This window comes from Erithacus rubecula, assembly GCF_903797595.1.
Source record: "Erithacus rubecula genome assembly, contig: SUPER_Z_unloc_2, whole genome shotgun sequence".
Taxonomy (NCBI): domain Eukaryota; kingdom Metazoa; phylum Chordata; class Aves; order Passeriformes; family Muscicapidae; genus Erithacus; species Erithacus rubecula.
Window position 1 is genome coordinate 13223675 of NW_027635860.1, and position 69299 is coordinate 13292973.

A 69299-nucleotide genomic window follows, 5' to 3' on the forward strand; every position below is an offset into this window, starting at 1 on the left:
TAGGGCAAAAGGCATGTGAAACATTTAGACATCAGATTTAAACCAGATAATGGAAGCATTTTCCTACAGAACTCATCATCAGGTTGTGGCATAAATCACCATAGGAGCCATGGAAACAAAATATTTGAATGAAATCAGGCAGGGTTTATACCAGGTCCACTGATGGTCACTTAATGTCACTGATGGAAAGCTGCCTCCAGCTGAGGAAATCCTTGAACCACTGACATCAGAGACTGTGTTAATAAGCCCAGACACCCATTTCCTACATGACCTGCTCCTAGTACTCTTTCCCAAAGTGTTAATTACTTGAGACAGTATAATAGAATAATTGCAGCACTGTGGGCCTTGATCTTGATTTTCTGTTCTAGGTCTGTTTCTATGCTGGGCAAAAACAGAGATTAAGTTTAGCCTCCTTGCTGCCACTCATCAAATGTGGGACGCTGGTATTGAGTCTTTTTACAAGTTTAACTCGTGATGGATGTAGTGGGGTTATTTCTGGGTGTCTCATTGCTGTCCTTTCACCTCCTCAACTTCTGAAGCTCTTCTCATTACTGGAATTTGCCCTCCCCAGCCTTTTCAGTTTGGCATGTACATGGTTCTGCTGACTCAGGACCAGACCACCCACTCTCTACAAATGTCCAGGAATCCCAGGATTTTTCCTTCCAGAAAGCACAAAGCCTTGCAGGCCATGTGCTCAGAAGGGTGTGCAGCCCAAGAAGCCCCTTCATGAAATGGGGGATTTCCCTGCTACACTGAATGAACTCCCAAAGCAGCAACAGGCACAAGGACACACAAAAGGGTCAATCCAAGCAGGAAGCAAGACTCCCCTTGGGAGCAAGAAATTCAGAAATTCATATAAATTAAATCCATTTCCTAAACATGTAATATATGATAATTTAGAAGTGTATAATCATAACTTAGAAAATGACTGTCAGCATCATAGAACATCATCTTGACCAGAATTTCTCTTGAACATTCTGCTTCACTCACACCTACTGTTTGGATCTTGCTATACTGGGCATCTTTCTGCTCAGACTATTTGAGGACACTGATAAACATGTCTTGTCAATTCTTCTTAAACTCCCATTTTAATGATGGAATTGTTGTAAGTTTGAAATTGAAAATAACAAATCAAAAACTGTTTTGAAAATCTAAACAAGTTTGGGAAAGACCACTAGGCTCACTTAGTCCAACCGTTAACCTCACTAAACCATGTCCCTGACATCTATAAGCTTTTTGAACAATTCCACGGATGGTGGTTCCAGCACTTCCTTGGGCAGCCTGTTCCAGTGCTTGACACTTTTAGGAAAGAAATTTTTCCTGATATCCAATCTAAACCTCCCCTGAAAAAACTCTAGGCCATTTCCTCTTGTCCTATTTCTTGTTCCCTGGGAGAAGAGGTCAATCCTCATCTGGCTACAGCCCCTCTCAAGGAGTTGTTGAGGGAAATTAAGTCCCTATGAGCCTCCTTTTCTCCAGGCTGAACACCCCCAGCTCCCTCAGCTGCTCCACATCAGACTTGTGCTCCAGACCCTTTTCCAGCTCTATTGGTGTTCCTTGGACATGCTTCAGAGCAAAACAAAATAAAACAAAAAACAAACCAAGATTCAGATAGGTAAGACGTAGATCTTTTCTAAAGTAAAGAGAAAAATGCTTATGAAATTTATGAAATCCCAAAAATTTATTTATTTTTTCTAAGGAATTATAACAGCTCTCCTCTAGCACTGGGGGGAAAGGAAGTGATTAGTACTCCCATTTTTAAAATCCATAAATTAAACATGTAGCCACAGTTTCACTTTCTGTTACTAGGATTAAAGCAAAAAATGCTATTAAAACTGGGCATGATTCCCCAATTTAAGAAAAGAAAAAAGAAAAGACAAACCTCATATTGCGATTTGTAACTTACAATTTAATTACAACAAGACTCATAATCTCTCAGCTGCAAAGTTGAGTCTAGTTTCCCTTGAAAAGAAATTTGTCTATGAATTATGAGAAGTCTGACCTTTAAAAGTAGTTTGGACAAATTTTCATTGTTCAGTTCAAATACAAGTACTCTGAAGGAAGAAAACACCTCTCAAGAGTAAAGAAAACAAATGCAAAGAGCAAAGTGTTGTGATGTCTTTCCACCAGGTAGGAAAGATACTGATCAACAACCTTAAGCTATGATATAGCAGAGATATGAGAAAATATTGTTTGAATAGAAGCACTTCAGAAACATAGCTTGATGTGATCAAGCACATGCTGACAGAGCTACTGTCAGAAATAGTGTAGATACATAGGATTATGCCTTGAGGAAGGGTGTTACTTATCATCTCTTAACAGCTAATCTAGCTCTATGTATTTTTATGAGTAAAAAAGTATTGCCATTGTTTATGTTGCCTTCTGAAGTATTAGGTGTTTCCTTTCCTCATTCACTGACTGCTAATATATTTTTAAAATAGCTCAATTTGCCTGTCATAATCCCTGCCAGTTGTAATTTAATTGGAACCTTATCCACTTTTAAATAATCTTTTTCCTTTATATTTGCCCTTACTTAGTTACTGATCACTGGTTTCAGAGAGACCAAGGCAGAGTTCTCTCTCTAAGTATCACCATCAAAAAATGGAAGGCAGCCACAGAACTGTCATTAGTCACCATTGGCTTTTCCAAGCCAAACAGCTTTTATCTCAGTTCCTACATTAAAACCTTCCTTGAATAAAGTCCTTTTTCCTGAGTAAATATTTTATTGTCTATCAGAGTTCAGTAATGAATAAAAGACTTTCTCTGAATGGGATAAGAGTCTCCAGCAGTCTCAAAAAATTTCCCTGAAAATTACTCTTCTAATAGGATAATTATTTGTAGAGGGAGGATGTTATGACCCAACAATCTAATACCTTTTTTGGGGTTTAGTATTCTTTCTCTGATAGCATTGGTTTAATCAGAGACTTACAAATAGCTCATGTTGATGCTGTGTTAAATATGGCTTTGGCTCTTGGTCCTTCCATGGATTTCCTTTGTTTCCCACAAAAATGGTCACCCTCCCCACCAGAAAAAAGGTTCTCCACTGGTGAGCTGGCATTGCCTTAGGGAGGTACATAAGATGATGTTTATTGGAAGATCTGTGCTATTAAGTTTGTGATGTTCATTTTTTTGCTCATCTTTTCTTAACATATCATCAATAATGACCTCAGAGGCTTGTGGAGGGAGACTGTCTTCTCTTTATCCTCATCCAGTACTACATCAAATATTGGGAGGATAGAATAGAATAGAATAGAATAGAATAGAATAGAATAGAATAGAATAGAATAGAATAGAATAGAATAGAATAGAATAGAATAGAATAGAATAGAATAGAATAATCTAACACTATGTGACTCAAACTTGTTTCTGGCTAAAATTGTGGTACAGAAGTTTGCCTATGGTTAAATAGCGGAGAACCATCTCTTATAGCACAATGATCTGAAGTGTTGGACATGTATACATTAGACATGGCGCATCCAAGTGTCTTCCAGAAGATGTTATGACAGTTTAAGTCTACCATGAGGACCAGGACCTGCAAATGTGAAGCTTCTTCCAGCTGCTTATGGAAGGTTTCATCCAACACTACATCAAGGTAGGGTAGTCTATCAAGGACACCCATCATGGTGTCCCTCCTCCAGTTCTACCTTCCAAGCCACCCTGTAGTAAATCTGCATCTCTTTGAGCCATTCCTTTTTCACAGGGTACATATCCATCCATATATGCTGCATATAATAATGTAGTGCTCAGATGATTAGTCAAACATGGCCAAAAATTAACATATTTAGCCCAGAAAACAAGAAACAGTTATGAGGGAGTGGGAATCGCTTGCAAAGACTTCCTTATGTTACTACTTGTATTGATTTCCACTGGATAAGAAATCAGCTTTATTGTGAAACTTTCTGAAATATAATATCTGTTATTATGATTGGAACAGGGCATTTGTCAGCCATGTCATTCTTTCAATCCTTACCTAGGACAGATTGAACTAAATATCCATAGCTTTAGCCCATGTATAGGATATGTCTTTCAAAATTGGAAAGGTATGACATATTCACATAGAATTAAAAATGAAAAGAAAAATAATAAAATGCAGAACCTTTTCATTTGTATATTGTATATATTTGTTTATGATTGTATATTTTCCTTGTTTTGAGAGAAACTTTTTTAAGAAATTAGTAGGTACCTTCCTCTTTAGGACAGGCAATGTGAGCTATTTTATAATGTCAGTTATTTTAGAACCATTTACTTCCCACACCCCAAAATAATGCTCAATGGCTGGCTTTGTAGGGGTTTTCTCCAATTTCTCCACAGTAAATTTTGGAGTATCTATAATCTGAGTATCAGAATCCCAACTCATTAGGAGTTGGTTTTGTTTGTGTTCTTAACAAATGAGACCTTGGAAATTGTATTATTTCTTTTGCAATGCCTTATCTAGACATCTTATCTGTTTTGTGGTGTTAGCAAGTGGAGCTGAACACATTTATTGAGTGATTCAGTGGTTGAGCTGTAGAATACCATGAGATTTCTTTATATATGGCACTGTGACTGTTTTCTTTCTCCTTTCTCCTTTCTCCTTCTGTGCGACTACAAAGCAAAAATGTCTTGAAAACTTTATCTGGAGTTATCTGTAAAAATTTAATTAAGTCCTCTTCACTGAAATAGATTAATTCTCTATTAGATTTGATCCTTACAAGAAAGAAAAAAGCCGTCTTCAGAAACTAACCCAACAGTAGGATGCAGAATATAACCATTAGATGCAAGAGGTTCCAACTTCTCATCTCGATAATTTGAAGAACGGGTTGAAGCAACATTGTACCATGGACCTCCCAAACTCACAGGTGAGCTGTCTTCTTCAGATTCAAGAGCTGTGATACTCCCAGACTCATTTCTCATAAAAGCAACCATGTCTGGAAAGTGATAAAAGGCAATATCCAGACTTTTTAAACTTCCTGTTTATTTCTAGAGTCTGGTATGATGTACCTGTACGTCTGTCCCAATGTGAGAATGGGAGATTGGAGGTTTTCTCTGTGTGCTTTCTGCCCCATGTAGCTGCATTTGGATCAGCAGTTTCTCAAGCAAGAAATTTTTTCTTCAAAGTTAAAAGCCATAGGAAGGTTGAAAAAATTTACTTTCTGTTAAATGCATTTACTTCTGTAATCTAAGTAAAGAAAAATATAGGAGAAAATTTTTTTTCATCCTATCCAGTTAAGCATTTTTCTGGTCAGTTACGCCCCAAAAATAGTGTATTTATCTACTTTTTCATACATTGTAATTAGTGTTTCATGTCTAAACATAATCTGTACACATTTAAAGTGGTTTTGTCAAGTTCTATCGGATTTAACAAAGCATTTACCAAAACCAAAACAAATACTCTGTCAGAAAGGTATAACCCCTTAGGAAGTCCTTTCAAGAGACCATGGAGATTTTTAACCACTGTAAACAGGCACAGCCCTTGGATTATTACTCATTATTGATTTTCTGTGCAGGCAGTGACAAAGTTACAATAAGAAGTCCAAGGGCAATCAAGAGATTTCAGAGCTTTGGTATGACTGGTTAAGGGATCAGGAGTGCAAGCAGTATTCCCCTCTATCTTTCCAGTTAGAGAAAATGAAAAGGAAAGAAGCATGAAGACCCAGCAGATCAATACCTGGATCCATGACTGGTGCCACAAACACAATTTCAGGGGTTTTGACCTGGGTTGGGTTGCATGACACCAGACCTGCTGACAGCAGATGAGGTACACCTGTCTCAAAGTGGAAAAAGGACTGTTGCACATAGACAGGTTCATTGCCAGGAGCTTTAAATGAGATTTGAAGAGGGAAAGGGAGAAAAACAGGCTCAATGGAGCTGAGCCTGGGGGTGACAAACCTGTATCTAGATGGGGGTCGGACTCTTTTCCCAGGTAACAAGTGACAGGATGAGAGGAAATTATCTCAAGTTACATTGGGAGAGGTTTAAATTGGAGATGAGGGAAAACTTCTTCATGGAAAGGGTCATCAGGCATTGGAACAGGCTGCCCAGGGAGGTAGGACAACCACCATCCCTGGAGGCATTTAAAAGACAGATGTGGCACTTAGAGACATGATGCAGTGTGTACTAGACATTTTTATGGCTGGATTCAATGTTCTTAAGGGTGTTTTTCAACCAAAATGATTCTAGAATTCTATGAAATTTCAAATAATATATAGTAATTTCTACCACAGAGCTGGTTTTTAGTGCAAAACCAGAAGGAGACCTCCTTGAACACCTTTCTCTGAGATTCAAGAGAGGAAAAGGAAGTTCTGAAACAAATGAAAACTAGACTTATACTCTGACCCCTATCATGAGATAAGAGTGCTGGCACAAATATTTCTTTTCTTCATTCCACACTACCTTTTCATAGCCTCAGGAAAAAGATATTGCACATACATTTCTTGGAACTAACTAGAACTGCACAATAGGAGTAATTCATTCGTGACACCTGTGTTTCTTCTCCAAAGAGAAACAACTCTTACCGTTCAGGTAGTTGTTACTATATAAATGATAAGCATTGAATTTCAATGTGCAAAAAATCTGCTTTAAACATTTTTTGGCAATGAACATCTAAATATTTTCATCTGAAGAGGAATTAGATGGAGCTCTGAGGAACCTGGTCCAGTGAAATGTGCCCCTGCCCACAGCAGTGGGGTAGCTAAATAATCTTTAACATCCCTCCTACTCTGGCCATTCTATGATTCTGTGATGAATCTATACACTGTTCAGCTCCAGTACCGAGAAATTAGAAAATACTCAAAGATAATGATGGTTTGTCTTTCAAAGAAATTTTAACCTTTTAAAAAACATATTTACCTGGAAAGGTTGCTACATCTGAATTCCCTTACATCTCCTAGTGGTTTGGGGTTTTTCTCAAAAGTATATATATTATTATGTACTTATGTTTTTACTCTGCAGTCTGTTCTTCAAAAAAAAATAAAATAAAGTTATTTTCTGAACAATATTTAACATTTCTAATTTCTCTTGCTCTTAAGTAATTTTATTAAATTTATGTGCTGTACTTCCATTTATGAATTTCATCTACTTCACCCTATACAACATGATGCTAAACTTTGCAAGGACCATTGTCACAAATACTTCTGCCAGTTTTTCAGTAGCTATTTTGAGCTATATGTGTGCATATAGAATATAGCAGAATATATATATTTATTTATTTATTTTTATTTTTTTTTAAACAGAAATAGTATTTTGAACTGAAAAAGCAAAAGACCTGTTCTCGGTCAATCTCTGATCAAGCTGTTTTTGTGTGGACGCTTGTGTGGCATACATTGAAAACTGGCATGCCGTATGTGAAGGACTTGCTTAATGTGGAGTCTCAGGCAGGAGGGTCTCTGTTCCACAAATCACAGCTCTGCTGCTTTTCTATCTTCTATCAGAGTGTGGCCATCTTAAAGCAATGCTGAAACCAGCAGCTTTTATTTCTTTCACACTGCAAAACACTCAGTGAATCAAGACCCAAAAAAAACAGGAAACGGATTAGCAACCTCTCAATTCATAAGCCACTGAAATGTCTGGTTTTACATAAACATCAGTGCCAGACGGCTTTTAAATACTTTATGCAACATGCATAAAGCATGGTTAAGACATTAGTTTCCAATACACAAGCAGCAATGCCAAAATGTCAAAGTGCGCTACCTCCAGCTGCTCAGAATTTTCACTGAGAGATATTTAAGGGAGACACACTTGTGTGTTCCCACTCACAGCCTCATTTGACCCTGGTCATCTAGGCTGTGAGAATAGTGTCCCCCGGTTTAGTTTAATCTACTAGATCCCACTTCCAATTGCAGTAAGGACTGGCACCCAGTTTCCTCTAAGTCCCCACTGCCGTTGAGTGGACACAGAGCAGCTGCACTGAACAAATACCTGGCTTTTAATCCCCTGAAGGTCATAACCTTATTGCCCAAGAACAATTTTCAAAAAGGCGTACAACATCTCCTGTGCCAGGCGGAAGAACACATTAAAAATCCCCACGATTTTTATTTCCTCTCCCTGTGACCTCCCTCTCCTCTGCTAAATTTTTAGTGTCTTGCTGTGTCATCAGAGGATGTGGGTTTACTCACTTGTATGTTTATGTTATGTGGCCACCTGTCAGGCTGTGTGCAGGCAGTCAGCAGCACGCTGGCATGTGGCTCCTGCTGTGTGCTTCATGAGAGTCCCCAGGGATAAAGTTTCTGCCTCTCTGTGATGGACAATATCCTCCCTAGCAGTGCTTCAGCACAAACCTAAATCTGAAGTCTCATTTTCCTCTTCACCCCATTTATTCACTTTGAATGTCAGATATGTCCACCTTGCAGCTGTCAAGACTATGCACACACCTGAGGTCTTCATTCCCTGAGCTCAACCCTCTGCTACATTAAACTCGTCTTGAGTTCACACTCTGTATTGATGCCTCTACTATGTACTATGTTTCCTCATTACACAGAACTCCTGGAAAATTTTTGCTCCTGTCAAGCTATGACTGTAACCAACCAACACTAGAAGCAGGTGTGGACTGGTGCTTCCTGCTGGGAATTGGTGCCAAAGTCACAGCATTCACTATCTTCTGCCCTTCACCCAGACTGCCTGCTGCTAGTGGATATGCCAGGTGTGAGCATGCAGAAGGAAAGTTAAAGGCAGAGAGTTGGGCAGCATTTGGAAGCAGACTTCTGGAGAGAGCAAGCAGGAGTGGCAGCAGGGATGAGAGAGCAAATGGCTGCCTGCAGCCAGGTTGGGGCATAGAATATAGCTCAGGGTCTGCAGGCAGGGACTATACAGGGATGTGGTGTGTGCCCAGGGCTTGGAAAGGAAATGGAACTCAGAACAGACATAGTATAATATGTGAATAAGGTGAAATGGATATGCACATTTTACCTGAATTCCAGTTTTGTTAGCCTTACTCATTCTGCAGGTTACCTTTACCAATGGGATACCAGTGGCTTTTGGGATAGTTTTATCTTGAAGCACACATTAGTTCAGCTAGTGGAGCTAGTAAAAAAATTATCAGCAGAATGGAGGGCAGTTGGGGCAAGATGCAAAATCTCCATCCCCCGGGTCCAGTTCCACCAGGAATGATGCCAAAGGAGCTTTTGGAGGGGAGGCAGCAGCTCCTTATTTTGCTGGTCTGGGCTCTAGAGTGAGTGGGAGAGGCTACTGCCCTGTCCATGTGCAGGACAGGCAGCCTGCCTGTTTCTACTGCTGGGCTGGCAAGCAAGGAAGCCAAGAATGCAGTAACAAAGAGTGAACTGCAATGCTTTCAGTGCAGATATTCCTACAACTCTCTCAGGCTGACAGCTAGGATTGAATAAAGCAGTGATGTGTATGGTGCTGCCATGTGCTGCAGCTTCCCTGGCCTTTAGCCTTTCCCTTCCCTGGTCTTGAGATCACGGATCATTTGAAATGATGTAAATCCAAGACCATGAGATGGGTCCTTTAGGGGCCCCTTTCAGGACTGGTGCTATTTAATATCTTCACTAAGGACACAGATTAAAAGATTGAGTGTGTACAGCAAATCTGCAGGTGACACCAAGCTGAGAGTGCAACTGACACTCCTGAAGGACAGGATACCACCCAGAAGAAGCTCTCAAGAAGTGGTCCCTGGGAATCTCCTGAGGTTTAACAAGGCCAGATGCTGGTGCTGCACTTGGGTCAGGGCAATCCCTGGTGCCAGCCCAGGCTGGGGATGAACAGACCCAGCCCAGCCCTGCCCAGAAGGATCTGGGGGTGCTGGGGGTGAGAGCTGGACATGAGCCAGCCATGGGCACTCCCAGCCCAGACAGCCAAGAGTGTCCTGGGCTGCATCCAGAGCCCCGTGGGCAGCAGGGGAGGGAGGGGATTCTGCCCCTCTGCCCCACTCTGGTGAGACCCCACCTGCAGAGCTGCCTCCAGCCCTGGGGCCCAGCACAGGAAGGACATGGAGCTGCTGGAGAGAGTCCAGAGGAGGGACACCAAGGTGGTCAGAGGGATGGAGCACCTCTGCTATGAGGAAAGGATAAGAAAATGGGGATTGTTCAGCCTGGGAAACAGAAGGCTTTGAGGCGACCTAACTGTGGCCATCTAGTTTCTGAAGAGACTCCACAAGGATGGAGAGGGATATTTTTCAAGAGCATAGAGTGACAGGACAAGGGCAAATGGATTCAAACTGAAAGAAAGTAGTTTTAGATTAGATATTAGGATTATTAGATATTCTTTACTGTGAAGGTGGTGAGGTCCTGGTACAGAGAAGTTGTGGGTACCCCATGCCTGGAAGTGCTGAAGTTCAGATTGGATGGGCTTGGAACATCCTGGACTGGTGGAAGGTGTCCCTGTCCATAGCAGAGAGTTTGAAACCAGATGATCTTTAAAATCTCTTTCAAGCCAAACCATTGTTTGATACTATAATTATTTGGTATGCTATTAAAGAAGACATCTGGGTAGAGGGATTCCTGTAGGGAGTGAGTATTGCTGGGATATGCAAAAGCTGAGCAGCAGCAGCATTGAGAATTGCAGTTCTGAGTGAATATACTTTAAATCAGAAGTACAGTGAGAGTTGGACATCCTCTTTATTCCAGTTACCAGGAATTTCCATTTGTTTTCCCTGGGGCTGCACTACATCTATGTCTTACTCTACTTGGCAGACTTTCTTGGCAAAATTTAATTCAGCATTATTTACATACAGAAAATTTCTGGCATACTTCACTTTTTGAGAGTAGAGAGAGAGAAAACACAGCTAACTGCCATATTTCTTTAACAAATTATAAAGAATATTGTAGTTGGATGAGGTGAAATGGATCTCAGTGCTAGTAACATTTAATTTAGATCTAATCCTTTCATTCAGTTGCACAAAGAAAAATGTACTTGCTTTACTAACACCTGTGAGAAAAAAATACAAATTCATCTTTTAATTTTCACTACCCTTTCATGACATTGATAATCTCAATGTCATAGCAGCATTAGTTTAATTATATTCCTGTTAAATAGTGTGCAACTAAAATATTCAGAAGCATTTTATAAAGTCATCATTGCTTCAAGTCAAAGTAAGCAACAAAGTGCATAGGAGAGCAAACAGAGGGGAAGGGACAGGCTATTTGTTGATTTTTAAAAGTTATCCAGTTATATATATATTAATCATTCTTCCACTTCTCCAGAAGTTGTGGAATCCATGGTTGATCAAGGTACGGACATCTTTTCAGTTTCACTCTTTTCAATGACATGGAGATTGACTTTCTCAAGAATTCAGAATTTTTAATTCATCTTGCTGAGTAAGTGCCTGAGGGTATCTCCCTTGACAAAACACATCAATAGTTCAACAGGATTTCTAGTGAAATAATTCTTGGATGAGATAAATCCCACATACTTCATGAAATATTTCAAAGGTAGGAAACTGTTTTTTCCTCATCTTTTCTAGCTGGAAAATTTTTGACCTCCAACACCAAATGTGGTGGCTTCAAAGCAAGGATCTGAAAGAAAAATTATGTTGAGCTTCCTCACCCTGCTTTAGTGGTTTACAAAGTGTTTCTTATACAGTCAGGCATACCCAGTTGCCATGGCAGCCATTGGACCCCCAATTCTAATGCACAGTTCATTATACTGTGTGAGAGAATTGTTTAAAGTTTGAAGAGATGGCTTCCTTTTGTTCAGGTTTTACACAGTGGACACGATCAAAGTACTTCCATATGCTCCTTTCAATTTATCCTTAAATACTACATTTAAAATCATAGAAAAATAAGTTTTAGTGTAAGTATATTAAATTTGAGAAAGATGAATGCTGGACCTATATTGGGGTATTACTGAAAAACTAAAGGATAAAAGTAACAGCAGCACTATTGCAATGCCTATTCATTAACTCAGGAAATGCAAGACACAATTCAAAGAAAGTTAAACATGTTAATAAGTTATGATCACACAAGACTAAAATATCTGAACAGCCTTAACTCAGATGAGCCAAGAATACCCGGAACCATAACATGGTTACAATTCTGATACCTTAGGATTTGAGAACCAGAATAGATGCAACTAATATTTTTCAGTAACTTCTTGTGGAATTTCAAAACCCCATGGATCTTGAGGTAGTGGGAAAACGTGAGGGAAGAGTTTGAAGGCAGGTAAATTCTACCTTAGAAAGGAAAAAGTTTAAAAATAAGTATTTAATAATGGACTTGGAAAATATAAGGGTAAAAGATTCACAGACTGACATTGGAGATGTGGTGGCAGAAGATGCTTGAACAGATAAAACAAAGATGACAAGAGAACAGGGAGCAGCAGTGGATATGACAGTAGAGACAAACGTGCTTAACTCATAGACTGCAATCCATCAAGGGCCCTAATATTAACCACAGGAGCAATGAATCTTTGAAGGCTTCTTCTGGCAATGAATCACTGTGACACTTCTTGGTAATGTGCATTTTATGCCTTCTAGCAACTGATCTGCACCAATTGATCAGCTCCCCACTGTCATGATTGGTCAGCCTGGCTGGAAAGCACCTCAGCTGAGAGCATGGCCCCCAAAAAGTATGGCCAGAGCAAGGTGGCCATCAGTCTGACTCTTGGTGCTGAAACTTTTCTTTTGGATGGGCTCTCCATTTCCTAAAGAGACGGGAAATTAATGCTAGAAACAAATAGTACTGTGAAAAATGTGGTGATGAAGTTTTACAAGAGTGTGTCTGTCAGCAGTTGTTGTTGTGGGACTCAGACAACTTGGATGTTCAAACTTAGGGTGTTTTTATGTGCCCATGTAGAAGCCACCAGCATGGGAGGGATTGTGAGAAAGGTATTCTGTGTTCACCTCAGGACTCACATGCCCAAGTCCTGCAGATGTATTGATGGTCTAGACAACCACTACCCAAATAAATACCATCATGTACCATGACCATATTAGATAAAAACGGTTAGGTTTATATCCAGTAATGTGGACATACTCCTGTGTTTTGCCAACATGTCTTTTGATCTCTGGTGGAAGCTGAGGAGTACCAAAAGCAACAGCTGCTGGACCCTCTTAGTGCTGTTTTGTTCATTGCCAGCCCCTGGCTACCCTCAGGTGCTCCTGATGGGGATATACATACCTTTTCCAAGTGGCAAGGTCATCACCAGCATTCACCTGCTGCTTGTGTTTACAAAGGTAAGCTCCTAAGAGACAGCCAGCCAGTCTTGCATGTCCGTGATCAGGAGCATGTTCCAAGCATCATATGGCAATGGGGGAAAAAATTGTGGGCATTCCTTTGAATTTCCATTGTGTTGGAAAATATTATGCTAGTATTATTATTATTATTAAAAAGATTTCCATCATTTTCTGAAACAAAATTCTTTTAACAAAAATGAAATACGAAAAAATGTGAAGCCCTTGAGATTTTGTCCCCATGATCTGTGCGTAAAAGTTATCTCTAACTCAATTTTCATGTTAGCTGAGGTTTCTTGATGGTGGCACTCACAGCCCCAAGATTCAAAAGGCAGGGCATTTTTTGATTGTCTGACTGGGTGCTGAATTTTTAAAATTTCCAGATCCTACATATCCAAAGTAAAAATACATTAAGTTTCCTGAATAAAATGGCATTTCTGTAGTTGCAATAGGTTTTAGGAAAGAATATATTAAAAAAGAAAAGAACCATAAGGTTTGCCTTCCAGCTACATGTACCAGGATGAAAGATTAAAAATTGGCTCAGCAAATACAAAAATAATAAATTATAATACCAAAAATACAATAATATTGATTAGAAATGTCTACCAATGACTTAATATTTTCTTTCTTCTCCTCCTGATGAGTGCTGGCAGCAGTCCCACCCACAGATACTATCTCGACCTGCAGCAAAATAGCAACGGCTGTTTCTCAATTCCATCTTCCTGTTGCTCAAGCATCACAAATGTGAGGTCTTCAATTCAACCAGGCAACAGGGATTAAGGAGAAAAGTAGGTGCATTGTAAGTATAAAGATCCTTCAGAAAATGCCTCTTGTCACTTATGTTTCTTAATGGAAACCACTTCCAAATCCCTTTAATTGCTTCTGTAAAAAATGAGACTCCCTTGGCTGAAGCAAGTAAAAGTTTTGAAAATAATTGCTATAGTTATAAAAATGTACCGATTCTTCTGAAGTACTCTTTTGCCCCCTGTGTCTCTGGTACATATGTCGGTAATTGAATTTTTCTCTCTGAAGAATTTAAAGTAGAAAACAAATTTAAACTCATGTTCACCATAATTTGACATTTCAGAGCTTACTGCTGCATGCAAATGAAGCAATCAGCAAAATATTTGAGAATTATTATTTATTTACAGAAATTTCCCACACACAAAGAAAGAAAGTGGTTAAAGAAGAAGCTAATTCTCTTTTTCTTAGTAGACTTCCATTTGAATTTACTTACAAGCATGTTTCCAATGCCAAATTGTCTTTTACAGCCAAAATAACATTTTTTTTTATTTGCTAATCTGAGTATATTGACAGTGTCTCTTGCAACTTTGTTTTATCTTTGGAGACACAGCTTCAGAAATAAAAACATGTGCATACTACCAGTGATGGAAAAGAATTTCAACCCACTGTTGTTCGCATTAAAACATAATTTTGCTTTTATCTGCACACAAGTTTACTATGTCCTATTTGGTAGGAGCAAATAAACATTTATTTATCTATTCACAGGGGTTTGTGTGCTGCTTAGTAAAGACAAATGAAAAGTGAAAAATAACACATTCCTGGATCTTAGATTAGCATTACACTGGATTCATGGCCTAAATAGACCTTTCATTGGTTATGATGCTGGTTCTCTGGTGTACAATAAAATTCACCTAAGGTGACCTTTATGCTATGGTGCACCTCAGATTATGCAGAGAAGCACAAAACTATTTAACAGATTCATATTTTTATCAATTTAGTAACTTCCATGAAGCCCATCAGCAACTTCAAACAAGTCTTTGGAGAAGTATTGAAGCACATTAAGAAAACCCCTTCCAGAATATGAGAACGAGACATCCTTTAGGAAACTGGAATTTGCTTGGTAACACTGTGAGAGCAGTGCAGGTAAGCATCCTCTCGAGACCTCTCGAAGGTTACCCGAGCTCGGCCACAGCTTTGCAGACGCATCTCCGTCAGTGCAATAGCTATCAAGGCATCGATTTTGAAGCGTCAGTTATGAATAGAATTAGATGTACACGCACGCACACACGCAAAGCCACATTCGCGGCGCCACAGGGCTGCAGCCACGCTTCGGAACAGAGGCCGGGAGTGCGCAGCGGAGACCCGGGCGCTGCGGCCGCCTCCGGCTGTCCCGGGAGGAGCGAGAGGCAGCTCCCTGCCGGGCTGATAGACTCGGGACGAGAAGAAACAGAGAAAACGGAGACATCCAGGAGGAGAGCAGGGCGAGAACTCACTCAAGCGGACAGGCATCGGTGACTAAGCTGCCCTGGCTGGTGCCCAGCTCAGCCGGCCCGAGAGGCGCGCTGTCCCGCGGCAGCCTTCCAGGGTTTCCCTCATGACTCATGCCGCAGGGAGCATTCCCCGAAAACGAGCACGCCCCCGGCCGGGGCTTCCGCAGAGGCTCCCGGGGCGCTTTCCGTGAAACACTACAGCAGGAGCAGGGAACTGCTGGTGCCGAACGTGACAGAGGCGTCGGTGCCGGCCGCAGTCAGGCTGCGGGGAGTGAGGGAGGGAGCGGGGCCATGCCTCCTTTCGGCCCGGCACCCCGGGGCAGACTGGCCCCCGACGTGCCCCCATACGGACACCCTGTGCCGGGGCAGCCTGTGCCGCGGTGTCCCCGGCAGCCCGGTGCCCCGGGCACGGTGCAGCCCGCTGTCCCGTCAGCCAGGCTGTCCCCGCGGCCGGGCAGCGGCTCCTCGCCTGCGCTGCCGAAGCAAGCGAAGGGGCTCCTCCGGGGAGAGAGGTTTGCAAGATAAAACTTTCACCTTCCAGAGAAAAACAATCCGTAACTGTAGACGGGGATGGAGAAACGACCACTTGTGCTCCGCTGGCCCCCGAGCTAACGTGTTAAAATGATGCGCTGGAGATGTCCCTGCAATCTCACTGTGGAGGGTATGCACGCCCATCCCCGGGTAGACCCTCTGCAGGTGCCCAGAAGCATTTTTTTCTCGCCTCCAAGAAAAAATCATGTTTTACTACAACAGTCTTGGCTGAAGTTACAGCCCGCGTGGTTATGGGGAGGGCTACTCACACTTGTTTCAAGCAAGATTGTCTGTTGCAAAGCTTTTGTGGTTTTTTTTTTTTTTTGTTTTGGTTGGGGTTTGGATGATGCCTTTGATTATTATTCGTTATCTCGGTTTTATTTTCGAATCAGTGACACAACTTCAAGACTGAGTAATAATTATTTACAGTTCTGGAAAGAGGTGCAAGAGACGTCCAAATGAGCCCCGGTTATGGAATTGGAAACCTTTATTTCCGTAGGCGTACAGGTACATATATGAAGCCAGCAACGATCTGAAGCCCGGGAGGAGAAAAACAACGTGTAAAGACACCATGGATAATCACAACGGTAACCAACCAGTTTCTCTAGTGCTTCTGAAGCATGGGCATCCCTCTCTTCAGCTGTCTTCCGTGCCTTGTCGGGTCACATAGCGGTGCAGGATAATTAACCTTTGGCTTTTTCTTACACAGTCCTTTGTATCTTGATCATCTTTCTTCAAATCGCCTTCTTGCCGCGGGGATCCACCTACAATTTCAGCCTCTGTAACCACGGCAAGATACAAGAGGATCTACTAAACGTTTTGGATCCAGACACAATCTTTACACAAGAGGTTGGTGCTTGCTCTGGTGGCATCGGAGGGAAACTGTCGGGACGGCACTGCCTCCACGTTTTCACCCTTGACCACCGGCAGCTGTTTTCTGAAAATCACGGTTAGCAAGCCGGGAGTTGGCTAGTTTAGTAAACCGGTACCTGTAAAACCGGACTTTGAAGTTACGTCCAGCTCTCCTCCAGCGACCTTCCTAAAATGTGCTTCGCTGAAGCTGGGACTGGCAGGGACGGAGAGCAGGAGCCCGGGCGGCCGCTGCCAGAGCTCTACCCGACCCTTCCCAGCGCCTTGCAGACCCGTAGGACTGAAAGTCTCTTGTATAATGCTTCACCGACGCTGAAGATTGTGTCACGGTTGCAAAGGTGATAAGTGGTTTAGAAGCTATGCGGAGGGTTCAATCGCGCAGCCGGCCCTTGGCGCAAAGACGAGGCAGCGTTTTTCGGGGAAAGCAGCCCTGCCGCTGGCTCGGGCACCACAGCCCGGAGCTGCCCAGCAAGCCGAGCAGCAGCTGCCCCGCACGGCCGCTGCCCAACTCCCGCAGCCACCCGCGTCTTGCGAGGCCCCGACGGGGCGGCGCGGGGCGCAGGCAGGAGGGATGTCAGTAACTGGGTGCCCGAGGCAGGCTGGCAGCTGGCAAGGCCATCCCGGGCGACGTGGCTTTAACGAGCATCCCCTGTTGTTGTTTCCTTTCAGGAGCTACGACTCGATTTTCACACCTGCGAGGATGCGCCCTCCGAGCCGGCGGGCAAGCAGCAGTCCGAGGTTCGCCCCGGTGCGCGCACTTCCCGGCGGCTAGGTGGCATTCCCTGCCCCAGGAAAAAAAAAAAAAAAAAAAAAAAAAAGGAAGAGGGGGCAAGAAAGGGAGAAAGCGGTATGACGGAATGGGGGAAAAGGAGGAGAAAGGGAAAAGAGGAGTGGGAGGGTAGTGAGGGAGGCAGGAAAAGGAGAGAAAGCGTGGAGAAAGGGGCAAGTATGAGGAGCGAGAAGCGGTGGATGGGCAGGCTCTTTTTAAGGATGCGTGGGGAGACACTGAAGTAGAAGAGAGCTAAGGATCGTGACCGGCTGTCTGCTCGCAGGACTCCAGGCGGGCGGAGCGAGCGGGCCGGCTGCTGGAATGCTTCCTGCAGCGGGCGCGGGGATGCGGGGAGGAGCGGCCGGAGCTGTGGCGCGTCACCTGGACCGTGCTGAAGCGCCACTGCCCCGGCTTGTGCCCCTCACGGAGGGGCGCGGGGACAGCGCGGAGGGACAGCCCGGCCCCGTGCGACAGCAGCAAAGCCCGGGAGCTGATGGCGGTGTGGAGGAGCTACAGCAACTTGGGATAGGCGGCCTGGGGGTGGCGTGGCTTTGCCTCCTCCGCCGGACTTCACTTGCCTTGTACGCCGTGCAGTCATAGCAACGGAGTAATCCTGTGGGTTGGTACTTTTTTTTTAATACGCAAAATTTATTAAAAAAACCCCAACCAACCCCACATGCAAAAAGAACACTACCAGCACCACAAAACAGAACAGACAGCTCGGGAAGTTCAGAGGCTCCCCACGCGGGCATCCCACGGGATGCGCCATCGGAGGCGGGCTCGCCTCGCGCTCCGCTGCCGCCTCTGCGGCGCGGCCACCCGCAACCGGACCTGGTGCTTTGCGAGGGCAAAGGGGATACAGAAATGAAGAATGAAAGGGGATACAAAAATGAAGAATAAAAGGGAAAAAAAAAAAAAACCAAACAAAAAACGCGCAGTGGCGGCTGCGTGGAACAGTTTGTGACAGAGCAAGCGGCCGGCGTGCGCGAGGGGAGGGCGGGGCCGGGGCTGGGCGGGGCATGCACGGGGCGGGGCGGAGGGTGCACGGGGCGGGGCGGAGGGTGCGCGGGGCGGGGCGGAGGGTGCACGGGGCGGGGCGCTGCCGCTTCCGGCGGCGCGCGGCGGGGCGGGGCGGGGCGGCGGAAGCGGGCGGGCGCTTCCTGCGGGAGGGCGGGCGCGGACACGTGCGGGGCGATGGCGCGGGAAGGCGCGGGGCTCTTCGCCCCGTTCCGGGTGCTCGGCCGCTTCAGCGGGCACGTCCCGCACGTCCTGCGCTATCACGGCCGCCACCGCGAGTTCTACCTGGCCGTCGCCGTCGGGCGCAGCATCCACACCTACAATGTGAGTACGCGGCGTCCCGGTCCCCGCTCCTTTTTCCTGGCCGCCTTCCCGCCGCCCCGGCCGTGCAGGGAGATCCGCCTTTTCCTCCCCCCCCTCGCCCGCCCCGTGACGGTGCGGGAGCCGGGGGTGACCGGGAGCAGGGGGGAAGGGAAAGAGGGAGGCTGCCGGCCGGACAGGCCGGGAACGGGCTCGTTCAGCCATGTGGGCAGCGCTGGCCGGCGCGGCACAGCCCGTCCTTCGCAGCGCCCCGGTGCTGAATGAAGCTTTTCCTTCCTTACGAGATAAATCGAAGCTCACCCGCTCCGGTTTAGCGTGTGAGGGCTACGATTTAGAGGGTGGGGGCTGTCAGATCCTGGTAGAACCTCGGTATGAAAACGGATGAGCTTAGTTGAGTTCAGCGAGATGAAAACCTGTGATAGGGGCTCGTTTTCTGCAGTGTAGAATCACAAACCCCTTAAGGTTGGAAGGGACCTCTGGAAATCACCCAGACCACCCCCCTGCCAAAGCAGGGTCACCTAGAGCAGGTTACAGAGAAGGAGTCCAGGTGGGTTTGGAATGCCTCCAAAGACGGAGACTCCGTGGCTTCCTTAGGTCAGTCAAAGCATTTTCAGTGTGTAGGAGGCAGTACACAGAATTGAGCTCACTACAGTGAACACCAGAGTGCAGTCACCAGGGATCTTCTGTGCTTCGGTGGCGCCTTTTAGTGTTCACTGCTGTCAGTCTTCCTCACAGCCTTTGAAGTAGAGGTGCGGTCATCACTGGGTGGTGATGCTTGGAGGTTTGCAACTAAAGTAAATTATCTGTGAACAGAGATAAGATTAAAATACAGTGTGCTCGTAATGAAAATAAGGTAGAAGCAGAGATGATGTGGAAACTAAGATACCCAAGCTCCTCAGGGTGTCTTAAACTTGCCTTAGTTTCCTGTGCATTAGGGCAAAATACATTAGGAAGCACAGCTTAGTATTGGTGGGTAGTTGTCTTTTGGCAAATGCGTTGTCCATTCCTTTAGACCTGTTGCATGTTTATTTTTCAGTAGGCAGTGTTCTAATGAATAATTTTTCTGGTTTGTTAGGTATCAAATTCGTTGTCTGATCTAGGTTAATTCCTAGAATTTTAATTTTCTGTTTATACCGAATTCATTGCAATTGATCACTGAAAATGCCTTTTTAACATTTTCATTGCAGGTTAAGAAGCTTGGTATTGTTGCTGTGAGTAAGTATTCACAAATGGTTCATTTCTTTGTTTTGTTGGGGTTTTTTAAACACATCTGACATCTGCACTTCATTTTCAACTCAGAAACAGGAAAATAAATTGCACTTACTAATATTTACACTGAATGTATTGAAAGAAGTCTCAGAAATCTAAAATATCAGTTTGGAAATAAGACTGCTGTTGAAACTGAAATTTAGTTTTCTTAGAGATATACCTTTTGAGCTTTCTGTTCTTAACATCTTGTTCTTCCAAAAACACCTCTAAACCATGAAGATTGTGCAGTGAATAAAGCTCAATTATTAATTTATTGAATTAATTTCAGATCACTTTTTTTGTTGTTGCTTTTATGATTATTAGAGGACTGTTATGGGAGGAAAATAATTACATGAAGAAAATGGATGTGGATGCCTTCAGGGAGTTAGGAAGTGGCTGTACTGGTGGATATAAAGGATGTGAATTGATGGCTTGACATTCACTTGGCCCTTGGTGACAAGGCCTCTGGGTGTCAGCAGCCTGGGTGATGAGGCAGTGTGCACTCCTAGGATAGGCTTGCAGAGGATGCTGTTTTTGGAGGAGTAGCTGACACCCAGATGGCAGAGTTTCAGTCCAGGGAGCTCTTGCAAAATACGAAGCCTGGGCCAGGAGGAGCCTTGCCAAGTTCAGCAAGGATGAGTGCAGAATCCTGCTGCACCTGGGATGGAGCAAGCTGGGAGCTGACTGGCTGCATGGATGCTGCTGGGAAGAAGCTGGGGCTGTGCTGGTGCCAGGCTGGATGTGGACCAACAACATGGTAGCTGTGAGTTAAGGCAGGCTGTGCATTGAGCCTCATTAGGAGTGCATCCAGTAGATCAGGCAAAAGCTGTCCTCCTGCCCCTCATGCTGGTGAGGCCATGCCTGGACTGCATCACCCTGTTGGTGTGGATCTATCCCTTCTTCAGCTCCCCTTTCTCCTGCCTGAGGCATGCTGAATAGCAGGAGAGTGTTGGGGCCTACAGCTTGCAATATAAAAAGAGACTTTGGAGTATCTGGGTCTGCTTAGTGCCAAGAAAGGCAAGATACAGAGTGAGCAAGAGGCAGCCTGTAGCCTGAGCAGCAGTGGGATGGCAGGGCTGGGTTTGTGCTTGTGGTGGTAGTAGCAAACAGGGCAGCAAGGGGCAGCACCCACAGATTGCAGCTTGAGAGGGTCACAGTGGAGGGTAGAAAAAACAGCCCTAAGAGGTAACTGTGGTACAGTGTAGACCTTGAGCAGAACTCCTTCCCCAGAATTGTTCAAGACTCAGCTGGGCACAGCTGCAGCTAACCCAGCCTAGTACTGGTGACAGACTTTGTGAGGAGCTGGTGGGATGTTGAGCCAGTTGGTTTCCAAAAGTCCCTTTCACTTGACACTTAGATGATTCAGAGGGATGCACTCTGTCTTGGAAAGCAGGGGCTTTACTTCTGTGTACCACAAAATTTTTACAGAGATGTCACATATAAAATATTTTTTATTAACAGCATCTGTAAACCTGAGAATAAATATCACACAACCAGGACTAGATTTAGATTATCAGCTATGGATTTTTAAAGCTGTAAACACATCAACTGTGTTTTCATCTTGCAAAATTATAAAAACGTTGCATATTTTGTTTTACAGTTGTCTGCATCTTCTTACGTATGTAATCACCTAAGCTTTTTGAGAAATTGAGATGTTGACATACAAAATTGTGATTTAAAAAAATGAATGCTGTGCATCTCTTTTTGCAGTGCTGTTGATTTGTTGATATTATGTGGTTGGTGCTCCGAACTTTTAAATTTGTGTCTGCCTAAAACTCTCTTAGCCTAAGCAGCCTTGCATGCATCTCCTGTGGAGTACGAGGTATCTGTAACCTGGCTGTGAGCCTCAGTCACTTCAAAGGTGCTGTGGGAAGATGAGTTCAAAGTCAAGAAACCTCAGAGAGTGCAATCTTCTTTTATGTTCTTATTTTAGTTCCTGTTTTGGAAGCTGTGCTGCAGTGCAGCAGAGGCTACAGTTTTTTCTTTGTGCCTGCAAATAAACACATTTGTGGGAAGGGCTTCTATGTGACCATGCTAGTTTGTATCCTAGGTGCACTCCCGCAATAATTTTTGGCGTGGTGTTTGTCTGCAGAAATGTAAAGTGCCCTAATTAACAGTTTTATGTATCCTTGGATTGTGAGTATTATTCCCTGGAGTAATTTTTTAAATTTATTTTTCTACCATGTGGGACCACACCAGCAGTTTCTCAGTGTGGTCTGGAACGTTAAATTCTCTGTGTGTTCAGGAGATAGGTTCAGGAGTGGGTCACTAACTCCCAGGCCTGCTAATAATTGTTATTAGCAACCTAAGAGTTGCTAATGCTGAGACTTTGACTTCCTGCCCTCATGAAGCTAACGTGTACTTTTACTTACAGAGATAGTTCACTGATTTATTATTTAAGTGTTTTTCAAAAGAACTACCTTGTAATCTACCAATCTTGCTATTTATGATGTTGTTACTGATGTAATATTTTGTAGTAATATTTGCAATCATCTGAACTGTGTGCATGTCTCTAAAATTCAATGCAATGTTCCACCAGAGGGTTTTCTTTGTGGGTCACCATGCCAAAGAAATAAATTTTCTTGAAAGAGAGACACTTTCTCTCTTGCAAGGAGCCTGAAACTTGTTCAACTTCTCTTTTGTTTGATCAACAGGTAATACTTTGCCACAAGACATCACATGTTTGGCAGCAGATCGCATGTTGATGTTTGCTTCATACGACAATATTCTCCATGCTTTTGCCAGGAACAAAGAGGTTTCTATTAACTTACTTATTACTCAGTAGTGCAAAACAGTTGTGTAGTGTTTGTAGTATCAAGGCAGTTAATTTCCTGTGAATACCTATTTCCATAGCTGTTTGATACCTTCAGTTTCAGGGAAACACACCGGAATAAGGAGTAAAAAGCTTAGACTGGGAGAATGTAAGAGCAAATTCCATAATGCTGAACTGTGTTTTGCCTATTAATTACAATAATTAAGTAGCTGTTTAAAGATTTAAAAAAATCATCAATTCACATAAGCTACATTAATTGAAAATAAATAAATAATTGAAAATATTTAGATAGCATATTTTTTGCAAACAGTTTTAAATATCAGATACAATTATCTATCTTGCACTTCAAGTTGTGTGGCCTTTCCATGAATTTTATTTGAACCATGTTGCTGACATCTGTTAGCTATCCTTAAGTATGATGTTAACATGATATTATACTTTAACAGCTTATTGGAAGCATTTCTATTTTGAAATTATAGGTGGTTCATACCTATGAAGGCCACAAGGCAAAGATACACCTTCTGCAGCCTTTTGGTGATCATGTCATCACTGTGGATGTTGATAATGTTCTTATTGTTTGGAATATACAGTCAGAAGGTGAGAGATTTTATTTTTCTTGCTGCATAAGATAGCACTGTTAGACATTCAGTATTTTAAGAAGGAGGTTTTTTTAAAATGCACATATTCAGAAGTAGTTCATTCTTCAAAAGGACAATTCTTAATGATCATGCTGCTTAATTGGTGATCTGAAGTCCTAATCCTGCAGTAATGTTTCATGAATGGATACTGTACCATATGCAGAGGCCTTGTAAGGCTGTGTGTAGATGTAAAAGAGAGAATGATTATATGAAAATTACATTTTAGTGTTCCATTTTCTTATAAAGGCTGTGATAGAGCAGCTTTGGCATTGTTTCTGAGTTCCTGTAATTCCTTGATATTTACAAGACTGAATAGGACTAAATTCTAATGAATAATCTTTTTGTTTTTGTTAGCATCTTCTCATGTCGCTGTCAAGTGCTTTGTGAAATTGTGTTTCAGTGCCCCAAACATTTTTTTTAGAAAGCATTCATTGGTGTGACCAGTGTTATTCTCTGTGTGCTAGCTGTCAAAGTGTCTGTAACCAGGCTTTAGAGTCTTGGAGTTGCTATAACAAACAAAAGGCATGCTAATCAGATGAGGTGTTTTGCTCAGGCAGGAGCAGGAATCTCTCAGAAAGATATCAATCAGGTGTAGTTTGGTATTGCCAGTATTGTAGTGCATAGAAAATACACCTTCAAGCCAGCAATGTAAAGAAGTTACAATGTAAAGAAGTTTAGCCGCTGATGACAAGCCTGCAGATTTGTAGGGGTAGGCACACTAACACTGTTTCTTACTATTTTTGCAGAAGAGTATCTTCAAATAGATTTTGATAAAGCCACTTTTGCAGTTTCTGCACTTCTGCATCCCAGCACCTATCTGAATAAAATTCTCCTTGGGAGTGAACAAGGAACCTTGCAGCTATGGAATATAAGATCCAAGTAAGATTCTTGATACTTTTCTTCATGCTCCAAGTAGTTTGATAGGCAATAAATGATAAATAAATAAGTTATAAATAAATTATAAATAAATAATTTTAAGTATGGAATCTTTTACTTAGTATTGGCACGGGTTTTCAGTTGGTATATCTCCAGAAACAAAAAATGCTGCTGCTCCCTGAATGCTGATGCCTTTCAGGTTGCGTGTTGTTTACTCTCCTTGCAAAATCTCAGGGGTTGTTCAGGATTTTTTTTTTTTTTTTTTTTTTTTTTTTAATTTCTTGGAATCACATAGCTTTCCCATGAAAGCTATTGAAATAATAATAAAAGCATGTTCAGGCCTCCCATCTTCCAAGCTTCACTTTTTTGGTTGTTGTGGGTCCAAGGAAGTGCTGGCAGGTGAAGTGGAGGTAATTACTAGGCCTTTCAGGCATTTGAGCCTTAGACTCAGATAAGAGATGTGTAGACATGCAGTTGTCTCTGAGCATGTCCCAGTAGATCATCATCCATAATTTCAGTATTTCATTCCTACCATAAGAAACTGCTTTCCTAAATCATGAAAGTTACAGGTACAGTGAGCTTCATTGCATGTTAGTGTTCATACTGCAAATACGTGTTAATTCAGCTTGCATAAGTCAGTGTTTCATTCTCCTAACTCAGCTTGCCATGGCATCACTGATATGTATTTTGTTTTGTATGTTCATGCCATGTAGTTATGTCACCGTTGTGGTATTAATGCACAACAGTAGCTTTTTCAATAAAATTTAGCCAAAAGATTTATTTTCAGCCTTAGTATCACGGGCTTTGTTTTCCTTTTTTCTGATTTAAAAGAAGAGAAAGCTTCTGTACTTTTTTGTATAAGTACATATAAACCAACCATTGTGTCTTGGAAAATCCCCAAGGATTAATTGATTTATGGGTTTTTCATGTTTGTTTTACAGCAAACTCTTGTACTCGTTTTCAGGATGGGGCTTAGCCATCACAACTCTTGAACAAGTTAGTATTTTTGTTATCTTTGTTTTCCTGTGTAACTGATGAAGAACAACAGGCAAAATATTGTTTAAAATTGCAGCAGTAGAGATGGTGGGTATTCTCTCAGGTAATTGTAGTAATACCCTCTTGACTGAAGGTTTATTATCTGCTCTTCCTCTGTTCCTAGTTCTGTTGCATTTAGTTTCTTACCTGCTTCATGTTCATCACATCTATAGTCTTCAATGAATGATGTCACGTATTCACAGAGTTTCCAAGATGCATGTGTATCATGAAGCTTCATTGGTAGTTTTTTGCCAAATTTGTTTTGCTTCAAAGTTTGATAAAACATAGATTTTGTTGATTCAGTAGAAGATTTTGTAATGGTATTTGCTGTAATTTTTCTTTTAGCTATAAAAGTAAGGTAAAACTTATCCATAGCATTAATGACAGCTGTGAAAATGGTCAGCAGTTGCCCAGGATAAAACTTGTAAATACATAGGGCTGTGTGGCAGGGTGTTATAATGGTCTTCCAGAGGTTGTAGACACTGGAAGTGATCCATTTTTCAAAGGAGTCCCAGCTTCTGGAAACAGATTTTTTTCGTTTCTTACAGGCTCCAGCAGTGGATGTTGTTGCTGTCGGCCTTGTATCTGGTCATATCATTGTGCATAATATCAAGTTTGATGAAACTCTGATGAAATTTCAGCAGGACTGGGGTCCCATCACAGCAATATCTTTTCGTACAGGTAAGTCCTAGTGGTTTTTAGTGAAAATATATATAAAGCACTAACATTAACTGGAACAGAGGAAAATAGTTTGTTATAAACCATTTCAGAATCAAATTTGATTCTGAGAGTTTTAGTAATCTAGAAAAGGTAGCAATAAGTTAGGGAAGTCATGCATTTTCATCTTGCTGTAGCTGCATTATAGCATTTTCTTGTGTTCTTAGTGCACAGGAAGTGACAAACACCGTACTTTAAAAGTTTTGTTTACTGTGTGCCAAGAGTTAACTGTAATCAGTACATCTTGCTTTAGTGTCCAAAGCTATTTCTCAGCATTGTATTTCCCCCCCCAGACAATATTAGAATGTTTATAGTTGGGTGAATACTGAATGGATAGTTACAAGGGGAATCTTAACTTATATTCATAACTTTTTCTTATCTGACAAACGTGTCCTAATTATTAAAGTTACTTAAATGTTGATCTTGCCTACAGAGCTACTGATACTGAATCTAATATTTCATTTGAATAATCTTGCAAATCTTAACTGAATATAGAGTGAGGGCAGACCCTGTTGAAGGAGAGTGTTACTGGAGAAAATTGTGGAAAGACTTGTGAGAAGTAGAGAGCTTTTTTATGTCAGTATCTGTTGTGTTTTCAAGCAAAACCTCTAGCTCTGATTGCTGGACTTAGAGATTTTATTATTATCTAATATGATTTTATTATCAGTGAGTTTTGTTTCTTTTCTGATTGACATCCTATATTATTTCTAGCATCAGCTTGTGATTTCTTTTTCGTTGTGGTTATAGACTTTTCTACATCAGTTTTAAGATGTGGCAAGTCAGTAGGGATGAGCTAAATATCAATAAGCGAATTTTTTTTTTTTTTTGGCAGATGGCCACCCAGTCATGGCAGCTGGTAGCCCAGTTGGACACATTGCTTTATGGGATCTAGAAGAGAAGAAACTGATGTGTCAGATGCAAGATGCCCATTCCACAGCAATAGCTGGCATGACGTTTGTCCCTGGAGAGCCACTTCTTATTACTAATGGTGCTGATAATGCTCTACGGGTGAGTTACAATCACTGCTGCTCTCTGAAACCAATGCTACAAAACTCAAATTGCTGGTCTCAGTTGGGCTGTAGTTTAAAGATTCACTGCTAGGTTCTCATTGCTTCATTTACTACTTTGTGGTACCCTTGAAAAACAAAGCTTGGTATCAGCTTTTCCAGAACCACACTTTATATCCCAGTATTCTTGTAAATCTGGATGCATTTTGATAATGTTTTGGATCACAAGCAGTTGCTGTTGATAAAAGTCCCTTGTGCTGCATGTCCTCTGATGCACTAGGCTTTTGTGGAGAGGTAGAATGAAGAGCTGGAAACAAATCAGGTGATGCCATGGAAACTTCCTAAGTTTTAGGATTAAGGATGAAAGCCAGTGTGTGAAGTTGGCTGCACCAGCTCCCAGATAAACATGTTCTGCTGACAAGAGGTGCAATTATTGGCAAGGCAATATTTAACAGCCTGGATTTTCTGCTTATTTTGGGGTTCAGGTTTGGATTTTTGATGGACCTGGTGGTACAGGTCGTGTATTGAGAAGTCGGATGGGACACAGTGCACCGCCAACAAAAATCAGATATCATGGGCAAAATGGAGAGCAAATTCTTAGTGCAGGTATGAAACTCCATTCTTTTTCAGTGTGATTTCTTGCTGTGATCAATAAAAAATGCAGAGCTAAACATCTTTGTATTAATAATGCACTAGATTGTATTTCAAGTGTTACATATTTATGGAATATAGTAAGTAGTTAACATAAACGGTGTAATTATTACTGTAACAAAGTGTTTCACCAGAGTTTTCATACTCTAGTAGGAAACTAGCATTTCCCTAGAGTAACATATCAGCAGATAAAGTGAAGAGTACTTGAAAGCAGAATAGCAAAGGAGCTCCTCTTACCATCTATATTATATATTTGATGAATAAAAATGGTTTTGTTATCTTATGAGCAAGTATTTTGTTATCTTCTGAGCAAGCTGGTCAGAATGAAACCTATAACAACTCGAGAAATTTGATTGTGACAAGGGAAAAATAAGCAGCAAAATGCATTTAATAACTAATTGTTACAAACTGCTTTTTCCACTAATTTGATCAAGCTTTATGGCTTGCACTGTCTTTGTAATTTATTACAGCTTATTTCTATCTGTAATGTTTTCAGGGATGCTTTTTGCTGAGATATTAATCTAAAAGTGTAAAAATGCCTAAGTGACTACCCTTCCTTAGAAACTGCCACTTTTAAAAACATCTTAGGAAGGAAAGTGCTAGATGAGACCATGTTTTATTCCAGACCACTTAGATGATAAGATGATAAGAGACTCACCACCTTGCCTCTTATCATTCTTAAGTAATTAATTGTCTATATGGGCTACTTTTGAAAACATTACACTACCTGTACTAAAATTTCTTGCTAGTCATCCAACTAGTGGCTTGCATTCATGTAATGAATTATTGTCTGTATTTCAGCTCACACCAGACAAACCACAATATCAATTGGTGTTGATTAGCAAATCTTCATATTTGCTTTTGCAGTGGAGAGGGCACAGAGGCAACCTTTACAATGAAAGTCTGAGATCTGATGTATCTGCAGTATAGAGACTAAGTCTCTACATTCCTTTCTGAAACAGTGGTAAAATTTTGTGCAGCAGAAATTAATTGGGGTTACCTTTCATGGGCTACTGATTTCCTTAGAAGAGACATCTCCTCAAATTAACTTAATGAAACTTCATTAATGTCACAGACATTACAGAGTCAGAGAAACTGAACATGGAAAAGATGTCTGTGAAGAGAGGTCAGTCATTCTGATCATGTGTGGGACAGAGGTGTAGGAATAAGATGTAGGCCACAAAAAATTAGGCTCCATTAGTTCTGCTACTGTATTTATTCTTGGATCAGAATTTTTAGTAAATACCTCATTATAGCATTCGAAGTTGCTTATTGCATACCTTTCACTTTTCTTGCTCAAATAGCTTATGAGAAAAGTTGATTTTTGTTCTTCACTGCTCTATGCTAATGTTTTATTAGGTCAAGATGGAACATTGCAATCTTTTTCAACAGTGCATGAAAGGTTCAATAAAAGTTTAGGACGTGGTAAGTATTGCAGTCAAAGTACAAACATGGGTGAAAAGAAGTGCCAAAAAGTATTTATGTAAACATTAGACAGGCCTTATTTCCACTTCAACTCTTCTATAAAAGCTTATCACCATCACCTCAGTTATTCTGCAAACTCAGTCCTTCCTGCAGTAAGGATACTCTGAGATTGGTTGATAATTTTAAAAAGTGATTTCTGATCCTTTGCAGTGTGTTACTTCGCTGTGGGAAACAATGGGTGTGAGTTTTTATCAAAAACCTGTAAAACGGTAGCTGACATTTCAGCATATGTAATTGCAACTCTTTGCCTTATTTCCATTCTGTTCAATTGATTAAATTATTAGTTAATTCATATTTCTGGGCTTGAGTTCCTTTGATTTAGTGTAGAGTATGACTTAAACACATCTTGCATATCATGCCATGGTTGAGGAACATTTTAATTTGTGAGAGCAAGGATCAGACAGACTAGTTTTAAGTGTCTGTTTGGACCTGTTTGAAAAGATGTGTAGAAATTAATTGGGGCATAAATTTGTAATTCAAGATTCTTGAATTACCATGGTTATTGAAAGGGCTGGGTGCTGTTCATTGCTTTATATAGTCATGTCTATAGGACCATGTTTTTAGCTGTGATGGGGGAGCTTCTGCTCCAGGATTTCAGCACAAGGTCTTGGAACAGGGAGATTGAGTAGTGAATTCACAGCTGTGGATGTAAAAGGCTGGTGATTTGTTCAGCATTGCATGAATTTTGACAGAAACTTTATTAATAGCGTTCTTAGCTCTACAAACCTAGGGAACAGTGATGTGCTTATTTAAGTCAAATGTTTCTAAACTTAAAAGGAACTTAGCATTTTGTTAAGTACTTTTTAAACTGTTGTCCTCAGTTCTGACAACGAGACTGAGACCCTTAATGTCTATTTTTAAGGTTCAATTAATAAAAAGAAATCAAAGAAGAAAGGCCTTAAGCTGGATACAATGGCACTTCCACCAATTACAGCCTTTGCTTCAGGTAAGTGGTCTTTGACATAGGTTACAGGCTAAATGTGAATACATTATCTTCAAGTATTGATTTCATTTTTTAACCCTCAAAACACTTGTTTTGGAAGCACATGCTATATCTAGATTATTCTGTGGCCTTTCATGAGCTACTGAGTGACAGTTAAAAATTGCATTTGACTTGGTAAACTGTTCCAGTGTTTCAAAAAGAGCATTTTATATTAAAACATCCTTATCTGGCTCTTGGCTTGAAAATCTACTGCAGAGGAGCCAAAATCTTCAAAATCTCCAGGCTGGAGAACCAGCAGCTAGGTGCAGGATGAAGATCTTTGTCAGCTGAGGAGATCTTAGTTACAGTTGCAGTTGATTTTGATAGTACACTTATTTGAGTCACTTTTTAAAGCTGAATTTCAGTAGTCAGTTCATTTATAATTCAGTATGCAAATAATAAATCTAACTTCTTTAAACAGAATCACAGTTATCTTTGCTTTATCAAAATGGGCTTCTTTAAATTAATTACCTCTTCAGACTTGAAATCTCTTGTGTCAAAAGTGTAGCTGTTTTCTCTTCTGAGGATGATTTATTGTTTAGTATGTTGAAAGAGCTGTATTTAAAATTTTGTGGAGCCATTTGACTTTTGTGATACAGACTGTCTGTACACACTTGTTGCAAGTATGTGTGTATATTTTTAAGATTTATATTGAAAACAAATTCATTTTAAAATTAATATTGGAGCTGCCTGTGTTTGAAGAAATAAAACCTCCATTTGTTTAAGTACATTTTGGAGTTGTTTCTTTTTTCTCTTTGTTTGGTTAACTGAACCAGTTTGTATATTGTTTTAATCTTTGAAGTTCTAGAAATAGCCAGGTTCAAGCTCTCAGGTTTTTTTTTAATTTTCAGGAAAACAAACAAACAACAGTAACAACAAAAAAAACCCAAAAACCCAACAACAAACTCAAACTTGCTCATTATTTAGATCTCTGTATAGCATATTTGATTACAATGTTTGGATACTGAGCTTTTGATAAACAATATTTATGGAAATGCAAAAGAAGTATTTTGCTGTGGGAAGTGGATTTAGCTCTTAAACCTGACTTTATCTGGTGGCTTCTGCTGCATCAACAGCTGAAGAAAAAGTTAAGGACATTCAGCTGGAAATATGTACAGATTGAGCAGTCTAAACCATTCAAACCAATTTAAAGCATTTACATTGAAATAATGCATTTTGAACTGCAGAGGCTAAAATATGGAAAGACACACAGCACAACATACACAACAATGCTTGAGGGTTTGTTAACATTTTAGTTACACCACGTATGCACATCTGTTTGCCCAGCAGTTTTTCTGTGTGGTTGACTTTTGAATGTGCAACAAGAACACTTAATATGAACTGTGCTATCTAAACGTACCTTAATACCAGGAGAGCTCAAGTTTCACTTTAGGATTACTGTTTCTAGAAGGAAACTACTGTTTCTCTGTTTACCTTGCAGAAGTGGCACATCAGAGTGACTGGGATGGTATCATTGCCTGCCATCAAGGGTATATAACCTGTACAACCTGGAACTATCAGAAAACCTCCATGGGAGCTCACAAACTGAGACCAGAAGAATTTAGCAAACACAAACCTATTGATATCTATGCAACAGTAAGTTTATTAAGGATAAGAGTCCTTCACATTCTCACTGTATGCTATTTTGATTTCTGTTGGTACAGAAATAATGCTTAGAATGAAAAAGCACAGTATAGATGTGCTTTAGTTGCTTACAGAGCACTTTCTGCCAGCTCAATGTGTCCAATGAAACTGTATGGTCTTAGGAAAATTTTTTCTTTTTCCCTAAACATTCAGGTTAAGTGCTCTAACTTTCTGGCTCAGAGAGGTGGTTAGTGTTTATGTTTAGTCTGTCACAGTGACGTAGAGTTGTCTGTATGCCTGTGGTGATTAACTTACTCTGAGAATGCAGATTGCTGAAGACTCTGGGCTTTTTTGGCAGTACAAGGAAGTGTATTTCCAAATTGCAAGAAGGGTATTACCTCAAAAATCCTTTAAAACTTGAGCTGGACCATGATGATGTTGTTTCAAACACACAGTGATGGAGATACAAATGTTTGCTGAAGTTTACCAGCTTTTTAAAGGTGGAATTGCTGTGGCACACCTCATTTGCTAGAGATTCATGCAACTCCTGTGTCTTGTGATAGAAGATTTTTTGCCATTATGCTTAGTAGCTAGGTGGCAGATAATAATAATTTGTAAGTACCAAATTTTCTTTTGACTACTAGATTCTTTGGACAGTGTCTTTCCAAAGACATCTAGACAATGGTTTCTTTGTTTCTTCGTATTTAAATTCTGTGTGACCTCACCCTAATTTGGGAGGGTATTGGTAGCATGGGCATTGAAAGAGACATGCAGTTGCCATACACTCTAAGGACTGAATTTCTGGATATCTTAGTTATTTAATTTACAGTGCTGATATTATTACTTGTGGCTTCTGATGGGTGTCACTAAGCCAGGATTTCATTATCTTTCATAGTCATGCATTGCCATATTTACATGTTGACTATTTGCTCATTTTAAGAGCTTCTCCCTCTGTTTCTTGAAATGTAATTTGTTTGTTCTGTGCAGGTTTCCTCAAAGAACATGTTAGTGTTTTGTCTTCCTCATATGCTGTGTACCTTTTAACAACTTTGCTAATTGGTAGATACCTAAGGAATGGTTTTCATGGGTGCTTTGTTTTGTTGATTAGGTTTTTTTTTCTTTCCTTGGAAGGCAGTTGATATTACCTCCTGTGGTAACTTTGCTGTAATCGGGATGTCAACTGGACAGGTAGATGTGTATAACATGCAGTCTGGCATTCACAGAGGGCGTTATGGCAAAGAAACAGGTAAGAGCTCCTAAACCTCCAAAGCACTGGCACTTAACAGAATAGCAGGCAACTGTTTTTCTGTCATCATGTAAACTTAACAGAGGTTCTAAGTTCAATTTGGGATGCATTTCAGTTTTTCTAATTATGCTGCACTGTCCTATCTTGCAGTCAGAAACCTGACTTGAAGGACAGGATCCTTGATAATTTTAACAGCTCTGATGTTGGCATATCTTTAGTTTTATTTAACACAAAATTGTCATTTACCACAATGGTTAGCACTGAAATGAGATGCTCTGGCCTTTTTGAGATAGTCACATTTCCAGTACTTGGCTTCTTGTTTCATAAGGTTCTATCTCTTAATATTTTCTCTTCTGTTTTGTGCTCCCTGCTTAGAAATGAAAGAATGTTTCACGTGAAAGGAAAATTGAAGTCCTAAGCAAGTTCAGTTCTTTGCATGGTGTATTTTTTAATTACCCAGCTGCAAATTTAGGACAGAATGTGACAGTGCTCTGACATTTCCTTTTAAAGTTATGTGCAAATATATTTCACAGGATCAGTACAGAAGAGACCTTCAAGATCATCAAGTGCAACCCAAATGTCATGTCATGGATTCTCATGCATGATTTTTTTGGCACTTGGGATCTGAATTTTTTGTAAAATCAGGAAAGAGTCCTGATGAGCCCTTAAGACTTACTGGATTTCTAAAAGCCATCCAGCTCAGCGGACATGAAGTGGTCTCTTTATAAAATCATTGGTTGACAGTGGATTAATTTTCTAATTTTGCTTACTGGCTAGTATCTCTAGGTATAGGTTAAGAAATAAAATTGATCAAAAACCAGAGGAGCTACGTCTTGTCTTTACACTGCAGTGTGAAGTAGCTTTGGAAAACTCCCAGACTTTGTGCCTAAACTGAAACTGTAAATTTTGTCTGGAGTGGCAGGTCCTCCTGGAGGCATTCCATAAGTGATTCAAGAAGTCCCTCAAATCTCACAGTCACAATAAGTTCACCAAACTGAAAGCAGAAATAAGAGCTAACACTCAGCTTCAATTGCACTTCTTACTTGTATTCTAGGTATTCTCTTGAAATCAATTTGTTTTCTGTAAAGATGAAAAAAATTTAGAATGCTGGAGCATCTTGTCAAGTGGCTTTCAAATTGTCATATGCTTGCTGATCATTCATTGTAGTCAGGCAAACACAAACAAATTGGTGTTTGGCATTCAGCTGATTTCTGTGCTGAGTTTAAATTCTGAAATAATACTCTGTTTTCACTTGATTTGCAGCACATGAAGGGGCCATTAGAGGAGTAGCAGTGGATGGATTGAACCAGCTGGTAATCACAGCTGGTAGTGAAGGATTAATTAAATTTTGGAAATTCAAAATGAAAGATCTGGTTTATTCCACTAAACTTTCTTCTCCTCCAAGTGGAATTCTGCTTCACAGAGACAGGTAAGAAACTGAAGTTATTTCATGTGTATATTGTTTGGTGAATATACTTATCTAGAATGGCAATCAGTATTCTTAATTAGCATATATTAGAATTTATATTTCTAATGCTTTGAAGTACAGCTGACTCATAGACAGAGAATGACAAGACGTTTTATTAGACTGAAGGAATGTAACACTTGTTATTTTTAGGATAAAAGGTGTCTGGAACAATGTTAGGATGTTTTTATTTTTCCTTTTGAATATTCTCTATCATGTGTGTTGTTGTTTCTTGGCAGTGGTATTCTGGGAATAGCCTTTGATGACTTCACTATTAGTGTTTTGGATATAGAAACCAGGAAGATTGTCAGGACATTCTCAGGACACCATGGACAGATTAATGACATGGTAATTGTTAACCCATTTCTTGTAACAGGTGACATACAGATACATAACAGATTTTGCAGGTGGTGGATTTCTCTGCATTTCTTCTTTAAATCGTTGGTATTGTGTTCAGCTGTGAGCAGTAAAACTGTAGTTCATCTCCACAGCACTTTCAGCCATGTTACTTTGAAAATGTAAAGTGATCAAATTGCCATCTACTTTTTATAGTGCTTTGTGATTCAGCTATAACTTTGCAACAGGCTGATTAGGGGGTCAAACAAAACAAAGTGCTGGGAATAATGAAGACTGTGTTGAGGAGCTGAATTGTGCAGAAGTCTCAGCTGTGTATATAGAAAGGATGAGCATGCTGAAAACAGATCAGAGATTAGGCAGCACATTGATAATTCCTAATTTACATTTTATGTAATAGTTCATTGTACTGTTCATTGAACTAGTTTTTAGCTTCAGATTTATTTATAAATGTTACTAAAATAGTATTTCCTTGATTTATTCAAATCTGTGCTTAGAAATACATTTCCACCATGAACATAAAAGTGAGGACTGAAATGCTTTGACTAAGAGTGAGATATGGCCTTTTTATGTTTGAATCTGTTCTTAAAAACATTCTGGTTTTGTTCTTTCCTCATTTTCAGTAGTGTATTGTCAGTTTTTGTTTATGGCCATACCATTTCACCCAGGTTTTAGGGAGCAGTCCAATCTTGTCAGGGCTTCCTGTGGGGACTGGTTTATTGATTGTTCCATTAAATTGGCTATTTTATTTTAGACTTTCAGTCCTGATGGTCGTTGGCTGATAACTTCATCAATGGACTGTTCCATTAAGACTTGGGACCTTCCCTCTGGATGGTGAGTCCATTTAAAAACATAGAGTAAAAGAAATAATCCCCTTTCTGATAAATGGCAGAAAACCTTCTGGCTTGATTATCTGTCACCAGATGTGATATTTGAAGTTGCACATGAGATAACAACTGTGCTCACTATTTTAATTGTGTCCAGTGCTAGCAATGCATATCAATTTCTGGATCTGCAATTTCCATGTTGTGTGATGAGTGTGAATTTGTTCTTTGTCTGGAAACAACACTACAATCTGAAGGGCAAGAGATTGCCTAATGTGAATTGCACTGTGATATGCTCAAGTGTTCATGGAATCACAGAATGGTTGGAGTTGGAAGCAAAGATCTAGTCCAACTGTCTTGATGTGAAAAGGAGTCGTTTTTGTTAGGTCAGGTTACTCAGATCCCCAGCTTGGCTTTGAGCACCTCCAGGGCTGGGCCATGCACTAGTTGTTTATGCGTCTTTTCCAGTGCCCCATCACTCTCTGATCATTAAAAAATTATTCACTATATCCAATCTAAACCCATGGCCTTTCAGTTCACAGCTGCTGCCCCTTGTCCTGTCACCACAGGCCCCATTAAAAAGTGTCTCTCAGTGTTTCTTGTAAGCTCCCTTTAAGTATTGAAAGGCCACAAAGTGGTCTCTCCCAGGAGACAGGGTGAAGAACACCAGAGCTCTCTCATTTTCCTCATAGGAAATGTGTTCCAGGCCTTGAGTCATTTTCCTGGAGCTCCTCTAACTTCATGTGTGTCTTATGCTGGGGGCCCCAGAGCTGGATGCAGTACTCCAATTGGTTTTGTCAAGAGAAACCTGTTTTCACTTACATTCATTTTAACAACACAATATGGCTTTACAGCAGTTATATTTTTCATTTGTTTGTACTTGCAGCTGCCAAAAATACTCTCTCGTGATCCACTCTGAGTAGCCTTCTCCCAGAATAAATCTTGGCTGAGAAGTAGGCAAGTACACACAAGCAGTTCAGGAGCTCAGGAGAAAAAAGAAGCTGAGAAGTAACTTTGCATTCTGCCAGTGCATTCTTACAGCAGCACGGATAGATTTTGGGGTTTATTTTGTGATTTAAGGATGCATGCAGCTCTGGGCGTTGTGCCTGGAACTGAAAGGTTTAATTTGGGTTGATTATTTCTGTTGACATGGTTTGGTAAGCAATATTGTGTACTATAAAAGTTCTCATTTTACTACCAGAAGTGCATTGCATTACTGCAAACAATTGGCCTGTTCTTTCATGATGAGAGCCACTATTCTAAGATAGGACAGAATAGACATTGTGTCATCTTTCCAGTGTAAATGAGAAGGAAATTAGCACTCTGGTCTTTGTCTTTCCAACACTCTTTCCCTTTCAAAGTAATGTGCCTAAAAAAAATTGCAGGATTAATTAGTATCAGTTTCTTCTATTTTTCATTTTTTCAATAACAAAATTCTTTGCAATAAGAATAAGAATCTATTTATAATGTTTTTGAAAGCTGTCTAACAGTAGTTTTCTCTTACATATAAAAAAACCTAAATATTAGTCTCTTGTCTCTGAAATTCAGATCAAGCTGAAATCTAGGCAGCTAAATGACAATCCCTGGTTTTAAGTGTAATTAGGTTAAATTATTCTTCCAGTAAAGGCAAAGTTTTCCCATAACTATAGGCAGAAGAGTGTATTGAAAATGAGGAATAGCTTTTAATTAAAGGCCTGATGTTTGCTTTACCTCTGTGGCTCTTAAATAGGAAAAAACATCTCATGAACTGTGTGTTCTAAAGCCTCAGCTTTGATATTGTTCTTATAAAATGATGGAGAGCATGTTTCTAGAATACAGCATTATGAAAATTACCAACTGTCTACTAAATGGACATCTGTTTTTACTTAGGAGTAGCTCTTCACTGTTCTTGTGTAGGGTAATGCAGGTATTCCTAGTGTGTGTTTTTAATGTAGGGCTTTCTTAAAACTGGGGAAAAATTTCGAATTTGTGCAGATATTATGCAGATACTTCTTTCTCTTGTGCAGCTTGCATAGACCAATTGAGGAATCAGGGGTATGAGCTGACTGTTCATAGTTGGATGGAGCACTTGAGAAAAAACAGCATAAGAGACCTGTTAAATGTGAGCTCAACATTGTTTTCCATTGTCTCAGATTTGCAGTTAGGCAGGAAGCATAAAGGCAGATGCCTTCAGCCCCAAGGCAGGATTCATTTAGCATTTTATGTAAAAATTACAAGTATGTCTTATGTCCTATAGTAGATTGTTCCCTCCTTCTCTCAATCATTATTTAAGTTCAGTAAGTAGAAAAACTTAATTTCTTGTTAAATTTCTTTTGGAAATTTGGAATTTCTTTTTGGTTGATTTATTGAACAGAATTTCTCAGTTACAGGTAAAGATTGTCTTAAAAAGATGGATTTGAAACTAGGAAAAATTGATTTGAAACTAGGATACAAAATGTATCTGATATAAGTTTGGGATTTATGGGTTTAGTGTTCATATATTTTATATTAAAAGTACGGAATTATTTTTGCCTTACCTGAGATTTTCAACATGTGTCTCAGAACATGCATAGGCAGTAAGACACTCCATTCAGGGAGAAAAGGCTTTTATTTTTGACATGCACTCTCAAACCACCACAGGAGAGCTCAGTATCTAAGATAATATATCCCACAAGTTTTAAACTGCTGTGTTGCATCAATATTTTTTCTCTGGTTAGTGAACAGAACAGGACTATAGAGCTGTAAACAAGAACAAAGTGTTCACACTTCATTTGTTCTTTTTGTTTCTCTTGGTGAAGTAGCTGTCAAATTCAGCTTTTACTTGAAATTTGAAGTAACTGAAATTTGTATTTCAACAAGTGGCAAGCAATGCTGTCAACCTGGGCTTGAGTGGAAGTCTGCTGAAGTGTGCATCATTCAGAACTTAAATGTCTCATTGTTAAAATAGTTGCATAATAATATGTTATTATAGTTGCATTTTAACTTTTGTTTTAACATGACATTTTTTTCAATTTTCTGCAATCAAGAAAAAATGATCAAGGAACGGTTTATCAGGCTGAAGATGTGGTAATGCCAAAGCTGGTGCAGATAATCAAACTTCACATTCTACAGGACATACTTTATTTTAGAAACATTAGGTGCTAGTATTAACCAGGTGTATATGAAGTCTGTTGAGAGAGTGAATTGTCAGTCTGAGCAGCTGGGGCTGACTGGAAATACTGAATTTATGGCCAGTAAAAGGTTTATGTTAGACATAAGGAGTTGAATGGTTCATCACGTTTTCTTCAGGGTGTGGATGTCTGAGGAGGTGCCAGCTTTATCCAATTTTTTATCATTTTGTAGAGACAAGAGCTTGTGGCACTTGTGGCACAGTGCTGGTCACTTGCTGCATATATATAATATATTTGGATATTTCTGCTACTCTGGTTTGTGTCCCTATTTCTGCTGGTCTGTTTGCATTCAGCTGTAATTCAGATGTGTGCAGACAAACAAGTGTATCTTGCTGATAATTTCTCTGTTGTGTTTTTTCTCCATAGTCTCATAGATTGTTTTTTGGTAGACTCTGCGGCTGTGAGCCTTAGTATGTCCCCTACAGGAGATTTTCTGGCTTCAGCACATGTGGATGATCTTGGAATTTATCTGTGGTGAGTATGTAATCTGTTTCTACACAGAATTTAGGATGGGACAGAGTTCTTTAATCACCTTTATTGCAAATAGAGAATTGCCCTGTGAAGTATCATCTCCAGTGTGTTGTGTTCTCTGGTTTTAATTAGGACAGGCGTTCTGTATTGCTCTGATTCGTAAGTCATGAAATTTCCACAGTTAAATTACTTATTCAGAATGTTTAAATGATCTCTTTTCCCAAAATGTTTCTTACTCTTAAGAATTCCTGTTATGTCGTGTGTAAAATTTTTCCTAGATTCCATTTTCCCTACCACTTTGAAATGTCTTTGTTCAAATAGGGTTCTTTCTGAAGTGCTTTTCGTGTCCTGCTGTACAGTGTTGCCTGAGACTTCTGAGCAGTATATGAAAGTTGTGATTATTTCTCTTTATTAGTGATAAATGAGCACGGAAGTAAAATGTGGTTTAATTCAGTTTCCTCCTGATAGAGTTTTAAAGCAAGTGACAGTTCAGGTCCAGTACTGAAGTAACACACTGTTAAAATGGCTTGGGTCTTTCTCCCATTCAGCTGACAGATTATTTCAGGTTATATATTTTGGTTGTAGTTTTGCCTGAGGAGTGTTCAGCTGTTAGCCCTTCCTGTGGTTAAGTAAAAGTTCTTCCTTGTGAATATCAGCAGATATTCTTACCTAGCACTGGTTTATATTAACAGAAGAAGCAATTTGCCAGAATTATTTGTGCATGTTTCAAACCTGAAGAAAATTTGTGAAGAGTATTTTCCTAAAATCCTGTGAAAGCAGGATGAATTATTTATGTGTGTATAATGTGTTCAGCCTGGAGGCTCTGGGGAGACCAAAAGGAGCTTTAGGAGAGCTGGAGAGCGGCTTTGGACAAAGGCCTGGAGTGACAGGAAAAGGGGAGATGGCTTCAAACTGAAGAAGATAGGTTTACATTACACATTGGAAAGAAGAGCTTGATTGTGAGGGTGTTGGAACACTGGCACAGGATTTTTTGGCCATCAGGACCAGGGCAGTTATTGCCCCTGTCCTGGGTGCTGGTGAGGTCACACTTCAAATTCTGTGTTTAGTTCTGGGCCTCTCACTTCAAGAACACTGAGGTCCTGCAATCTGCAATTATGTTCATGGCAGTAATACTTGAACATAACATTTATATTTCAGATGTTCAGGTGGGTCTATTGCCACACTTCATTACCTGCTTATCTGGTAGATGATGAGACCAAATCTTGAACAGAACCTGGTGAATTGCCATGCTGCAGCAGTATTAGACTGCAGTGTAAATTATATCAGAAGTACTTGTTCTCATTTATCTGGAGATGGCTTTTAAAATGCCTATCTTATTTTTTCAGGTCAAACCGTTCTTTGTATTCACTTGTGTCATTACGGCCCCTTCCTGCAGATTATGAACCATCTTTGGTGACTCTCCCCAGCACCTGCCCCATGCAAGGTAATCCTCAGTGTATTTTATTTTTCCCTGCTTTATGCCACAGATTCATTGCAGTGTCTGGTTGGCAAGAGGATTTGGTTCAGCTGACCTGGTATGTGCCTGTGCCCAGTGAAAGAAAGGCCTAAGTAGAATTTTTTTTTCTAAATTAATATAAGTGGTTGTGCATCAGAAGTCCTCTAGATGGGGATCTTGTCTGCCCAAATTTGGAGTGCCTGCATTTGCATCTCCATCTGGAGGAGAAGTACACCTAGCTATTGGTCACAAAAATACCTCATGATGATGACTGCTTTAGTAAGCACACACTTGCTTTACATAATTAAATTAGGGAGACAGGAATTCATCCCACAACTTTGAATGATTCTGGTTGAAATCTTTAACCCACTTTGTGTCTTTGGCAAATGTAAAGTTGATGTTTAGATGCTAAGGGCTCATAATGGGTTACATTCCTCTGTTGTTTCAGGCTTGTCCATTAGATTCATTGTTTTAGCCAAGTAATATCTTACAGAAAGAAAGAAAAGTAGACATGTTTGGTCAAGACCATACAGGAAATAAGAGAAAATCGAGTGACTGATATTATGACTTTTCTTGTGGGATGTCGTGCTGTAATGTTGAGACTTTGTTTATTTTTATGTGCCACTTCAGTTATACCTTTGAAGAGGTTGTGAATATATGAGATTTCGATTTTGTAGTTTAGAACTGAAATTACTGTGTATATGCTTATACAGTTAGAACAACAGATTACTGTCAATATCTCGTTTTCTTCAATAACTCTGTAAACTGCTTTTATGTAAATTCAGTCAGTCTTTAAAAATTGGGTTATTAAATTCTGCATCTTGCTATAATATTTTAAAATAATTTATTTTCATAGATAATACAAATTGTTTCTGTAGCTTTTCAGCTCTATGTTATGTTAGCACCTATGTCTATAACTATAACACAGTTATTATTCAAAAAGTGCAAAATAAATAAAAGTGTTTGGCTTGATTTTTAAAAAAATAAATGTGGAGTATGAATGTTCATAAAAGGTATCTGTTTCTGCAAGATGTGGATGTGTCAGGAGATGAAGAGCCATGTGATGAAATGATAGAATATGTCTCACCTGAGCAACTGGGAGAGCAGCTGGTGACACTTTCCTTGTTACCAGAATCAAGATGGAAAAATCTTCTCAACCTTGATATTATCAAGGTACTGAAACTGTGCAAAAAATAGTGTACATCTGAATATTTGCCCTATTTCTGTGAATAGGCATGAATTTCTATTCATGAAACTTGATCCTGCCTTTCAGATATTTTTCTAGATTTTGCAGTAGAAGTCTATGTGGTGCTTTTCACAGTTCCTGGGATTTGGGAGAGGGGTGGTTTTTCTGCTGAATAGTACCTTCATAATTAGTAGTAAAGGACTTTACTTGTATATTTACTTTTCAGTTAGTCTTTAGAGTTTTCACAGTATTTTAAAAATTAAACTCTTGACAAACAAAATATTCCCACATGCTCTTACTATGACGATAATGTTTTTAATTCAAATATCTACTTAACAGAAAAAAAATAAACCAAAAGAGCCACCGAAAGTTCCAAAGTCAGCACCTTTCTTCATCCCAACACTTCCTGGTCTTATACCCCGATATATTCCACCAGAGGAGGAAAATGATACACAGGTAAAAACTAGAATGTATATAATTATGTTTATGTAGTATATTTTAAAAGAAATCTCAATCACTAGATTTTAAAGTACCAGTTTTAACTCACTGCATTATTGCTTTTTCTCAAAGCCTTATTCTCTCAGTAGAAGAATAGTTTAACTGAGTTGTAAAAATGTATTTGCATATTCATGGACATACTGCTGTGCTTTTGTGGTCTAGTCGAAGGTGGTAAACCTTGGGGTACTGGTGCAGAAATCTGATTTCTACCTTCATCTTGAAGAAGCCCTGAGCACCAATGAATGTAAGTTAACAAAATACTTCAGTTAAAATGTTGATTCTGCTTTTATATATATGTGATTTCTAATGTCAGCATTGTAACATATGTGGTGAAAAAAAATCTGCATAGTAGAGTATAAGAGGCAACGAAAATTACTTAATACACAGATAGCCAGACTGGATCAAAGATCCATTGGTACTGCAGCTTGTCTGCAATTGTGGCTAAAACCCTTATGGAGAAAGGAGGTTGTGTTCCTAAGATCATTAACTTTTTTAAAAACTGTGATGTTATCACCCAGAAAAGGTGATATGTAGTATTACTAGGGAAAGGAAGGAAAGAAGGGAGAGATTGATTTGGTAAGGAATAGTCTGGTGATTCACTGGAACAGGAAGAACATAATGTGCCTAGCAAGTTCTTTCAAGGGCTACTTCACTAGACATTCAGCAAACTTAAAGTGTTAATTCATTGCCCTGTAACTGAAAGCTTAAGAAGAAATAAATGATATAAAAATAAGGTGTTTGATTTCTTTGAACATTCAGTTTGTTTTGAAATTCAATCACTTAAATGTCCTGTGGAATGTACCAGTTGTTTTTCATATTTATCTTGTGATGCTACAGAATCATTAAAACTCAGATTTTTTTTTTAATTATTGCTAATAGAGCTGACTTGGAAATGTAAATAGACAGTAGCTTGTCCACAAAGCAGTTCTGTTGGGAATTTTCCTACCCCTGCTTAAGCTCTCTTGAGATGGCCAGCTTACTCATGTGCACTTAAAATGTTTTGTGTGCAGAACTTCATTATCTGTCACCAACAGGGTGTGTTCTTACACCTCATTTTTAGCATTTAGTTTCACAGTGTTTTATTGAAGTGCCTCAGAGCCACTCAGAGGAGGTGAATCCAGGGAGCAAGTGCACTGTGATGTGTGCTAGTGGGCATGGGGACCTGCCTGAGGCCACCTCCACTGTAAGGCAGGTGTGCTCCAAGGTCTGTGCCACAGCCAGAATCCAGGGGGCCTTGTGATTCTGGCTGGGCAAGCTGGTGATGGGGAGCTTGGCTCTTTGCTTGCTAGGTTACAGCCATCTCTTGTAAAGGTGACTGGGCCCTGCAAATAAAAAGAATCCTGCTGGAAACCGTCCTGGTTTACTGTTGGGATGAAAACAGGGTTAGACACCTCACTTCAGGACTGTGGAACATAGATTGAGCTGCAGCCTTTTCTATGTTATGTGTATCAACTTACATGTTCCATTATTTGTTTGTTTAATGTAATTAAAAAAAGATATTTAATGCATCTGTTTATTGTTAAAACCAGTTGCATTTAAAACTAGTTAATGATTTTCTGTAGGAATCAAATACCAATTTATACCATCTGAGGATAAATGCCTAACACCATTAGTTAACATGAAGTTGGTCTTCTTAGCAACTTCTTAGCAAAAGAAATATTAATCAGATACATTTAAAAGTGTTATAACTATCAGTTGCATTTGCAACCAAATATATTTTTGCTGCTTCATCTTTAAAGCAAATGGATGGAATCCTCATAGGTCTTCAGGTACGATGGTAGAAATCTTGAGAAGAATTAATTATGAAGAGACGGGAAGTCTTTCTACTGTGGAAAAGATTTTCCCCTAGGACCCTCCAGCATAAGGCATTCATTTAAAAAAAGTAATAATTTTATTAGATGCACTAGAAGATCTCTAGTTTTGTTTGATGTCAGCTAGAGTAAAGATGCCTAGTAGAAGTAGTGCTCTCTGTCTTTCAGAGTATATTCACGATTAACAGCTCAAAATCTCAAGTATGTGCATTGTTTCTGCCAAGAGATGTGAAATGACAATGTTATGTGGTTAATTAGAAATTTTGTTTAACTTAAAAGACGCAAGAGGAAAAAAAATTGAAGCAGATATGAAGATGTTAGTTGTATTTGTCAATTACAAATGAAGTGCATCTATATTTCCAGTATGTGGTGGGACAGTAAATCAAATTTTTTTTTTTTTGAAAAACAAAAAGAAAACAGTAAAAACCGGAAATTCATAGCCACTGTTTAAGAATTTTAGAATAAGCCTTTCTTGTGAAGTATCTTGTTAGATTCTGTTTTGCAGATGTTACTGATAATGTGTCTCTCAATGTTTTAACACAGATAAAGCTCCACTTGACTTGCTGAAGAGTTTGGGGCCATCTAATATCGAGGTAGAGCTAAGGGGTTTGGCCCCTGAAGGTGGTGGCTCAGTGGAGGTGATGCTGAGCTTTCTGAGAATGATTGAGATGATGCTGAACAAGAAGTACAACTTCGAACTCGCTCAGGCATACCTGGCGCTGTTTTTAAAGGTAAGAGTTTTCTTATAAAATTTATTTTAGTCCTATTTAAAATAACAGTTATACAGTAAAAAGATATAAATTGTCTACTCAAATTATCTTAAGGGATTTTGGCTGAGATTGGTTTTAAAATGTCTAGCTGAATGTATTGGATGATTTGTCAATTCATTTGTAACAGTCAAGAAAAACTTGCAAAGAAAGAAATGTTCTTGTGAGGAGGCAGACAGGTTTTGTTCTAGTATTCCTTATTTAGAATTGGTTTTATTTTTTTGTAACATCTGTAACTTCTTAGTGAATGTTAATTGTTAAACTGATTCATGCTATGTCTTAAATAAGCAAACAATTTAATACATGATAGTTGAGAAGTAAATTAGACATTTTGTTGGATTTATCACTAGACATTGCAAGCATGACCTACTTTACTTTCCATGTCAGTGGGCTGCCTTTCATGTGTTACCTGTTGAGTATGGAGCTAATGAAATTGTTCCAGGGTGTATGTAAGTTACAAAGTTAGAAACTCTACTGAAGCATGGTAACATTTACTCTTGGAGACAGAGTGGTTCTGCAGAAGATTGAAAACCTTCTCAAGTACAAGTGCTTGAGATGCTCTGATTTATGAAATCACATGAAAGTAATTAATAACAGTTTACTTGGAAAACATTGTTACAAACATTCAGACACATGTAATAAAAGGGCCAGTGCCTCACCATATTCACAGTAAAGAATTTTGTCTAATATCCAGACTGAACCTACTGTCTTTCAGACTAAAGCTTAATATCATGGCTACTAGATTTAAATTGTAGCCTGAAAAATAAATGTTCCATCCATTAAGCAGTAATAATTGCTGCAAGATCAGAAGGTTTCTCTTCCTTCTGCTTTAACAAGGTTGCTTTTTGTCACATAAGGAGACCTCATCCATCTCTATCACTATAGTGTGTGCTGGCATCATTCTTGATGTGTGCAACATGGTTAATTAAAGTAATAATCCTGATTGGCCTTAGCACTTCTGTCTAGCCTTTCTAGCCTAAAGAGGAATTTGTGATGCAGGTCAGAAAGGGGTGGAAGTTACCCTCTCAGGAATGAGAATAGATTCAGCATCTTTGCCAGAAGATGATCTAGTAAAAATACAGCATATTTCAGACACTTTGCTGGCTTATCCCATCTAGTACATGAAAAATGGCTTGTAAAGACTAGCAAAAGGGAGGCAGTATTAAACAGAGGAAGTTAATTGAAGGAAAAGAGTTCTTTCCTTATTTGAGACATTTCCTGAAAGCAAAGTTATTGGAATTTAATGGGGAAAACAGTCTTTTAATTTTTTTTATCTGTATTTGTTTCACTAACTGTTTGTTTTAATTTTCAGTTACATCTTAAGATTCTCTCATCAGAGCCAAAACTCATGGAAGAATTATCCAAATTGTCAATGCAACTTGAGGAAACTTGGATTCACTTGCGGGCTCTCTTCAATCAGAGTCTGTGTGTTTTAACATACATGAAAAGTGCTTTGCTGTAAAATACTTCAGGGCTTTGTCTATGTAAGATTTCCCTCAGAGTAATAGTGCAGATTATTGCAAAAAAAAAACTGGATTCCAAAAATCACACTGGGTCTTGGAGTTGTAAAATCATTAAGGTTGGAAAAGACCTCCAAGACCATCAAGTCTTCTGCTGAATACCCTGTCCACTAAGCCATATCACAAAGTGCCAGACTACTCATTTTTTTTAATACTTCCAATGGATGGTGATTCCACCATCCTATTCCAGTGCTTCTTCTGGTGCTGTATTTTATACATCTACATATAGCAGAGTATTTTAGAACATGCCTAAATAACTGCCTATTTTTGATTCACTTCAGTTGGAGAAAAAAATTACTACGTGCAGCTAAAGTATTTGTTGTGTTGGTCTCTGCTGTCAGTGGACAGACATTTGGATTCAAGGCCCTGAGCAGCCTGGCATTGTGGAAGGATCATCTTGAAAGTAGATGATCATTAAAGTTTCTTCCAACTCAAGCCATTCAATGATTCTCTGATTCTGTGGCTAGATAAAATGTAGTTCACAATGAAGAAATTACTTCTGGGAAAAAAAAGAAGTATGAATGTAACTTCTGTGCAGGAGACCAAAAAACTACATTGTTCTTAATAAAGTCATTGTTGATGCAAAAATGAAGCAAAAAGTCTGAATTGTTAATACTTTATTTTAGTTTAGAGCAAAGTATTCTAAAAATTGTGTTCCTCTGCAATGAGAGCACTTACCTTACTATGTTTGTAAAAATCAGTTGTCTTCTCACTTTTGTAGATACGTATTTCTGAAGGCAAATATTTCCAGCTGTATTAAAAATTATTGAACTTCAAAAAAACCTTAAAAACCCAAGTGATGCCTGGAAAGGCTGGCCTGGAACAGAGACTAGGCAGAATAAAAGGAATAAAATAGGTATTTACTGGAAGGATGCACTTTGGCCAATGCAAGAGCCTGGCTGGTGCTACACCCAAATCAAATCCAAGGTGGATCCCAGTTACAAGTTTTTACACTTTTATAAGTTTTGGTTCATCTGCATAGTGGGGTCAATTGCCCAACCACAGCCCCAGCCATGAAGTCTCAGCCCCCTGGCTTGCCCCCTTCTCTTCTCCGTTGTTTCTGCTTTTTGGGTACCATTGTCCTTGATTCTCTAGCTAGGAAGGGATTGTTTTGTGTAACTATCCCAAGAAGAGAACTTACTAACACCTAACATGAAGCTTCAGAGTTACACACCAAGCATTAGAGAGTCTGAAAAATATAAGGCTGAAACCCAAGGTTTCACAAGCACCAAACTAAACAACAAAAACATTTTTGGGAGGCCCAGTTTCATATGAAAATAGTTCGATTTTAAAGATGAAAGATGACTAAAAAAAAGGATTATTTTGAGGAATTTTAAAATAAATCAGACAGTTATTTTTATAAATTGATATTGAGGTTTCAAACCATAAGGTTTGGGCATTGTTTGGGACAGCATGAGTGAAATTATCTTGAACTGTTCCATTTGAGAGTACTTCCTCCCAGTAGAAGAGTCTCCTGAACAAGGCCTTTGTGATATTTCATATGCTCAAGCTACATACTCAGACCAACAGAGTAACTAATACATGCAGTTTCATGACTAAACTTGGAGGATGATTCATTGCATTTGACAGAAGACTGAAGCAATAGTGTAGGTCAGTTGTACTGTGTAGTTGTTTTTTTTTTTAATGCCATCATATTGTAGAACCCCTTTGAGTCCTGTGTACTGGAATCAATTATCTGCAAATACAGAATCCTGTAACAACAGAAGGTCTTGGGTGGAAAGGGACCTTAAAGATCACCTGCTTCCAACCCCTTGCCATGGGCAGAAACACCTTTCACTAGACCAGGTTGCTCAGGGCCCCTTCCAACCCGACTGGACACTTCCAGGGATGGGGCATCCACAGCTTCTCTTGGTAATCCACCATGCCATCTCACCGTTGTCATAGGGAAGAATTTCCTGTTAATATTCCATCTGAATCTACTTTCCTTGAGTCATGTACACTCAAGGTTTATGAAGTTTGCTCCTGAGATTTAAGAAAATCCTTTGTACCACAGAGTTACTAATTTCTGGTGATAAGGTTCTTGACACCCAATTTCTCCCAGTTTATTGGATTGATCTGAAGTTGTCCAAAATCCCTTACATGTTAGTGTAATAGGTAATTAACCTCTCAGCTTGCAGGTGTTACTGTAACTCCTTTAGAAAATCTTACAGAATAATTTTCTGAATAAAGACAAAATATTCAGAGGTTAATAAGGCAGTGTTTGCAGACCTGCCTCAGTGGAGGAAGAAAGAGTGGATAAAGGACGTTCATCTTGGATCAGAGAAAGGCTCTGTCAAGCCCACTATTCTCCTGCTGGAGGAAGGAAGAGATGCAGTATAGCAGCCTGGTCGTGTATAGAATGATCCTGTCTCAAGCATAACACAGCACCTTTCAGCAGACAGCAATTAGATACTCTGTGACCCAGCTGTAGCCTGACAGTTGTGTTTAATGTTCTGTGACAGACCTTTTGTTCTCTGTGAGTTCATCTAATCTCTTTTAGAACCCATTTATCCTTCACAACATCCTGTAGTAATGGAGCCTGCAATTTAATTAACGGGAATAATGCATTTCTGTTTATATACTCCAGACCTGCTATTTTCTAATGTTGTGTGCCCCTCCTTGAATGTGAGAAATATCAATTGTACTCTAGTCTTCATGCTTCACAGACTTTGCCTCAGAGCAGTGGTGAAAGGGTTTCTGCTCATGAAGGACATACTTTATTTTGCTGAGTGCACATGTCTACTTTTTCACTGACATCCAAGAAGCTTTTCTGGGCGCAGATGTTTAAATCTGTGTGTACAAGATTTGTCTACAAAACCTGTAAGGATTGTAGAGTAGGGGGGTTTTTTCACCCTCTGTTTTCATGGTCTGCTTGATGTAATCATAAGAAAAATGTACCAGTCTATATTGTTCTTAAATAAGAAACATCAGGGTAATTTTTGTGAATAATGTATGTGTAACACAGTTAACATGATGTTTTCAGTCTGTATGACCTCATTCAATGTGTTTAATGCAATTTTTTATATCGTACACACACATGTTATAAGTCCACCTGGAACACTTCAATAACTTCCTTCAGAATATAGTATTTAGAAGTGAGTGATATCTCAGCTTCTTTATTCTTGTGTCTTTTTCTCAACATTTCTACTTATCACTGCTATTTCAGGGGTGTTTTACTATTATTAGAGCTGTGGAGTCTTCCACTAGTAATTCTGATTGCTTCATGTTCTTGGTCTTTTATTTTGTCCTTTTTACCCCACATCAAAATGATCAACAGCTTGCCACTAATAAAAAGCTTCTTCAGAAATAAAATATAATTTCTTCCTGCTAGTAGATGAAGGTACATATTTCACCTGCTATTTCCTGTACTCTTCCTTCACATGAGACATCAAGGACAATTTTTTTTGATATGAGTCAAAAGTGGTTGATTACAAGTGATAACACACATGAAAACTTAATTTGATAATTTGGACTTTATGTTGCCCGTAAGAACTCACCTTAGTGTGGTGCTTTTGGAATATGCAATGGGATGTGGAAAAAATTCTAGATGGATGAAGGGATATAGTTGTTAACTCTAGGCTTTCTTCCAAGCAGGGCAGCTACTGGGGATTTTACCATTCTTACACAATGCCAAGCCCATCTTAAACTAGCTCTGAGAAGCAGCTTGCTGTTAAAATTGTCCCTGTTCCTGTGTGTCACAGCACTCCTTCCAGCTTCTTCTCCAGCCTCTGTTCTGTGCTTCCTTGTCACCATGATTTTCTCAACTCTTTTGGTTCCTGAGTGCAGCTGCTGCCCCTTGCAACTCCTGCACACAGCAGTTCTGTAAGTTAGATCTCTGTACTTCCACTGTTTTCCTTTGTTCTTTTTTCCAAATAGGTTTGGTACTCATGTTTTGACTCTAAGCCTGGTAGTTGGACCTTGCTGCCTGAATTTGCTGCTAAGTGGATTCACACCCTGCGCAGTGAACTTAGCTCTCCTCTGAGCTGTAAGAAGCCTTCAGCTTAGTCTTTGCTTTCCTTTTTTGTTCAAATAAAAATAGAGGTATTATGAGGAGATGCATGCAAACATGAAGAGACAGTAAAAGGATACCACTGTTTACATTGGCTACATTTTTCAGTAGCCACAGTGGACCTCTGATTTGAAGCTCTCCAACATTTTGTACATTTCAAATTTAACTCTTCTTCAAGAAAAATACTAGATCTCATATCTGTGCAGGTTGTCATACTGCAAATAGAAGATAAGTTTGAACTCTGTAATAAGCTGTGTTTAAGGAGTTTAGCATTGTTTAAGGATCACTATTATATAACTGGTTTATAATATAAGTTCTTTATAATATAAGTGTTGTCTGTTAGCGTCAGCTGATGTTTCCTGAGTATCCTACTTTAATCATCTGAGCACATCACCATTTTTATCTTATGAAGAACTATTTGTTTTATGAAAAATTATCTTTTCATTAAATTTACGTTTTTAGAGATGAGGAACCCAATCAGTGCAAGGACTGGCTTCCTTTACTTTTGGATGTATTTGCAGTATGTTAGAGGAGGCCAAAACACTGTCATTAAATGTCCTTAACCCCTGTGGTTTTTTTTGTTTTTTTTTGTGAAGCAGGGGTGAATTGAGGAAAGCAAAATGAAAGATAAATAAGATTTTTCTACCCTGGCTGTTATGTGTTCTGGTCTATGATTGTGTGTTCCCCAGAAGGATTAAATGAGCTCTCTGATGCTTGCTGCACATCACAGAATTTGCTGTTAAGTAGCTGTCTCTGAAAAATTACTTCCCTCCACTGATGTGTGCGCTGCTGGTTTGTGAAGCAGTTTATGTGGCTAAGTGGAATTACATACTACTTCCCTGACTATCCAGTGTGTTAAAAGATATGCTGGCTCTGTGACTGTTAGGTTATGAGTGTTTTAAGGGTCCTCACCCTGAAGGATCAGACCACCTTGGTGTTTCGCAGTTAGCTGAAATCACTCATAGAATAAGTTAGAATAAGGCAGAATAAAACACTTCTGGAATCCTCACTCAGTTGCTATTTTTGTAGAGACCATGGAAATAAAAAGACACTCACCTACTTAACTTAAATCCAGAGGATTCCTTCACCGTTCTTTGTTAGACTGTAGCCAATCTGATAGTTTCCTTACATCTACACAGCTGAAGATCTGCCACTTACTGGCTCTCAAGTTGCCCAATGTTGTTTTCAGAATGAGACATGAATTTAACAACTCATCCCATCCATTTGCTCTTCAAACACTTTTTGAGGGTTGTTCAGATTCACATGCCTCAAAAGGGTTTTATAAGTGTAGTTCACTAAAACCATAGCTGTTACATTCTTTTCTTAGAACCAGTGATGTTCCTGCTGCTCTGGAAATGTTCCATCTGTTTGGCATGGCTAGAAGTGAAAAGTCACCAGCCTTTTGTAATGCAACATGTCCCTTCCTGTCCGTGGAGCAAAGGTTAAAGCCCAGGTAAATGTGTTTTCAGAGTGTGTCAGATTACATATTTTGTTGAACATTAGGTTTTATCACACAGGGTTGTGCAGCTGGTTATTCTTCACATTTGTGATTAACCTTTGTGTTTGTCCATTGCTTTGGGTTGATGAAAGGGTGAGGGATGCCTGCCTGGTTCTCTTTGAAGAATTGCATTTCAACAGAATCAAGACAAATGTAAGCTATTTCAGCAGTGCTTACATCAGTGCTTAATTGAGATGGTTTATTCATGGTGCTAGAGTAAACAGCACCATCTGTACAGAAATCCCTGCAGCTCCCTTTGTGTTGGTGGGTGAGGATGACAGCCCACTGGTGCTTATGGAAAGGGCAGAAATGCTTTTTTTTAATTTTTGCTTCAGTCTCCACAGGCAAAGCCTGCTTCCGTTTTCAGTGTGTACCAGCCTCCTCTCTGAGGGAGTTGCCAGCAATGGCAAATGTGTTTGAAACTTCAGAGTGCAGAGTTCTGAACTCACCTTATAACCATGGGGCTGCACAGGACTTGTGCACACATGCTGTCCAGTGTGGCAGCTCTGCCTGCCACTGCCTGTCCCAGCACTGGCATCAGGGAGGTCCCTGACAGCTGGGCTGAGGCTGTTGTGCCCATTTGTAACAGAGGTAAATTGGAGGATGTGGGGAGCTGTTGGTTCGTCAAACTTCCCTCATTCTCCAAAACAATCACAGAGCACACTCTGCATGAGCTTTTGGGATCCATTTCCAGTGCACAAAGGGAAAGATGATGATGGACAACCAGCAGAGAGTCATGAGCACAATTCATGCTTACCTGAGGTGTTTGCCTTCTAGGATGGAATGGCTGGTTGGTGCACAAAGGAAGAGCAATGAATTTAATGATCAAATTTATTGCAATTACAGCAGTCTGTGATTACATTATCATAGTCTATTATGAAACACTGTAAACTGCTACTCTGAAAGTTAACAGGCATGCTTGCAGTTAATATTTTGCAAATTATGGTGCTTGTTCATGACAATCTATGTACCACATACCTTTTATACTGCAGGCTGACTTAAGCATCATATTGCTTCTGCAGCACAGAGGTGTGAATTACTTTTGCAGTTATCCATTATAATCAGCATTGCAGAAATTAATTTAGTCACGTTCTAATTATGCCTAATGCATGATTATTTTGTTTAATATCCCATAGCAAAGAAGCTCAATAAATTAGATGCCGAATGTTGAATAATGCTAATGGCATTCAAGAGATTTGCACTGAGGCGTAGAAGAATTAGACTGCCAAACGAGTTGAAAGTATTTCAAGTGAATGGCTGATAAAAATTATTCTAAAATTGGTGTGTGCCACAACACACTTGGCTGTTTTGTAAGTTCTTGCCTTTTTTCCATCTTGCCTTTATGGAGGTTTCAATTTTGTGTCTCACCACTGTATTATGTCTCCTGCTGTAGCTATAGATTTTTCTTCTTTTTACAATAGCTTCTTCAGCCTGACTATTTCATAACCATTTGGCAACACAATTTGTGCTTGAGCAAAGACTCTTTCTGGGGTACAGGGCACTTACTCTGAGAATGATAAGAGGTCCAAGAAACACTGTTAAAAGAGAATGCAAAACCACATAGCCAGCTGAGAAAAAGATGCAAAGTGCAGTTTTCTTAGTGTGAAGATGGTGCCTAGAAATGTATTTCTGGAACAAGACTCTGCTGCTTAGGCTTGGAGACAGCAAATTGTATAAGAAACAGACTGTGGTGTATCTTCAGGAGCTGAGTGCTTACTGCAATTAAATCTCATTTCTCAGTCAGGAAAATGCATGAAGTGATTTAAAGAATTTGTGCAATCAGAAGTAGGAAAGGTTGTCTGTCCTCAGGAAGAGAAGGGGCCCGGTACAGTGGTACTTGACCCAGGAGACAATGTCCTCTCTAGAGATGCTGTCCCTGATTCTCTCTCAAGAACTAATGAAAAATTACCTGAATATCACAGGAGTTACAACAACAACAACAACAACAAACTGCTTGGAGGAGAAAAACACAGAGCATCATTTTACACAAGAGGAGTGGTACATAATGAAGTAGTGTCAGTGTACCTGCAGGGAAGCAAGGTTTTTGATTGCTGAAAGTAATGAGTAAAGACAAACCTTCACATTTCTCCTCTTCCCTGCTTATCTGTGGAAGCACTGTGGCTGAGCTGTAGAAACACTCTTTGCCTTTACAGTGAATTGTCTCCAAGATATTACCTTTATGCCTTAGATTATTCCTAAGGCCTTTCTGCTTAGACAGAGCCACAGGGTCCAAAGGGGCCTCAACTGGCTGATGTTAAAAACTGAGTATACCATATGCAAGTAGCAACCCTGGCCTTCTTTGTAGGACCAAACAGAATTAATTCCTCATAAGGCCCAAATCTGGAATTCTGCCTTTCTGAGAACTGACTTGGTTTTCTGTATAAATTGGTATTCAAGCCTGCCTATTGTGATTGCCAGTGTTGAGATCTTAAACGATAAAGAAAGAAATGATGTAGTGGAAAAATACAAAGATACTAGCCAAAGTACTAACTTGATAAAACTATGTGAAAAATGTGCTGATTTTTTCTCAGCAGAATCCAATTAGTGAGATATACTAAATGTTTCTAGGGGCTGTCAAGACCTGAACAGATTTGTCTTTTTAAACAGAAGGTTAAGGTACAAATTATTTTTTTCATTAAAATATCAATTTCTGTGAGCTTGGGCAATTTTTGAACCTAATTTATAACTATTTAATAATCTACTTTGTAAAGAAAGACAGAAACTACTGAAATTGTCAAAATGAAAGGAAAAAAAAACAGTGCAATATTAGGAGGGAAATAATGACGTAAATTTCAATCCTCAGGGATAATGATATTGGAAACATTATGTGCTAATGAAGGCTTACCATGCTAGATTCTCATGCATATGAGAATGTTTTTTAACTGAGCCCAGTACCTGGTGTTTAAAGAATAACTCTTGATTATATCATACATATGTAAATAGATTATTTTGAGGTAGATAGATAATTGAGGAGGTGCTGTTCTACATTGAATGCCTTTTCCTTTCATGCTCTAAGGAAAGGCTTTGACAATAAGGTAATTTTTTTCAAGCAGAACCATATCACAGCTTAGATACTCATTCCTCAGCTTATATTGGAGAAGGAAATCCTGGAGCCACAGATCATTGCAGGCATTACCATTAATCTGGACAGTGGGTTCACTGTTATGACCCCAGCTCCACTTAGATCTCTGGACTAGGACAGACAGATGGACAGATGGAGCTCTGGTATTACCAGGAGTTGGCCCTGTGGGTTGTTACTCAACTTGACATGGACCATGATCTCCTTGATAGGCCTGGACAGCCTAAACAGAGACATAATGTACGGGCTGAGGCATCAGATGATGTTCCAATAATAAGATGAAAATAAACCCATTTTAATTAATCTGTCAAGAGCTGTGGGCTCATGCCCAGAAGTTGAGTGTCAGTGTTAAGGTGAAAGCTGATGCTGGAGAAGGAACAAAACCCAACCCATGATGGTAGAATATTCTTAGTGTGTTCCATCAGTAAAAGAGTGGTAACAGCTTTATACACTATCCCACTGTTTTGTTTGTTATTCTGATTTAAAAACTTTTATAATACTGGTTCCAGTTCTAAAAGGGATGCTGTGGTCTAGGTAACTAGTAAGCTGTTTTAGCTGTCTGCTTTTAATAACTGTCAGTCCTAAGAGAACTGTCAATTAAAATGACAGATTCCTGTTGATTAGAGATATCTACAGTGAATCTCTAGTCAGTGACAAGAAACAGGCTTCTATGCTACAAGACAGCCTGCTGTAATAACAGGAAAAATATTTTTTATAATGGGCCATAAATTAATTTTCTACTGTCTTTCCACAATAAAATAGTATGTTGTTTTGGAAAGAGATTGGGGTAAAAGCTTTAAATGAGACTTCTGTAAAACTTACAAAGACAAAATTGCTAAATAAGTTCTTGAATTTTACTTAATCATGGTTGAGAACTGCATTCAGAAAAGCCAAGTAACTGTTTTTATCTGCATTGGAGAACATTAAACAAAATAACTCACTATCTTTAAATAGAAAAGGACAACTGTCAGTTTCAAATTATGTTCTAGCCTCTGTTGTTCTATTGTAATTCGTCTACATTGCCACAGACTTCACCTACCACAAATACTAACCTTAAAAGATATTGAAAACACACATTTGGAAAAGCAACAGACAAATGAAAACCATTAAAATTTTAAATAAAATATAATAAAAATTTTCATGATTAAGAGATTATAAAATTTTCCTCCTTTTCCAATCAGTCAAAAGACACAAGATTTCCTCTTAACTATGACTATTCCACCCCAAAACCAGAAAAATAGTTTACTAGCATTAATTGATTAAGTTTCCAACCATGTTTGTCAATCCTCTCTCAGTTTATGTGAAATTGTTCTTGCAGTATTCACTCCACTTCCATATATCACCTACAGAAATTTGAAGAGATAAACCAAGTCCTTTGGACTCATATGGTCAATTCAGCATTTTCCTGTCTGTGTTCCATAGTTCTAAAAAAGATTCTTTCTTTGCATTGTTTAGTTATGCTGTTCTCCTTTGACTAGAAGGGAAAGTCTCCTACTAAAATGACAGGATTGTTACTCAGATTGTACTAAGATAAAGGAAAAATCTTGTTTGTTCCATGAATATTTTAAATTTCTACCCTAAGATTCAAACTGTAACAACTATCCTTTGTTACAGACTGCTTCCATTCCTATTAGAGACTGACTTGAAAGGCAGGTACTTCTTTTTCCATTGTTATTTTGTTAGCAACCACTTTCTGAGGAGCTAATTCTCAGTCTGAGCAGCACCCACTCATTTTTATAATATTGGTAATAATTTCTACTTCCTCAGAGGGAAGTTCAAAGACTAAAAGTGCTTGACAGCAACTTGACAGCAACCCATGGATAGGAATGTATTGTCAGAATTGTGTGACTTGTAGGAAAATGGACCATCTAGCATACTGCCATGTGAAAATATCTGTATATTGTCATTTAGGAGTGCTACACACAGATTCAGTTCCCATCTGTGGTTTCCAGTCCTAGAAGACTTGGTGCTAGCTTGCTATCTTTGCTTTTCTCATCAAGCAGTCTTGATACACCTGTTGTTGCTGAATGTCCTCTAACAAGTCAGCAGGATGACCAGAAATAGTACAGAGAATTCCAACTCTTAGCTCCAGTTCTTGTCCTTACACTCAGTATTAGTCCTGTCTTGAGAAAACTGGAACTGTAAGAAGAAGAGTAATGAAAGTCATGATTTCTGCATTCATAGTAAACTGGGCTAGAGATAAAACCATCTTTTCATTTCCATGGTGTGACCAACTTTGTTTTTCTGAAGATTGCTGTTCAAGCATTTTACCCAGGAATTGCTAATGACTCAACTTATCTTCACCATCTCCAGCAAAAGCCTTCAGTGCTCATCTGCATTAGCTCCTAAAAGCAATTCTAGATTTATAGGGAGAATAGACTGATGTATTACCATTACATGGAGTACGTTATCCATACAATCAAATGCTTTCACATTACTCTAACTCATAATAATTTCTTTCTAGCAAAATAAAAGAATAATAAATGGTCAAGTCCGGCTCCTAATAAGACTGGATCATTTAATAGCGTTCTTATTCATAAATGAAGATGTAACAATCACTGAGTTTTATTCCATCCAGAAATTCAATGAGAAATTTTCTGTGAACTCAATATACTTCACTCATGTGAGTCATTGTGTTGTCATGTCAGTACTGAGAAATCTTGCTATAATCTTGTTAAAACCTTTACTCTATCTTGCTACTTTCTTCCTACAAAGGTGAGAACCTGGATAATCAAAGTGACTGTAAAGAATGTGTTGTTGACCCTTGACCATCTCATTCTTTATACACTTGAACACTTCCAGAGGTGGTGACTCCAATGACTCCCTGGGCAACTTATTGGAATGCCTGACCACTCTGCCAGTGAAAATTTTTTTCTGATATCAAGTCTGAACTTCCTACTTCCCTGTGCACAACTTATGGCTATTTTCTCCTATAATTTTGTCCAAAATATCTGCTGTGTAGTGCTGAAGGCTGGTGGGTTTGACTCACAGTAAGGCATTTGCACCATTAATTAGTTAATTACTAAATTGCTTATGTATATGTCTTGTAGCCCAAAAGTTTGGAACACCACTTTAGCATAAGAGTTCAAAGGATTCTGATATGGGGTTTGGATGCCATCCAGTACATGTGTGGACTGAAGTTAAATGCAGGTAAACCCAGAAACTCAGGTGAAATGTTAAGCCTCTCTAATACTGTCTTGCACTACTGGATCCACAGATAATGTCCTGAAAACCAAGAACACCAAAAAGCCAGGTAGCTGGCAATGGCCTACTTTCTCACTTTTTTGTTGCTCTGTCCTGTGTATCTGTAACCCTTCACTTTATGGACATCAGGGGTATGATTTATGGGCTCTAAAGCAAATAATCAGCGTCCCACAGCACAGGAAGGGAAGTCACTCTCACAACTCTAAAAATACCTGGAAGGAAGTTGTGGGAGTTGGTCTCTTCTGCCAGAAGTCCCCACATAGCAGGAGATTTTCTTGAAGAAAATTTTATGTGTTGTGATGAAATGAAAGGTTATTTAGAAAAATAACCTATAGGAAGAATCCCTTCAATAAGATCATATTTTTATCTGACCTGCTGTTTTAAGTTGTGCTTTATACTGAGGGGGAAAAAGTGAAAGTTCTTTGTAGCAACAAATGCAGGTCTGTTGGATCTGACTGAAGTGGCAAAAAAAGACAAGGAAAAGTGAAACAGAGCAAAAACATCTGTTTTCTCTGAAACACTTTCTCAGGCTTTACCAATTTGAAGTTAATGAACTATTGGAGGCAAAGTTGGTTTCTACATGTTTTGGGATATCAAACAATGGACTTGTCTTTCGTGAATCTTTCTGGCTTCTTTTGAATCCATCTGGCATTGAATCCATTTTTGGCATCTGCAGTATCCCAAGGCAAGAAGTTTCAGAGCTTACAGATGCCTCCTCTTGCTTATTTGAGCCAGGCTTCTTACTAACTCTACTTTATTTCCCTTAGTTCTGTCACTGAAAAAGCGTACAATTAATCCTTATCCAACCCGGGTTGCCTCCTCCCTTGCCCCCTCCTTTTGATTTGCTAATTTTTTTAGTCTGGGTAAAATTGAAACAGAAGCAGTTGAAAAGATGACCTTGTATAGGGAAGGAAAATTTCTACCTGTTCAAAGTAGATATGGGTATGTATAAACGCTGAACAGTGCAGGTACTCTTTTTTGTGAAATTAAAAATATTACAAATTACTTATGTTTTAAAAGAACATCCATGAAGACTGATTATTTCTTGAGTTGTAGGCAGCTTGGGATAACTGCAAACATCAGAGGGTAAGTTACTGACTTCATCATCCCCTTAGTTAGCAAGCTATTATTCTGGGAAGAAAACATGGGCAAACCTCCTGGAATCCTATCCCAGTTTTTAAGAATATCCTAAAAAAAACCAAGCAAAACAAAACAAAACCCACAAACAAGCAAAAAAACAAACATAAAAATTCACAAAGTAGCAAAGTGAAGGTAACTAACTCAAATTGTTGTTTTCAGGTGCTTCATGAACTAACAATTACCACTTCTGGATTAAAAACCAAAAGCTTATTCAGAGTGTATCAACTTTTTTTCAATAATATGCCCTTGCTTGTCAAACTCCAAAATCTCAATTCCATTTCATTGCAGGGGAACAGTTTCAGAATAACATTGTTTTCCTTTGGAAATTTTATGTTAAGCAGAGCTTTGGATGAGATCTGGGCACATGATGACAGGTCTTCAGGTTGTGCTGACCCTCTGAAATGCAGACTGTGCTTTTGCAGGTTCTTTTCAAGATATGGAGCCATTAGCAGTAAATGAACAGCCTCATTTATGATGTCATGACCCAAACACTCTTCCCCTCATTGTATAGGGTAAACTGGCAGCTGCTGAAGTGTATTTGGCCTTGGATTGCCATTGTGGAGCATCTCTGTTGCAAAAGCATGACCTAATGTTTAACACTTAAACAGGCAGGAAAATTGCTCAGAATATGAGTAGTTTATTTGTGTTCTCTGTTTCGCACACACATTTAAGTGTTTATACAATTTAATGGGATCTCTTACACTGTTTGCAGACTCGGTAACTTCCCTGAGGCTCTGTACAAACTTTAAAAAGCATATTCAATGTTAATGTTCAAGTACTGTAAAGCAAATGCAGGGTACTGATAAATTATATGTGACATTTATTATGCTACATTCTGTGCTGACCCAGAGCTAATGGAAATTACAGAGTATTGTTTGCCTGTATTTGTTCCCATTAAGAGTACTTGTTCTCAGTGGCTCTTTGGGCTGCTCATCTTATCTATTTCTCTGTTTAGTGGCTTGAGCTGCCGCAAGTCTTTCTAATTCCCATTATCAGTTCCACTTGTGTAAAGACAAATAGAGGAGGATCACAATGAGAAGAAATACGTGCTAATGTCTTTACAAATAATTGGATGGGTGAATGTATGGGTGTTGACGTCTTTGAAATGGGTCTTAATGTCCCTTCTAACTTGGGGTGGCAAGTTTGTTCCAGCTCGGCTCCTGAGGGGTCTGAAGGTCGGAACTTCGGTGTAAAACAGTAGGTTCCAGGAGGGATATGGGGTAGGTGGTTCGGGAAGGCTGTACCTTCCTAGTGCCTTAGGCAAAGGGGGAAGGAAGAAGCCATCATGCAGCCAGGAGTTTTGGACAAAAGAAGGCTCATCCTCCAAAACCCCCAGAGAGAAAACCCCATGGGTGTGTGCCCCAGTGGATTTTATTAGAATAAACGTGAAGTACTCCTCTGACTCCTTTTTACACATAAACCTGTGGCGTTTGTGGATTTTCCTGACAACGAGAAGGAACAAAGTTGAAAAGAGATAAAAGCTTGCAGCTAAGACTGGGGTTGCGGAAAAGCAGAGTTTTCTTGTGTTCCATGCAAAACTAGAACAGAAAGATGTCAATTTTTTTCTCAGATCTGTCACCATCTCTCTGTGCCTGAAATAAACCAGTAATGTATTCCCGAGTTCCTTCATCAATGAATCAGTGCTCAGTGTGTCACTTTTGCCAGGAATTCAAGGGATTTTTTTAATGAGAAAAACAAAGTGGCAGACTAGGAGGAAATATCCTTCTCTATATGCAAGTCATACTTAGGCACATAAAGCTGGTGGACTGCTCTGTGCCAGAGTGTCATACCGTGCTTATACATGTCTTGTTAGTGCAGTTACATTTAGTTCTTGTAAAACCTTTCCAGCAGTTGGACTTCCATAACTGTCAGAATGATTGAGTAGTTTGGATGTCTCCCAAGACTCCTTCTTTCCAAGGCTCATTCTTTTCCCAGTAACCTAGATTGTTTAAGATCAAGTATATCAGAGATAAAAATATTCCCCGGCAATGTCTGTTACAGGAATTGGTGGAAGCATCACTGGACCTGACTTGAACCAGACAAGAATATGGTTTGTTGTAAATTTATATTGCCAGCTCTTGATCATAAGTGTCAAGTTCTGTTCATATTAAGATTCCTGAACAATTTTCATGTTTGGCCTCCTGAACTATAGATAGGGAAATAATGTTCTGATGGCAGGTGGATAAAAGACTGTCATCTATCCCATGCCTGTGGGAAGAACATAAAAGAATGTTGAAATTCCACAAAGATGTAACAATGGAGTGTTGGTGGTCAGCCCCTTCTATAGAATGGGGCACTTTTCATCCTTGTGCTGAGTGAGGTGTGTGAAGAGTGTGGTCATGGATTCTGAATGGACTCAAAGGCAGAAACAAGTCTTTTTGATGTTTGGTGTTTACTCAAAAAAGCAAGTTCTTGAGTATTTCCTCACAGCACTCTGTCCCTGTGCAGTGTCCTTATCTTCAGTACCTCCAGAAGAGCCTCAGGGGCAAAATTCGTGTATTTTGGTGGAATCTGTGTAGGAGTAATTACTTAATCTTGACAATGTCCAGACACTCTTCCTCTGTGGAAGCATCATCATGTTTTAATAATGATATTTTTATTATACTTTCTAGCTATGTGAAGGAATTGGATTTCCTTGTAAAAACTAATGACTTCACCAATGCTGAGATACTGTCTGAGAAAGCAAAGGGAAATCTGATGTAGGCTTTTATGGACCTGGATAACAGGCTTCATTTATGGTACTGAATGCAATACTACAATACGAGATATCAAAGGGAGTAGAAGTGGGCACACTTCAGCAAATGAAAGCTCTTCAGATTTACAGAACAAATGTTGATTTTTTTTTTTTCATTTTTGCTTCGTTGAAGATACTTTTTTTTTTTTTTTCTTTTTTTTTTTTTTTAAGTACAAACACTCTATATGCTGTCTAATTCTTGTTATGTGTTCACAGATTTAAATCTGCACAGGGTATTTTTTAAACTGGAGGAGAGCATCACCTTTAAGACTTTACTTTGTATCTTCAAATGAAGAGACTTCACCAGCTGCAAGGCAGCAAAGATATGCAGCCATGTTAACTCACACTGTCCTCTGCCTTTATCTTTTTTAAGCTAGGAGACATTTTCAGCAATTCTGCTCTCATGGTCTTAAACAATTTTTCTTGTAATTTCACATGGTGAATTATTTGATGCCTGCTGGGAATAAAATTCCATGCTAGCTAATGATGTTACAAAAGGAGCATGTTCTATATTGGTCAGAGCAATGATGTGAGTACAACAGTTTTTCAGGAAGCTAAGAAGGCTTGAGATGCAAAAATGTAAATTCACTGAATATTTGCATATTTTAATGATAAAACATATGTGATGATTTAATCAGGAGATTCTGGAGGGGAGAATGGGGAGCAGGGAAAGCACATGTTGATAGCATCTCACTGGTGATACTCTCCTTATGCTGCCAGAAGGCAACAGATAGTTTTGACCTACCCTTTAACGAGAAAATGAGATGCCATCAGAGGATAATTTTGTAACTCACATATATTCCTTAGTATCCTTCTGCTTTCATCTGCTAGTTTGCATTCTGGTTACAGTATTTTGGGATATATTGCAAGAACTTTGAGAGCCAGAGGGGGAGGCTGGCATGGGGAACATATGGTTAATATTTCCCCTCCTATCCTATGGATCACCACAGCAGTCTCAGCACCTGGGTCCATACACAGCCTCTCCATACTCCACCAAAAAAGTCCTCCTTCTCTTTGCTGGTGTTATTAATTTTCCATGACTTGCAATGGTCTGTTTCTCGAGCCTCCTCTGCCAATTTCCAATTTGTACCTATTTATTCTGCAGAGTGGTAGCCTCCTAAATTAAAATGTAGTCAGCAGGTTCTGGATACACCACACTAAAATAGGCATTGTTGTACAGGGATCCTTATTTTCAGTAGTAAGTATAAATGATTCAGCCTTTTTTCCTTTTCATGGAAAAATAAAACTTCCCTGTACTCCCAAGTGTGTGAACTATGCTGATAGTTCATAGATGCATTTTAATACACTAGACTACTATGAAATAATTAATTCTTGTCAAGGGAAACATCTCTATCACACATATCTTAAGTTGTAGATCCAATCCCTGGACTCTTTCTTCTTTGAAATTTGTATGAGCTCTTGCTGCTGCAATCCTGTTTAAGGGCTGACAGTGCTTCCTGTTTAAAATAAGCATTTTTAAAGAATTCAGTATGCAAACATGATTGTGGCAGAAAATTGTATTACCTACAGATGACTTAAACAGAGGGCCTTCTTTTCTTGACTCTGAGACCTTTAAAAAAAGATACACATATCTGATCCCTTGCTGTTTCTTTCAACCTAAGAACATACAGACTGATAATTTGGGATTATGTTCTCTTTAGTCTATGACAAAAATCTGCGTTTGTGTAGCTGTGATTTTAAAAAAATCTGCATTTTTTTGAAAGTCAGCAGAGAAGTTTAGATGAGCCAGTAGCATGGAACTAAGGCTGTTTCTTCAAAGTTTAAATTTTTTGCTAATGGGGGCTACAATCTAAATTTGTATTCACCAATCCACTTAGGCTTTTACTTGGTTCAGCAAGATGTACACGTGGGCTTAATTTCCAGTAAAATCTGTGACATTAATTGAAGCTTATTTTTTATACCTTGCACAATAAAGATGCTAGATCTAGAATAAAAACCTTTTTTCCAGGACGACAATGCAGTGTAAGTGAGCTGGAGCTGTAAAGAAGAGAACCTGCTCTGTTCTTAGTGTGGTACCTGCTGTAATCAGCCACAAGGAACTGAACCACCTGATTGCCTGCTCCTGCACTAAAGACTTTAAAGACACATTTCTGGGGGAACAGTTCATGACAAAATTACCTGTGACCACAAGGGAGGGGATCTGAGAGCCCAGAGTGCACTCCCAGAGTCCTGTATATCAGGTCATGGTCCAAATCCACCAGGAACCAATTCTTGTTGTTTGAGCAGACCAGCAAAGCCTCCTGTGCTGCCCTGGCCAGGCTGAAAGCAGATAAGCTTGTTTGCAAGAGCTGGTCACATGTGCTCACGAGTCTGTGTGTGCACACTTCCACACATGGCAACCAATCCCACTGATGGGAGTGGGACCAGGCATTCAGCCTCCTGCTTGTCTGCCTCTAATTTGTCACAGGAACACATTGAATATAGGATGTTTTAAAAGTTTAAAGCTGTTTAAAGCTCTTTGTCTCTGTTCTGTTGCTAGTCTGGCTGTCATACCTTCATTCTGCTTTTCTCATTTGTAGCCTTTGGCAGAGTCTATTTCTAGATGCATCATTTTAGTAAAAAATGTATGTTGTTGCTGTGGGAGAGATTTCTGGTTCAGTGGGAACAAAAGAGAAGGGTTTTTTCTCTGAAAATATATCACTAGTTTAGTATCAGTGATATAACCTGTATGCTTGAAAATACATCTATTGTGGTGGGTTGTTTTCTAGAGGAAAAGCTCTTAAGTGGTCTTTAATCAAGAGCTAGCCTTGGTTTTTGGTTGGTTTCTTGTTTTGGTTTTTTTTTTTTTAATTGAGAACAAAGTTTGGGCTGAAATTATCTGGGTTTATTGAGATCTGATAACAATATTAGAATTCTGCAGAAGAGTGTCATTGTAGGTGTGTAAACCAGTATGTTGCTCACCAGAAATGCTGTGTTTCTTGACCAAGTCACTGGGGATTCACTAATCCAATCTGAAACAGCAGGAAGATTAGATTCTTTAAAAGAAGCTGAAATTAAATGCAACATGCATTTAAAAACTTTATCTGAAAATTGCTTATTGACATGGTCCATTTTTGTAAAGAATAAAGATTACCTTACACATCACAGTTATCTGTTTTTCATCAGACCTGGCTTCATTGTTTGTTTTAAACATTTTGCACACATCACAGGCACTCTACAGAAGTTCTGGGTTTAGTAGCTTAGAAGTGTGTAAGAGAAAAGCATACTGTGTAGAATTGAGTGAATTGCTTTAAAGGTAAGGCACTGAATTTCAGTATTCTGTATGCCTGGTTTTCTCCTCTACCAACAGGATGACTCATGTGGCCTCCGAGTTACTTAATTTTATTATTTTTCTAGAACCCCTATTCCATGTCATGCAGGTAGTCAAAATGCATGTGGGGTACTGAAGAAATTATTTTTGATGAAAAAACTGCACACAATACATAAAGATACAGGCAGAAGTTATTTGGAACAGTCACACTAGCATTTACTATATATGAAAATGGTAAATATGGCTTGGCCAAACCTTGAACTTACATCTTGTTTTTATTTGCAAATTTTTTAACCAGGAAACTGGCAGAGCATCAGGTTACAGGTAAAATAGCTGAAGATTAGTACAAGGAGAAATATACAACTTAAATGTTGGTTTCTGAGAGCAGTGTCTCTCACTGATGTCTGAGGAACTCAGACCTTTCTCTAATCAGAGTTTGGCTTGAAAATATTGTACAGTTTTAGGGACAGTTTTAGAGTAACAGAGTAGAGATATAGATGACCTGTGTAGTTTCCAAAGTATTTTATCAGTCTCCTACTTAATAGCTGTAAGTCTATTGAGAAAAATAATATTTGGGGATGTGGTGTTTATGGTGATGCTACAGCATCCACTTCACTTGGCATTTCTCAAGACTATTCTATGATTCTGTGACAAGGTGCTAAATTGCCCATAAACTCTAGATGTCATCACTTCTGGAAAATCTTCACACCTTCAGAGCACTTACACTCCTGCTTCTTATTATTTCCACTTATTTTAATGCAGCAGTGGCTGATGCAGGCTTTCTTGGTCTCTCTTGTCATGACCTGCTAAATGGTTTTCCTGCTGATATCCCAGCAGGAAAGAATTACCCAAGAAATGGCTGCAAGTGCTACCCAAAAGCATGGTGTGTTTTGCCATGTTAAGCTGCATGAGTATGGAAAATGTGAAAAACCAGAGACGAGATAAATGTACCAAACAGTTGGTTCTTCACTTTCTTGCATTTTAATCTTTACATTGTTAGCAACTAAGGAGTTTGGGGTTTTTGTTTGGTTTTGGGTTTTTTTGGGGGTTTTTTTTGGTTTTGTTTTGGTTTTTTTAATGTTTATTTGGGTGGCCATTTTGTTTGTTTGTTTGTTTGTTTGTTTGTTGTTGTCTGTGTTGCTGCTGCTTTTCTGTCATAGAACTGGAGACCACCTTCTCCAAAGGAGAAAGAACAAAAGCTCAGTAGGAATCCAGTGTATTTAGAGCTAGACTCAGTAAATGATTTTGTATGAGAAAATCCCAAAACTCTGGAGGAAATTTTTGTTGTTTTAAAAGTTATATTGAAAAAACTAACCCAAACTGCATCTGATGAAGTATTTTGTTTATTTGAAATAAATCACTTGCCTTCTACTGCAAGACCCAAAAATATTGATTGTAAGTTGCCTTAAACTAGTTAGTGTGGGGTTTTGCCAACCACTAGGCTCTTGCAGAGCCAAAGATGAAACACACAAACAAATCTTCACTCTGGTGAGGAGAAAAGAGATTCTTTCTTGTTTTCTCTCATATCAGATTGAAGGTACTTCTTTCCAAATGCAGTCAGAGAAACATAACGAGCTCTGCTATTCCTCAGTTCACTTTGATGCTCACATTTCCTTCCTCGTGTGAGTTAAGATGTTTGTCTGTGCATCTGCTGACATTTTGTACCAGTATCTGCTAAAATATGGGAAATATGAAAGTGGCAAGTAAAATTGAAGCAGTCTTGTGTGATTATTTTCTGGAAATCTTGTGTAGAAAAAGGCAAGATTAGCTGGTTAACAGGCAGACATAGAATTTTCAGTGCACTTTTATCTGGTGGTGGAAGAACCCCATAATTTTCCAAATCAGGGTCAAACTGTTGACCCTGAAGGGGTTTGATGACAAACTTTCTACATGCTTTCTCATCAGATACTTCTTTCACTTCCAGTTGCTAATAGGCTTAGAGATCATTGGCACTGCAAAAGTATAAACCAACATTTGTTTCTACTCTGTTATTAAAATCATACAAATAATTGCCCAAATTTTAACTGGACAAATAAAAGGTGTCAATAACCTCCATCTAAGAGACAGAAAGTGTGAGGAACATACAACAAGAATAGCTTGGAGAGAGCTTAATGCTTTATTCTGTTTGTTTCCATATACTGATTAGTGATTTTGCTATTGCCTTCCTACACAAGAGTTCTATGCAAGCAAGAGGTATTGTCTTCAAGTGCAAAACCTTTCTGTACATCTACAGTAATTATTTGCAGATCAGCATTCAAATTATACATGTTTTTTTGCCTATCATTACCTTACCATTTACTCTTGTGAGAGCTGAAGGATTATTAATATTCTCTTAGTGAACTTAGCTTTACTGTGAAGACTGGTCCAATGCATATATTTTGAATATAAGCAAAAAATGGACGGAACCATTTCAACATTATTCTGATTTATGATAATAGCATTTGATTTAGTGAAGAATTTTTCCCTGAAATCAATATTCAGTATTTCACTAATTACATTTCAGTTCAGCTTTAAGAAAAAAAAGATACATAATACTACTTAAGGAAATCAGGATGTCCTTAAACATGTATAAAATTTTACTGGCAACAAGAGGAACTTATGAGTCTTTGCAATGTGATTTATATGAGTCAGATTTTACACTTGATCAAGTGTATCTAAAGGCTTTTAGGTACACTTCATAAATCAGGGTCTAAACAATGGTAAGAGTATTTGCAGTACCAAACTACTGTGTGAGAAATAAACAAGAGGAATTGTTTACATAAGTAATGAAACCATTCTACATTTTGCTTTGCGTCACATTTACTGAATTGAGTTTGCATGGCAGGGTTGTGGTGGAGAGGAAGGTGATGGAATCAATTCCAGCCTGTTCAAAGACAGACTTGCAGCTGGCTGACTGAGAAGTAACACCTCTGCTCTGGGTGGCATTGCTGAGAACAGAGGAAAAAAACCCTGCCCAACAGAGACAGGAGTGCAAGGGTGGAGCAAGGATATGTGAGATAAACATCCCTACAGGCACAGTGGTCACAGAGGTCAGTGGAGAAGGAGGAGTGGGAGCTGCTCCAGGCACAGAAGCAGATTCACCTGCAGCCTGTGAGGCAGCCCATGGTGGGGCAGCGGTGCCCCTGCAGCCCCTGGGGATCCACGGGGATGCAGAGATCCACCTGCAGCCCCTGGGGATCCACAGGGATGCAGAGATCCCCCTGCAGCCCCTGGAGACCTCACACTGGAGCAGGTGGATGTGCCCAAAAGAGGCTGTGATTCCATGGGAACTCTGTGCTGGAGCAAGCTCCTGATAGGATTTCACAACCTCCTGGGGGGCCCTACACTGGGGCCATGAGTTTCTGAAGGATTGCACCCCAAGGAAGGGACTCAGACTGGAGCAGTTTGTGAAGAACTGCAGTCCATGGAAAAGACTCCTGCAGGAGAAGTTCATGAAGAGCTCTCTCACATGGGAAGGGACCCCATGCTGGAGCAGGGAAAGAGTGTGGAGAGTCCTACCCCTGAGGGGAGGAGGAGAAGAGTCATGTCATGAACTGACCACAGCCCGCACTTCTCACCCTCCTGCAGCACTGGTGGGGAGGAGATAGGGAAAAATGGGGTAAAATTAAGAAGGGGGAAGTTGGAGGGAAGATGCTTTAAGTTGAATCCATTTTGCCTGTGATGGCAACTGCTGAGTGACCTCTCCCTGCCCTTACCTCATCCCAAGAGCTTTTGCATGTATTTTCTTTCTCCTGGCCTGCTGAGGAAGGTGGTGATAGAGCAGGCTGGGTAGGCACC

The 69299-nt window shown here is 39.5% G+C and overlaps 2 protein-coding genes across 2 annotated transcripts; both read left to right on the top strand.

Moving 5' to 3' along the window:
* The first annotated feature begins 14391 nt into the window (after positions 1 to 14391).
* On the top strand, positions 14392 to 19994 carry LOC306814854 (uncharacterized protein). Its single transcript, XM_079331338.1, has 2 exons — positions 14392 to 18125; positions 19284 to 19994. Exon 1 carries the CDS (start codon positions 15448 to 15450, stop codon positions 15859 to 15861), a length of 414 nt encoding a protein of 137 aa, XP_079187464.1. The 5' UTR covers positions 14392 to 15447; the 3' UTR covers positions 15862 to 18125; positions 19284 to 19994.
* Positions 18673 to 47523, top strand: WDR36 (WD repeat domain 36). Its single transcript, XM_079331325.1, has 23 exons — positions 18673 to 18847; positions 20032 to 20059; positions 22747 to 22847; positions 23345 to 23462; positions 24250 to 24382; positions 25321 to 25375; positions 25963 to 26095; positions 26964 to 27139; positions 27624 to 27744; positions 29149 to 29214; positions 30137 to 30220; positions 31698 to 31852; positions 32972 to 33086; positions 34350 to 34515; positions 34791 to 34899; positions 35660 to 35739; positions 39245 to 39352; positions 40696 to 40793; positions 41836 to 41978; positions 42331 to 42447; positions 42652 to 42733; positions 44844 to 45031; positions 46380 to 47523. The coding sequence occupies exons 1-23, from the start codon at positions 18701 to 18703 to the stop codon at positions 46527 to 46529; spliced, it is 2673 nt and encodes an 890-aa protein (XP_079187451.1). The 5' UTR covers positions 18673 to 18700; the 3' UTR covers positions 46530 to 47523.
* Positions 47524 to 69299: the final 21776 nt, after the last annotated feature.

What these genes read in the sequence shown, in the direction of transcription:
- LOC306814854 (XM_079331338.1), top strand. Translation starts at nt 15,448, where the DNA reads ATGCCGCAGGGAGCATTCCCCGAAAACGAGCACGCCCCCGGCCGGGGC.
- WDR36 (XM_079331325.1), top strand. Translation starts at nt 18,701, where the DNA reads ATGGCGCGGGAAGGCGCGGGGCTCTTCGCCCCGTTCCGGGTGCTCGGC. An exon ending in CTTTTGCCAGGAACAAAGAG is followed by an intron (nt 22,848 to 23,344) that starts GTTTCTATTAAC and finishes TTGAAATTATAG; the next exon opens with GTGGTTCATACCTATGAAGG. An exon ending in ACCTGGCGCTGTTTTTAAAG is followed by an intron (nt 45,032 to 46,379) that starts GTAAGAGTTTTC and finishes TTTAATTTTCAG; the next exon opens with TTACATCTTAAGATTCTCTC.